The sequence below is a fragment of the Atractosteus spatula genome, chromosome 18 (assembly GCF_055471065.1).
Source record: "Atractosteus spatula isolate fAtrSpa1 chromosome 18, fAtrSpa1.hap1, whole genome shotgun sequence".
Lineage (NCBI taxonomy): Eukaryota > Metazoa > Chordata > Actinopteri > Semionotiformes > Lepisosteidae > Atractosteus > Atractosteus spatula.
In genome coordinates this window covers 2906877-2975351 of record NC_142723.1, presented here as the reverse complement: position 1 = coordinate 2975351, position 68475 = coordinate 2906877, and the positions used below count along the sequence as shown (strand labels likewise).

Genomic DNA, 68475 nt, shown 5'->3' with positions numbered 1-68475 from the left:
ATAGATAGAGCAAAGTATTCTGAGCACCCATGGCTTAATTCTTTAGACTGAACGGAATCAGAGTCTGTCTATCCCTAGTAACTGCAGTAAAACCTCACCTTAAATCCCAACATCAAATCTATAAACTTAAAGTCCTTGTTATTAAATCTTATGGCTCAGAGGTGCATTTCGGATTAAGGCAAAGTCTGAATTTTGATGTCAACACGCTAATGTCACATTCTATTACAGATGGCATTGATTTCCATGTATTAAGCGCACATAGCAAGTGAGATCTCATTAAATGAGGCAGCGAAGCCATTTCTAGGGTATCAGATAGAGAAAATCAGACTTTCAAGGCAGGTCAGTTTACGTCTCACAGGGATGAGTCACAAGTGCTTTATGAGTAAAACAGATCTTAAAAAGAGCAGTATCTAAAAAGTTAAAACACCTCAATCGTAGTCATTCTGTTTATTGATCTATATACTGTAGCTCATCGTATTTTTTCAAGAAACTAGTTTTTCTTTCAGTGGTTAAATTTAATTCCAAGCGGAGTTACGGACTGGAATTCAAACAATACTTTTACCTTGCTGTCTTTTTCTTGCTGTCTTTTGTTCTTCTCGTTATTTACATAGGCTTTATTCAACTGCTGTTTATTTTAAAAAGCATGAAGAAGAAAAATATGTATTTTTAATCTAAGGAGTTCCACAAAATACTGAAGTGTAGGTGATCTGTCCTCTTACTTCCTAAATGAAGAGATGTACTGTAAGTAACACACCATGCATGGTATTTCGTCTTAAAGGTCACAAAATGTAATCTACAGGAAGGTCTCTACGAATATGGATGTATGAAAAGTTAAAATTTAAACCAGCCATGGGCAGCATCTGGACAGAGAGGCGTTGATGTTCCGGCAGGGATCAGTGGGATGACATACAGTGGGTGTTTAAACACTGCACTGTGGCTCTTAGTCCAGAGGACTGAAAGTTTTATAAGTAATTTTTAATAAGTAACCGATTAAGACCTATAAAGAAGGCAGCAGGATAAACTACTGTGCTTTATATGAATTACCTGTTCACCTGAATTCCTGACCTTCCTGCTTCCCTGACCTCTGACCTTCTCCAGCAAATGTTTGGAAACCCAGGAATGCTTGATTCTGCTGTCTGCTTGGGTTTCTCCTACTTTGTTCCTTCTTAATTTGTACCACAAAGGTGAATTTAACCCTCTAACCCCGTCTCCTGCACCAGCTCCACAGGAAGTGGCCACAGGCGTGAGGCGTCACTGAGAGGAAGTGTAGTCTTAACGGAGATGATGTCCCGCAGGCCCTGCATCTCCATTACATTCCTAGTAAATTTATTTTGGGATGATAATGTGTCATGGCATTCGCAGACATTTCCTAGGGAAAATCACACGCGTTTTAATCGGTGGAAGAAGGGCTTGTGCAAGATGGTTTGGGATTCGGGGACCTGCGATGTGCACATCGGCGTACTTTCCAGAGACCAGAGCCTCACGTCCCCTGTTCTAGAATCACTGATTCACACTCCTTCCCGGCAGCTTTCACTGGATTGCACACTCGAACAGCATCCTACAGGAAAGGTACATTGAAGCCACAGTCTTCCACTCCAGCAACAGCAACAGTGAATTGTTAATCTCCGCCATGACCTTATTCCCTTCCAATGAACCTGCACTTTATGAGAGAGTAAACTGCACTGCAAGCTCCTGCCTGATGACTTGGGATGTTTTCAAAGCCCAGGTTGCAATAGTGAGTCACTTCTGTGACCTGTCCATGGGAGCCAGCGATGGAATGTCACATACGTTATTGACAGCTTCAGTAAAGTTAAAAGTTAAAAATGTTTCTGTTCTAAAATCCAGCAGTAAATACCTCATTTCATCTACTCTAATTGTATGCAATATCAGTTTGAGGTGATCAGAACGTTCATTATAAACTAATTCCTGCACTGTTACTTTAGATTCTATGAACTTAGGTTCTATCTGTGTTGTTTTCCTTTGGAAAATTATTTTAAGCCTGTTTTTGAGGAAATAATTTAACACAGTATTTCCCACAATTCAGCTTACAGAAACCAGAGAAAGACAGAATTGGTCCTCTTTGGCTTCCCGCTGAGAAGGCACTGTAGATTTATATACACGTGTCTATTAAGAGCAGGGCTTGCAGTCCAGGATGAAACATGCCCTTTTGGTGAAGCTGATTAATCCATGACCAAGCAGGTGAAGAGCTACCAATTACACTGAGTACATAAACTCCCCAAATGCCTTTCGTACATGTTCAGGCTTCTCACATGTGCCACCGAAAATTTGCCTCCAGTGTAATGGGGTTTATCTGTGGGGTTATCGTCACTCTTTGTAAATGGCCGTAGGATCAACGAAAGCACGTTCCTCACTCAGTAATCTCTGGCCAGCATCTGAAGCAGGCATTAATGTTCTTAAGGATTTATGGGAGAGCAATTCAAATGGATTAAGCCTCCATACAAGAATCCTGCAAGGAAGGTGTTATCCATCGTACTGTAGCACAGGTTCCAATTTACTGTGATTCGATCTATCCCATGAAAGTCAAAAACTTATACACTCTCCAGAAATCAATACTGGCCACAAGGCCTCCCAGCTGTGCCTGTTTTCTGTCCTTAGAGATGCTGTTAGCTTTATAAATTGCATGTCTTTGTACAATAAAGCACAGGGTCTACTAAACAAGGACCTTTACAAACAGCTCTACAGCAACATGTTCGGTTATAAATAAGAGAATCTGCCTAGGGGGTTCAAAGATTAGATGCAAGAGTAGACCGTCTTCACAGGTTTTCTGTTGCCTCTATTTTCAAAAGTATCTGCCGACTGATTGAAAGTGTTTGTTTCTAATTTACTGACTTTTTTAAAGCAAAAATTGGGGAAGCACTTAGTAATGACAGGTGAAACAAATTAGAACTTTATACCAAATACCTTCACCATTTAACTTCCAACACAGAATATAGGGTCTTCTTCCCAGCAAGAGGATAAGAAGCTCGTACAGTATGTGATGATTTCTGATTCCTGAAAAAGGAAGCGTGGTGTGGGTTTATAAATTACTAATGCATCCCGAGCAGATGATGAAAAACATGCTCATGTTGTGCAATGCTCGCCACAGATTTTTGAAATCCTTGTTGTATTCTCATTTTTGTCCCTTTATTATTCTAAAGTAGGGCAAGATTCTCACTCTGTATCATTACTGACTTCAGGGTTTGTTTGTTCGTTTTGGTTGCTTGAAGCGTTGAGTGTCTCTGTCGCTCAATACTGGAACAGAGAATCGTTCCACAAAGGAAGGACCGTCCCCAGGGACTAAGTGAGAGCAGAGCTGGCAGCTCAGTTCTCTGCAGGTCTGCTGGCCTGCTGTTGAGAATTAGACTGATAGACAGACTCTCCTGCCCCATCCCACCCCCTCAGCTGTGGAGGCGCTGAACTTTTTTAGCTCCTGGAAAGTTATCTGTTGGTTTCCTAGAACTTTTCCAAACTCATTTCCACATGCTGTCGTTGTACGATCATCAATACAGGGACTGGCCTCCTCAGAAAACCTTCGAAAACAGAGGTTCATAGCTGGTCATGGGATTGCAATGCCTGTTATTAACCAGCTGAATGAAGTGCAAACGTTTCTAGAATTAAAACTACCTGTTGTCGATATAATTATGCACATGACATATAGATTAAAAAATTACTGAAGATTATTACAGAAGACAAGTGCATGTACAAAATACATGATGTACACCAGGACCACAGAATTATTAAAAACCAGCAAGCAACTGTGTTAAACAGGAAAATAAATTTAACTCGAATACTAGCAGCAGAATGTTACTGTAGTATCAGAGTAGGGATGGCCAAGCCTGGTCCTGGAGAACCACAGTCCATATTCTTCTTTATAGGTTACCTTATATTATCAGTTTGTAATAACTTGGAGCACATATAGATGGTGATCAATTTAATCAGTTCATTAGTTCAGTAATCCCTGAACCAGTAAAGTTATGTAACTTTCCTGATCAAGTAATCAAAACAAAATTATTCCAAGAGTTAAGAAATGGATGATTTACCAGTGACCGACAGCACCCGTTGGGTTGTGGCTCACCAGCACCGCTGATTTGCAGAAAAATACAGATCCAGTGTGGTGAGGCAAGGTGAAGTGTTGCAACATGACTCAGGTAGGAGAAACCCAAAATGAAAAAAAAAACGTTTTGCATCACTGTTGGTGCTATGGAAATAGGAGTCATTGGGAGAAATCATGTTGCTGTTTTTGAAAGCCGTAGACTGCAGAATATCCCCAGTGGGAATCAAGTAATCAGGTGCAAAGCCGGACCATATAGAGTACATGCTGTGAAATCATCACATGTAGATTGGAAAGGCAACTATGAAATAAGAAATGATAAATATACCTTTCCCTGGCCACAAATGAACTAATGCGAAATGGGCCCTTACAGAAACGAACCACGTGCACAGCAGCCAGGACAGTGCCATTTACAGGAGTAGTGTTCTGCTCTCTGGCCCAAGCTCCTCAGGATGGGCTGAGAGACCCCTTTTCCACCAGGTGCTGTGACGCAGAGACATGGGAGAAGTTATGAGGTTTCTAGCAGCCGGAGGGTTTGTGGCAGAATGGAACCCCCCAAACATTCCGTCCTGCCTCTGTTCGCTGAAATCTAACACCACCTCCACACACACTTCCCTGGGTCCTCCGCCTGGGCCTTGTGACTTTTTCCCCCTTGTTCTTCGTGTTCCACCTTGAGCTCTCAAATGATTTAATTCAATTAGCAAACTTGTTAATTACGCCTCTTTCCCACAGGCTTCAACTTGGAAACAGTGGGAGACGTTTATAAAAATAATAAGAAAGCTGAGAAATGCCACGTCTTGGCACTTAAAAAACAATATCACAAGGTTGGTAATGAGCAAGCCGTTAGAGAGCAATCAAGGGTTCGTTCAAGTCATTGAAAGTTTCTCTGGAATGTGAAGCAGAAGACTCTGGATAGGATAAGGAATGAGAAACCCTTGAGCAGATGGGTCAGCAGAGAAAACCAAATGGATGCAGGAAAAATGTCACCACAACTCTGCTTCACCCCCACCTGGCCAACATATATGACTCACACTGTGGCCGAAAGTGAATTTTCCTGTATTTTTACCAAGGCTCTTACAAAAATAAGAATGAAAGTGTAATGGCAATGTTCCTTTCTGTGCACAATGGCATTGACATTGGCTTGACAATAGCGCACAGTATGTAATTAAACACAGGATAGATGTGAGAAGGATCATTAATGAAATAATTTACACTAGTGGCTGATCAAAGTGGGAATCTTTGAGAGTCCCACAGAGCACTCACATTAAACAGATAAAAGCATTGTATATCAGCAGCGACCAGGGGATTAACAACCATTTCATATCTATTAACAACCCAGCGGTAGTTTTATAATGTGGGTATTTCAAAGCTTCTGTTGTTTGTTAGGTTTTGGGGAGTTTTTCTGGGATTTCAATTGCTGTTACATTCAATGGACCTTACAGCAAGCCTTTAAAAATATCTGACCATGGACTGGCAACCTCGAATGATACAAAAAGGCCCGTTGCCTTTGGAGGTGCTTTGAGATACCCATTAAAAGTTCCTATTCGGTGTCTGTGAATCAATTTGTCTGAGGTATTTAAAAGCCCTCCAAATCAGCTCGCGTCTAGCAGAGCCAGAAATGGTAATTAGGTACAAGTAAACTCCAGCATCGATCTGGGACCTGGCATAGGTTGGCAGTAATGGAGAGTACAATGCCAAGCTATTCCAGCATTGTGCTGCTATCCAGAAAAGCAATTGCCAGCAGCCATGTCACCCTTCGACTCACAACTGGCAACCCAATGAAACTAAGCTGGAGTGAGTAGCTGGATGGGAGACCTGGGAAAATGAATGTTGCTGCTAGAAGAAGTGTTAGTGGCGCCAGTAATGCAACCTGTGTGGGTCCTAATGCCCCAGTATAGTGACGGGGAAACTGTACTGTGAAAAGACATAAAATCGAGGTCCTCATTCTCCATGGTCATTAAAAATCCCACATAAATCCAGGGCGTTTGTCAAAAAGAAAAAGAGAGTTATCCCAATGTCCTGGCCAAATTTCCCCCTGGCCTTTACCCATCATGGGCTCCTAATAATCCCCATCTATGGACTGGCTTCATCACTTATAGCTAGTGTGTAGGGAGTGTACTGGCACACTCTGGCTGCTATCGCATCATCCAGGGGGGGCTGCACACTGGTGGTGGTGCAGGAGAGTTCCCATTGCCAAAGGCACACAACTCCAGTTCTAGGTATTGTAGCTCTCTTTAAAGCTCCAACACATGAAGGTTAGGCGCTCAGACACTAGATTAGACAATTAGAGACTAGTCTAATTAATCTTTTAAGTGGATCAATTAGGTGTCTAAGAGTGTGGGAGGAATGAAAGCCTGCAGACACACCAGCCCTCCATGACTGAAGCTAGGCACCCCTGTCCAAGCCCTCAGTCATTCCATCTTCCATAGTATACTCTGCCCTGCTGTTCTCTTGCTCCGTGATTTTTCCATACTGTGGCCAACAAGCTTTCTCTTCGGTCAGAGATCCGCCTGTACCCAGAGCAACGGTACATCCTAGCAGAGACAAAGAGACGTACTGTAAGAACACAGGGATGGTCGAGAACAGAGGGGACACCATTCGAAATGTGGGTTCAGTCAGTTGCTCTTCACTTCAGGATGTCACCCAGCTCTTCACTGAAGACCTCTCGGGAGACAGCTCCAGGGTTAACAAGCCAAGGCACCAACAGGAATTCATTTGCCGAATGTGAGTTTATTGGCTGTCACCTTCCACGCACATCCAGTACGAAGAAGAATATAACATCTTGCCCTTGTACAGGCTATATTCCTGTCGCATTTCTAAGACGATTAAAAGGAATCTAATTCTTCTCTCATATCTGAGACATTTACAGTTAGGCTTCATTTCTTTCATGTGAGGTTGAAAGGTTTTCTATTTACGCTAGACCGAATAATTTAATTTCTTGAAGGCATTTTTATGGTATCCTAGCGATTGTAAAGATTAATCTGAAGCCGAGTGAATTCCTCTGAATCTAGGCTGATGTATGTTACTTGCTCAATAACAAAAAACCGCCTCATTAAAGAAGACGTTCCCTAACACGGAAAGGGCACGATTAATAAAACTTTAGAAATGATCGCTGTCTCTCCTTTCTAAAAAGGCCGGTAACACGAGAGCTTGTTGTCTTGTTTTAGGCTAGAACTCAGGATTTCTCACCTGTAGTTTGAATCCCAACATTGATTATTTCCAGGAATTATAAAGTCAACACATTATACAACCATGTAGTGAATCTAGATTATATTAATGTGAAATCTAATATTACTGCTTTCTATCATTATTAAAGAAGCAGAAACTGCTAACTTATCAATGGCAAGAATATCTTTGTCTGCATGTTTAACTAAAATATGCACCCAAGCTTTGAAATTCACGTCAGAAGTCAGACGTTAGAAGATATGCACTACATATCATGTTTGTCCTTATTTCTTCTTATATCCTACATGTATATGATGTGAATCTATGAAGAATTTTGAGTTTACAGTTACTTGAAGGAATGAAATTCAATTCCATCTGACCTTAACATTACTGTGAAGTATTACACAGATTTTGCTTTGCAATAACAGGATAAATGTTGAGTTTTACCATAATGAAAAACTGCTCTATTTGCCATGAATTGCTCTGTTTGCTTCATTTGCATTGTTTTCTAAACAAATTTGGAGATTTAGCATCATGATGTGGGATTCATTGTGCGGCAATATGTTTTTGAAAACACCTGATTTACTGTATGTTACTTGATAGTAGGTCATTACTGGATAGTAGGTAGTAATCCTTCAATTGCAAAAAAAAATAATAGGGTCTTATGGGTTTACAGCCCTCATTGGGATTATTAACAATGCCATCTCAAGGATGCAAATGATGGGTTTCGTGGTATCACAGACACTGGGGGCAACAGTTAACTCCTAAAGCATGCTAGGTAGAAATAACTTCAATTTAGATTATTACTGTGAACTGTGCGGGGGAATGTACATCAGACACTTAAAAACTGCACTTCCAGGAGTCTTGGAAATCTCAAGGCAACGCTGACACGAGTTTCAGTCAGAGGGATTAAGCATTCAGACTCGGCCACTGCGCCTAGCTCACCATCCAGTCTGGGAAATCTGGCTTCTTGACAAAAAAATAAAGAAGTTTCTGAAATCCATGTTGATGTATTACATTCTTGCATAAATATGTGTAACACTAGGCGATGTTTCACAGTGAGAAAATAGGCCTATTTGTGGATTTTCATTTTGTTAGCATATAAATGAATGTACTTTATCCTTAAAAATGGACAGAGCACACTACGGACATATAAAACTGTGGAAACCAAAACGGAACTAATAAAAATGGTCTGTCTTGAGGTTTGATGGTGGACTCTTCATGTTTAATAAAGCAATCCTGCAGCAACTGTTGTAAGAATGGGAACCAATTTATGAGCCTTCATCCCTCAGCCTCCAGCCTGCGGAGGGAAGACGTCAGCTCCGTGTTTTAACGACACAGAAGAAATAGGGGAGCTGCCGAAGCATTGACATAAAATCTGTTTGCCTATAAAAATGCCTCACTCCACTTGAACAAAGCAGTTTTTTTGCTTGGTGATCTACTGTCCTTGTTCTCCAAGCTCACCTTGGCCTAGGATGTTTATTTGTTTATTTAGATGTTGGACGTTAAGAAATAAGGCTTTTGGTCCATAAAACTGATCTTGCTTGGCTGTGTTTAAACCTGCCCTGTTTAATAAAAAGACACATGTGCACCTCTAAAGAAGCAGTGAGCTCCAAAGGAGCAGGTAAAGGTTTATTCCATGGTGAAAGGATAAGAAAAGTGACACATTTCAGGCTCCACAGCACATCTTTTCCTTTCAGCATGGAATAAACCTGTACCTGTTCCTTTGCAGCCTACGCATGCTGACGCTGTTCTCTGCTCAAACTTACTCAGTGGGCTGGTTAGCTTTTGCTCCTGACCAAAATTTGCTCCTCGTCTCGTGAAAGTCAAATTGAATGTGCAAATCAAGGGGTTAGTTGAAAAAAATCAGGAAACCTACCTATATTATACATGGAGGGAGAAAAAATTTGGACTGGAGGACAGAAGATTTTAAATCTGACTTTTAAATCCTAACAGGAAGCAGCTAATGGCATCTGCAGTATGCAATATTCCTTATTAACTTTATTAGTGTGTACAATTTGGGTTTGCACCTCTGCCTCACAGCTCCAGAAACCTGAGTTTAATTCTGACCTTGTGCATTAGTCAGTGGAGTGTACAATTTCTCCCCTTGTTCATGTGGGTTTGCTTCAGGTAATCCTGATTCTTCTCAGCTACCAAAGACATGCAGGGCAGGTCTGATTGTCCCTCCTGGGGTTCAGTCTCCTGGTTACCATTCGAGAGGGAGATGGGCTCACCTCCGTGCTACTCTGCCCTGTTAGGAGTGTCAGATTAAGAAGAAGGGGAGCATAGTACAGTGAATCTCACTGAAATCAGGAGAGCACAAAGCAGTACGGTACTTAGAGATGCCAAACAGAGAAACAAAGGGAAGAGTGTGAAGGCGATTTGGCCAAATTAAAAGGCAAAATTGCTGTGCAGGTTTTCATAGAAAAATAAGCCATTTAAGAAGTGCACCATGGCGATGCAAAACCTGCAGACTAGCAGGCTCTGGAACAGTGTCGTGATGGCTACAACATATAACATCGTTTTCCAAATGCATCCCTCTCAATCTGATGCACCCTGACTCTCATCCTCTCTTCTTTTTATAAGGCTCTTTTATTAATTAACCAAAGTGAGTGTACTCTGTCCTGGCTGTTACAAATTCCTGTACTGGCTTGGACTGGAATCCCCCTGAGTAGTGCTGGGCAGGCTCTGATCAATGTGGAATTAATGTGCACAGCACCTCTCCTCGACTCCACCAGCTAATCACATTCTGTAGCTCAGGCTCAGCCATTCAGCAAACGCTGATTTTAATTGAAAAACATCCAAGCCTTGCAAAATGATTAACTTATGATCATTAACTCACTGATCCATGAATTATTCAGTCCTAAATGGCATATCAGGGCGGTGCTGCCATTTCTGAGCTACTTAATCAAGTAGTGGTTGATGCATGTTTCTTTATTGTTTTTGAAGGGGAACTTCTGAAGTTTTGAGAGAATAAATTCTACAAAGAAATCTTGAGGAAATCATTTTTATAGCCGTTCTTGGTGTTGTTTGATTATTCCTGTGTTTGTTCTTTCGTAAATCACAATCCTTTCCTGGTACTAATCCCCCAAGCAGATAATGTATGTGGTTCCAATGTCAGGGGATCAATCTCTTTCTGCCCTTGTTGGAGCTCTGATACTGTGAACTCTGTTTCCCTCTGCTGTTAGAAGCTGGAACTGCAGCTGGGGATGACAGGATCAAGGATTTTACGTGTTGCCTGCTTACATTCAGCCAAGCACAGTGAGCTAAGACACAGTGAAAGGAAAATAAGGTGTAAAGCACAGTGAAATAATTGTAAAAGAATGGTAAAGCATAGACATGCATAAAAAAAAAATAATCTACACTCTGTAGATTTGTGCTTCCCTGCTTGAAATGTTCAGTTGCCCAGAGGAAAACTAAGAAAATGCCATGCAGATATACTGTAGTAAACTTTTTATAATGTTACCCATAACAAGAGTTACACTCTGGATTTGAAAGCTGTGATAATGAGCACATTCTAATGGCACATTTTAAAGGACAGTGGGCAGACAGGAGAGCTGGAAAGACGTGACTTGAATTAGGCTTTGGGTTACATTTATCATTATAGCCTCTATCAGTTTATTGTAATCTATAGCAACTGTGAGTTTCAGTAGTCATGCTTTCTGAGACAAACATGCTTAGGTGCAAACTCAGAGCAAAAAGCATTCAAAAAAAGAAAGTGTACAATGTGCAGTTTGTTTGTTTCACATACAGTACCAGTAAGTGGTAAAATCCCAATATAAAATAGGAATAAAAACTTCAGAACATCCCAACTATAACATCCAGATTTATGCCTCCTGCAGCCCAGTATTTAAAAACAGCTGTTCTTTGGGCAGTTCCAAGAAGTGGGTCGGCACCCCCTGTTAAAATGCAGCACTCTGCTCTGCTGAACTCAGTGAGCTCTTGTGCAGGGATAATTATCTGCTTCTGGCTCAGCAGGATCCTACCAAGTTAACTCCGAAGAGTTGAAGCAGACGTGAGTGGGGTGAGGATGGGAGAAGGGAGATCTCTGAGCCTTGACATGAGGGATTTCAGACAGCACAGAGGACACGGTCTCGGCGCTCGGCGAGGTGGCACTTTCAAAATGCTACCTCGATGAATAAAATAAGAGTTGTTTTTCTAATGTTTCCATTCTAAAATCTGGGCAACTGCTTTTTTTTTGTTGTGGTTTTTGTTCAGACTATTTTTTTTCGATTATTTCCGATTATTTTAATCGATTATTTCGATTATAACAGCATTTGGTTCTTTGATAACTCGTCGGTTCTTGTTTATCATCATCTTCTAAGATCTGGATGAATAAGAACCAAAGAATGATCTTGCAAAATAATAATTAAAATTAGTTTGCATCATGCTAACTGACAAGAAACAAAAATAGAGACTTAGAACAATTCAGTTGCACTCTGAAACTCCAGACGCACTTCACAGACCTCATAATGGTGATGATGAATTCTTTTATTTGCTTTAGGTGGTATCGTGACATGGAGTTTATTCACGGTACACATTGCCTTGACAGAAGTGTTCAACGGCCGATCTTGGTGTTAATTAATGTATCTCTGCACCTTTAAATAAATCATGTTTATGAAGACTTGGCCACTTTGATCACCGTAATAATGAGATTTTTTAGCAAATTACCCCCGTCACTGAAAAAAACAAATACCTTGGAGAACGTACCTGTCATCACGAGATGCTGAAAGCCTGTGAAAAAGAGGCGCGCTTGGCAGGCAGGAAGCTAGGAGCCGTGTGTCAATGTGTCATCCCTCTTCCAGAATTATTCATGGGACTGAGCAACATCACAGCAATAACATGTCAGATTTAACTGCAATCAAGTCACTTCACATTCCTTCTGCCCCTCTTCCTAAGAAGTGGGAAATATGCGCGTTCTTATTGTGCCATTAAGCATTTAGGACAGGAGGCGAAATGCTCACAGAAATATATTTTTTGCTTTTTTAAAAAAAACACACACTTGTTAGGGACTTCACAACTTTCACAACAGGCAGAGTTTGGAAAGTCCTAGCCTAGACTCTGAAGGCCAACACACACCAAAGCATACAAAGACTTATTCTGTGCATTATCACCATCATTAATAACTATCTGCCTCAAAAGCCTTTGTTTTACCATATTATCAGGTGTGACACATGAATTATTCTGTGTGGCAGAAACAAGCAGGTTCAAGGGCCTAAGAGAGGCTGAGAAAGTAATCACAGTCTGGGTGAGATACGATTCAGACAAAAAATGCATAATTAGAAATACATGGCAAACGTTTCATTTAATGTGGGTATGATCTGTGTGACCTCATCCCTGTGACACATTCCAATCTGAGTTTTTGTTTAAATAAATCCTTTTTTTAAAATCAAGCACATGAACATTTCTTAGTCACCTGATTATTTATTTGATACATTGTACATGATCATTTCAGCTAAAACATTGTTATATGTACCAAGTAAAGAAGCTACCCAGACACAGAACAAGGTATTCAATTGTAATAACTGGGCAGCCAGCACAGCCTCAAGAGACACGTTGACTCCTGCCCACAAACCTCTCTTTTAATTAATGTTTCCCATTTGAAATTTGTTCAAATGCTTTGTAAAACCGCCCGCAGAGACAAAATTCAAACTCACTTTCAAAATACAGATAAGGTCATTGGTTTGTATTTAACCTGGTAGTTGCCTCATATTTTTTGGACAAATGAACAACATAGTCCTAGAACCCCCGGAACAGCCTTTGCAGGTGCCTGCTGGGACTGGCCTTGCTGTAGCCTCCACAATCACATCAGGTTAGTATAAGGGAACTACAAGTAGCAGAAACTCAATACCATGTGCACTGTGGTGACCATGCATCTGAATTTTAAAGTACCATACCCCAGAAATTTACTCTGATAACAAATGATTGGACAGTCGTCTCAGACTGGGTTTTCTTTTTAATCCATTTGTTCATAGGGTTGACTTCTGCCAAGTGATACATAAACAGTATGCAAAAGCTCATAGAACCATAAACGGTATGCAAAAGCTGTACTAATCAACGGCCTGAGCATTTATTGGAAGGTCAGAAGGGTTGAGCCAAGTGCCTTAATCAGGCGTGATGCCAGCTTGGGATCTTCAGGCACTTGGCACCCTCTTCTTGGGGCTGATCTTCCTCTTCACTGGTCCCGCAGGCTGCTGAGCTGCGCTGGCCTGCTGCCCAGACTTCACCTCATCAATAAATGTCTCAATGGCCACAAACTTCTCGCTCAGATCCCCCAGGCGCTCCTTCAGGGCGTTGAACTCCTTGAAGAGGTCGTCCAGCGCCTCGGACAGGGGCTGAATCCTGGAGAAGGGCAGAGGGAGAGTGAGCCTGCGGCGGGGGTAGCCTGGATTGGCAGCAGGCGGGACAGTGGAGGGGAGCGGGGGGGGGGCAGGGAACGGCGAGAACAAGCATGGGATTCAGCATGGTTTCGTATCAGTCAGACCCAGCTGTTTAGATGCCTTGGTCTCTGTGAATCCAGATTGGGGCGGAGCGGTGGCTCTGTGGCTAAGGATTTGCACCTGTGGCTGGAAAGCTGCTGGTTCAAATCCCAAGGCCAGCAGAGGAATCCTACTCCGTTGGGTCCCTGAGCAAGGCCCTTAACCCCAGCTGCTCCAGGGGCACCGTATAAATGGCTGACCCTGCGCTCTGACCCCAGGCTTCTCTCCCTGTCTGTGTGTCTCATGGAGAGCAAGCTGGGGTTTGCAAAAAGATGAATTCCTAATGCAAGAAATTGTATATGGCCAATAAAGTGATCTTATCTCTCTCTTATCTCTTATATACTGCATTGCTTTCTTCCTGAAGACACCCAGCTAATAATTGAGGTTACAGTTCCAGGGTAGGGCAAGGGTCCTCCAGGTGGCCTCAGGCATTCACCACTAAGATGCCTTATCGACTCTATGTCATCCCAGCAACCCTTCGCCAAGCAGGCACTGTCTGAGTCTGCCCTGGGCGCTGTGGTCTCCAGCCCACTGCTGTGTACCCTTCGCATCCCATAGTTCTCTGATCGTACTGTTACAGTGTGAAAGCACCAGTTCGACCCAGCCTTCTCAGCTGTTCCACACAAAAAAACAAATCTGCTCGAAAACTCTTTATTGCACTCAAAACATTAAGTTCATGGTGAATTAACGGGGTGGTGTAAGGACAGGAGCAAATCTCGCTTCCAATCTATAAAAGTAAAGGAAATTTCCCTGTGCTCTAACTGGAAACCATTATGGGTTTTTTGTTTACATTGCATAATGAAAAGTTCTATTTTGAGCTACAGATTGCAGTTTGGAAAATCATAGCTCCAAGTGTCTTTAATAGGACGGTTAACCAAGCAAAATGACAACTGTCTATTGTCCTGTAACTTAATTAGCCCACTGAGGAATTGGAACAGATACAGTCAGTAGGCATTGCCACAAGAAGAAATGGACACTGTAATGAACAACACAAATTACTGACGTGACCTTCTTCATGTAAAATGCCGCAAGATAAAATTCATTAAACCTTTTCTTCGTCAAAAAGACACTCCCTGTGGTCAGCTTATATTCTGGAAATGAAACGTAAATACATCAAACCCATGATCAACATCGGTTTTAGCGTTGCTGCAGAGTGTAATTAAATGATGAGGACGCAGACCAGAACAAAAAAATTTTGGCACCGGGAGTTCTAAGATGTTTGATCGCATGCTTTTGAGAAGTGCTTCTCAGTATCTGAACATTTTTCTGAAGTCAAACACTGTAAGAGATGCAAACCTCATTTGCCATCTTGTGGGCTGATTACTGTATTCAATTACTGCTTACAGCATAAAGTCTGATAAATGAGGCAGCGTTTCACATCAGCCGTTTCAGTGATGCATGATGTACCAGGAGCACAGAATTCATAAGCATCTCTTTTTCTTTTTACTGATGTTCCCTGAATGTAGTGTTGCCCAGAGACTGCTTCTCCTGCATTGACTGCTCCACTCAGAATTACCACTGGCAGTTACGTATCTGTAACAGGCCTGGAGCCCAGTTCTGATCAGTTGTTATGGGTGGATGCAAACTTTGACAACAGCCTGCAGTGCACTGACTGCAATGTGGCTTGGAAGGCGCAAATGGGCAACACTTTGTGTTCACCTGCAGAATGAGGTTAATATTACTGTGAGTCTTCCCAAGTCATCAGCGTCCCCTAGAGCGATCTAGGATAATCCAGTAGGGAGGAGTACAGTGGGTTTGTGCCTGGAAAGCTCTGGGATAACTGGTTCTACCTGGCATAGTCGGGCAGGACGGACTGGTGGTCATTCTTCAGGAGAGTCCTCATCTGGGTCAGGATGTCAAACCTCCAGTTGTCCAGGACTTCGGTCAGGTTGGCAACCCCCCGCATGCTGACCTTATCGGCTGACAGCAAAGGTCATCACAAAAATCATTTCGTTACAAACCTCCTTCTTGCATTTTCAGATTTGCAGTTTCACATGCTCTCTTTCGCTGAAGCTCTACCTCTAAAAGCTCTGCTGCAGCTCGACTGCTCAAACTCTTGCACTTTTGCAAAATACGTAATCTGATTCTATATGATTCTATGTTCACAACACATGAAAGAGGATAATTAAATATAATGACAGACCACCTCATTATAGTTTTCTCTATCTCATACCCGTCCAAGGCTTCATGACACAAAAGCAATGTAGCTTTGACACCCGAGAGAGCAAGAAATTACTGTTAACCTTAAATTACATTTTCTTTCCACTTTCACGTAAGTATATGCTGTGCCTCAAGTTCTGCTTTTGATCTTCTCTGAGATGACAAGAAAGTAAATAACACAGCTTACTTACTTACACCCAGAAGCACCTTTTATATAGACAATGATGTTGTTTAACTTGCAAGTACTGTTTCTATACCACTTTAAATCCTTCCCTCAGTTTTCATTAAAGCCCAGACTCTTACAAAAAGATGGATCATATTTTGCTGTAAAAATTATGATTGCACAGAAAGCCCAAGTGAAACACCAGGCCCCAGAGGCAATCCTGGACTGGAACACTTGGAGAAAGCTCAACAGCTGAAATGTTTTCCTTCTTCTTTCCTCGTTCCTTTGCATTCAGTGCTGTTGCACCTCCCTGCTCGAACATGATCCATCAACATTCTGTTCTTATTATAAGAGGAATTGGCTTCTATGCAAGTCTAGACAGCACTGTTTTCTTACTCCACAAAAACATCAAACCACTGGAAATGTGATAGCAAATGGTCATTTCAGCTCCTGTTCGTAATATTTACCAAGATAAGGTGCTATCCAGATGCAAGAAGATTGAACTAATTTTGACCACCGTAGAATAGAATGGAAACAGTATGTTCAACAGGAAGGAGCTCACCTCCATCCCGGTAGTTCCACTCTCCAGCTGGGCGTTTCTTTTGACTCAACACCACCACTGCCAGCCCCAGCAGCAGACACAGCCTGAGACACATCCTGGGTGCACCAACTCAGTGACACAGCCTGAGGAGGAAGACAGCAAGACAGATCAGGGAGGGGTCCCGGGCTGGGATTCAAAACACAACAGCGTCCTGCACTGCAGGCACCAGCTCTGAGGAGGTCAGGGGTCATCAGCAGGTCTATACCATGTACAGCACAGCAGGTGTCACCTGTAACCTCCTCCTGGTTTCCTTAGAAGCTGTGGAATTACTGTACTTGCAGAAGCCAGCGGCACTCTTACTGAAACCTGCCCAGGACACTTCAGGTTCAACAGACACAAGTGACACTGACTCTTACATCATTTTTCAATTACCAGTGTTCTCCTGTGCAAACAATTTGCTATCTTTTATTCAGTGGCTGGTGCTGATCCCCCCCAATATGGCAAAGATGTGTATGGTATGTTAAAGCAGATGTTAGATATTCAGTTCACCTCCTGAAGATGAAAGAGCATTTAAGCCAAGCTTTTTGGATTGTGCTGTTCCTACTTTTTTTATGGAATTCATCAAGTCTGTCAGGTCGCCCCCCATCCTTGTGAAGAGTTAATCGTTCATCGACTCATTGTGAGCACCACACCCACGCTGGGAGAACTGTAGGGGCTCAAATGGAAAAACTGCTCTTGAGAAAAAGGGGAAAGACCGAGAGTGATATTTCATCTGTAATTGGAAATGCATACAAAACATATGTAGAAGAGATTTAACTGGGTGTGTTTACAAGCATCTGTATTTCTTAAGCACACAGGAAAAATGAAACGTATTCATTAATCTAATTGCATCATTTGCATGTCTTTCTGATGCTCAGATTATTTTGCTGTTTGCATGGTATAAACACACAGCAGGCGGAGGAGATCTGTAATGAAAACAGTTGGGTTTTCTGACATGTGACATCGTGTGGTCATTGACTTCACACAGTAAAAATCAACATTAAATACGGAACTTCGGAGTCCCGAGCCCTGGAAAAAACAATGCACCTCACTAATCAACAATAACTCTGAGTGTGTCTGTAACTCTGCAGAATACTGTCTCTTCTCCTAAGGGGTTTACATTATAAGTACATTTTAGGATTTCATTTTTTAAAACACAGTATTTTACCCCAGGCAAAACTTTTGCTGCATTTCTGTTTCTAAATAAGGCCAATTAAAAAATGTTAACATGAAGAAATATCCATAAATACTCAATTTACACCATTAATGTAGCCATATAAAGTTATTGCTGTAGTTGAAGAGTTACAAAAACTTGACAAAAGCAAAAATGCCTTTCAGCATTCTGCTGACACTGTGTAAACAACTGCAGAACCAGTGGTTCTATTCAGGAGTCTGGTGCCTAAAACCTGAAACATTTAGCATGAGAAGGAGGCGATGAAATCCCAATCACTTACCTGGGTTTTGACTGGAGAGGATTCTGGCTGCACTTCTACAGCACTTCAAAACTGCACTGCTAGGCTGTGCTGCTCCTCACCGTTCCCTGATGAGAGGGACAGACCCACACATGTTTCAGCACAGCCCGCTCCGACACACCCACCTCCACACACACTCGCTGATGCACTCACGCACATATCGTTCTTGCTAGGGCAAGGCAGGGTGCTTGAATTGCAGGAACATTTCATCCCCCCAGGTATGGTGTTTTCCTGAAGGCCTGCGCAATGTCTGCGTGATTTTAAGTTTATTTCAACTGTGAAGAAGCTCAACAATAGAAGCTCTTCCGGCAGGTTTCTCCATATTTTGAGTTGTGCTTTCTGACCAATACAACTTATTCATCTTAACCACATTGATACCTGCCAATTTACATGGGTTTCCTCTGGGGGGCGCCATGGCAAGCCAGACACCCTGGTGAAAAGTAGTGGAAGGTAATGGTGCAAGACAATGATTTTGAATGGCATCTTCCTCTGTTCTGCAATTCGAGGCCTTGCACAAAATGCACTTTGACAAGTGTGTCCTCTTTCACCCCATCTCTGGATTCCTACTCCATCTGACATGGAAATGACAAAGACATGGTGCAGATGTACTGCAGTGGCTGTCACGTATTACAGGCTACATGCCTGGCTGTTTATTTGACTTCTGAAGCTTTCTAACACCACTAACATCATGAAAGTCCTGAAGAAACAATATCCTGAGAAGCATGGTCTTCCTGCTGCCACAAGGTCTTCCTCATGTGCTCGGTGATGTGATAGGTCCAGATGGGTCTGATATGAATTGTTTCTTCCATTTGCTTTCACAGTTTAGACACTGAGAAATCCTTTCACTAGTCATCTCTGGTGATGCAGGTAGCTTAGAGGCCACAGCAAGGAAGAGCACGGGCACACAGAAACAGCAGAGAACTGCTCAACTCATAAAGGATGGAAAAAAATAGTGAAAAAGAGCAAAGGTCAAAATGGAGGAAGTATTCCTGGAGCTAATGGAAACTCTGAGCAGAGGCACTAGGAGCCTGTGGTGACATGGTCTAGTGCCAAATCACATTTTTGTTGTGCATGAAACTTCAACCGTATAAAAAAGAATGGCTCCAGCCGAACCCTTATAAGTTTCCCAAAACTGCTTTATTGGTTGGTTAATTAAGCTGTACTTCTAAAGAAAACTGTCTGGTCCCCTGTTGGGACTTTTACTGAAAAAAACTGTGAACATTTGGCCAGAACTCTTTCTGACTGGAACAAAGTGAAGCTCACCCACCTGAGTCCTACATGTGTTTGCTGTCCTCAGCCTTCATTAAGGCTGCTGATTGGAAATATCAGAACGAAGAGCATGTGCTGTTCCCAAGAACTGGGATCGCACTCAGACGTTATTAGGCCTTTCAGTTCTTCTTTAAGTGTCATTTGTTTTCTTTACACCATTCTTCTCATTTGCATTTCTGAGGAGCCAGAAATCTGTTGTTTGGAAAAAAACTGTGCTCTCTGTTGCAAAGCAAAGGAGCAGAGGCACAGTTATGTACACATTTATCTCCTAAGGTAGAGGACATTCTCACCTGTGAAAGACTCCACAGTGTTCAAACCGCGTAATAAAATCATCATATTTGATTTTTTTATATCTGCTTCACTTAATGAATTGCCTGCCAAACATTTGTGTTTGAACCAGCGTGTCCTGAACTAGATTAAACTCTCGGAGGTGGTGTGATTTTCATACACTTCGCATGTCCAAACGTCTCCCTTTAAAACTACGCCTGCATTCAGTTCAGGGACTTTGCCCTAGAAAAGACACCCAGATCTAAGCGTTCAAAGCCACCCTGGGCTAACTGGAATGTCAAAACCTTTAAAGTTTTCGCATTTGAAATTCAAACAGCTTCTCTCCTTGCTCACCACCTTCTGTGTTTTTAATATATAACAAATGCAAACAAGAGAGTTGTATCCTTCAGTTTGCTGTTGAGTTTTCCTCTTGTGCAGGATATTGTTTCCAGTGATGATACAGAAAGAGGGCTGCTCCCGGGTGCCACGTCGACAGAGCTCTTAATAGCAGACACATGTGTCCCGTGAACATTATCCAACTTTGTACGCAGCTGCTGTTCTCCGGCCAAGTTTTTCTTCTGACTCCCATCTTCCTGTAAATACTGCTGTGCAATTTAAAGATATCTTTTTCTCTACTGATACAGGCTTGTGTTTCAGAAGGTACAGTCCACACTGTGTGCTGTGCTTTTAAAGGGGGAAAACACAGATGTGTGCTCAGAAATTCACCGTTCAAGGCCGGCCAGTATCTTAAAAGAAATGTCAGTTGTTTCTCAGCTTCCAAGTCATTTCTTAAAGGAGTTAATTGAAATCCTGAGGAATACTCATGAGATTTCCTGAATGGGATTTCTGTAGGTTCTATTTAGTAAGGAGAAAATCTAAAAGAAGACAGATTTGTCCTTTCCTTTGACTTGCTGAATGCTCCTGTTGCACTAAATGAAGGGCTGTTCTGGAGAAGATATGACATGACATTCATGAACATTTCCACCCAAAGATTTTAATGAAACACTGGACAGCAGAGCAGCACTGACCATGGGTCGTAGCCCAGTTTGTCTGTCAGAACTTTGTAAAAAAAAAAACTCTAATCAACTCCAGTGTTTATCACTGGATCAACACCATGCTCCACATACTTCAGAAAAGTGTTCAGTCCATGACAAGAACATCAGCCTGCTTCACGAATCGCATGAGCAAATACTCCAAAAACAAGTTTTAACTGGTAGACACGCTATGATATGGCCAAGTATACAAAATAAAAGGATTGCCAGAAGTCAAATGAATGTTAGTATATCCTTCAGAATTAACTCTTTGTGTGTAAGGCTCAGTGAGTTTTCCAAACAAAATTGCTCTTTTTTTTACAAGCTTTTTGAGTAGTTATCACTGAACGTGTCTGAAAGTTCGAATAAGACATGTCTGTTTAATTCACAGACTTTCTTATAGATTATCCAGAAAGGCAGACTGCCGTTGCCGATAACCATCAGTTCTAAGCATGTTTGAACATTTTATTCAGTATAGCATAAAGTGATATTACTTGGTTAGCAAATTAAAGAGAAACCAATAGTCTACAAACTCTGTCTCAGCTGGTCTCAGAATCAGTGTGCCTTTCAATTGTAATGCTCATATTTCAGCTCAACATTATTAATCATTTCACCTATAATTCTATGGGTTCTCAAGCAGACTCTCTCAATACCATAAAACAACACATAAGAATGTCCTTAAACTTTCCAGTTAGCAGTGTGGACAGCAGCCTAAAAGATTTCTCAGATCCAATGCCTTGTCTCATAACAATGAGGCTAGAGAAACAGCTGCAGGGTACCATTTTTTGTCAGAGAACCAACTACTGTAAGAACAGATCAAAACTGCAAGTTTCTAAGTTTCTCAACAGCTGTGATTGACATTTGATCTAATATGAATAAGTGAATCATTTAAGATCTATACTAATGTTGCTTTACACATGATTTCATGTAGTTCATGTTTTCAGTGCAAAATGGACAGGAGGGGTATACCAGCACATTCATTAGAAAATCGGGTTATTAATACATATCAAAGATTTTGGACTTTATCATCACAAGCTAGATATAGCAGGAATATTACAACAGGAAAAGTACAACGAAATCATTAGCACAAGACTACTAAGAAAACGCCATGGTAAAATATCTTAATATACTGCATATGTAATAATGAGCTATGTTTTGTGTGATAGTAGTAGTACAGGACTTTTTCAAAAGGGATTTATTGCAAACGCATATCACTGCTTTTCAACATGTGACAAAGATAAATATTTTTAAATTTTACTTATTTTTCCACTTAATATGATATAGTATGCCTCCGAACAAACTAAATAAATCTGTTCCTCAATGTATAGCGGTTTAGTATTAAGTTAAACCGCACCAATATGGCTTCTCCGTCCTACTCAGCAGATTGGTTGAATTATTAACTTCCTTTTCCGGTTCGGTTGCCAGGAAACGTCCAGCAAGCGGTGTCTTGCTGCAAAAAACATATACAAACGGTCTGAGAAAGAAATGTGGTTTTAGGAAAGGATGAATGATTAAAAACGGCAGTTCCTAATCACGTTTTTTTTTAAATAAAAAACGAATAACTCGAGGTACGTTTTCTGAGCTCGTGCTAAAGGAAATATGACACTGACTCCGATTAAGGATGGCGAATATACAGCCACAATCTACAAAATGGTAAGTTTCTAAAAAGCACCAATTAACTCCAGAAACGAAATCGCACAGTGCAATATCCAATTATCCTTTGTGTAAATAATACTTCTGCTTCTATTTTTGCTCAAATGGCTACCAGGTGCAAGGACGCATTTTATTTTACGATCATGACCACTGATGATACAGTGTATGATTTTAATAGTAATATGGTGAATGACAAGACTGAGAAAGATAAATATGTAGCTCTAAGAGACTGTCATTCGTGTTTGTGGTTTCTGAAACTGGGGCTAGTTTGGATTTTTTTTCCCTTTACCTCCACTGATCGTGTAAACGAAGTATTGTTGTTTTCACAGATCAGAGATGGGAGATACGGAGAAGCTATCCACATCCTAAGTAATGAACTGCAGAAACAGCTTAAAGTAAGATTTAATATAACGTATACTTTTATCCTTGTCTTAGTTCCCTTTTATTTCAGTCCTTCCGTATTCCTTCACAGACAATGATGCAGAAAGAAAACGTTTTTGATGAAAAAAATGCCTTTTTTTTTCAAATTTGGAAGTCCCATTACAGCGCATTACTTAAGATTTAAGAACCCTAATGAATCCTTTAAGAATTTAATTCCCTGAAAAATAAGTCCAGCAAAGATCTGCACTGTTCGAGGGAATTAGCAAAATATTGTAGCTTTCCCAGACGCCATACAGTATACTTTTCTGTGAAGAAATGAAGGTGGATTGTTGTCGAATGAAATTAACTTATTTACTATATGGATCATTCTGTGTAATCCTCTTAAAACTCCTGTAGTTACAATTAAAACCTCTTCTATGGAGAGAAATTGGTCTGTAAACTACATGACCTCAGTGAAGCTAAACCCCTATCAATATGTGATTGCATGGTATCTGACTTCATTTTTGTTGGACAGTATATTTACTTCGTCCTTCCCACACACAGCAGTGCAGTTCAAAATTAAAGCACTTTGTTAAAATTAGTATCATGGTCATGTTGGCATCTACAACGGTTTCCACTTGAATTGTGTGCAAGACTCTGAAAGGCAAGAAAGCAGAGTCACTGGTATCTTAAAAATATTGTTGTAGATCATGATACAATTGCAGGTTTTGTGAGTGATGATTTATTTCTGGATCTCTAGTTCGTCTTTTGTGTCCTGTTTATTCTGAAGTGTTGGTTTCTTGTAAATATCCAGTTTGGGCAGCTCGTGTGATGTTTCCTCTGTTGTTACATTGCTGAGAAAATTATAGGGTAAAACTGCAGTGATTTTTCTTTCTTCTGGTCAAATCTTTTTTTTTTTTGGACATGAAATCTGTATTTTTTTAAAAACAAGGAAGGCATATAAAGCTCTTTCGTTTAGAAGTAAACCTTAAAGAGCTCTCTTTGGAAAACCGCAGCATGCTGGTTCCTGCTTAGGACTGTCAGACACAGACGTTGTTGCTTCATCACCTCCAAGCTTATTCACCTGGGTCAAAGGTAAAAGGTCCTGCAGCTTGAAGAACTCCCTTTTCCATTTTAGTCAGAAATTTTATTTGAAAAAACAAGAAGAACCTCATTATGGGGATTTCAACAATTTTAAAAAACACATTGAACACGTTTGTTCTTTAAGTTTACAAATTTCTTGCAGATATATATGTTGCAATATATATAAAATAACTTTAACTAATTTCTACTGACAAATAGTATCGTAGTGTAATTATAAATCTTTGAAATACTGTTACCCATTTATTTAAGATATAATTTCAAATTTCATATGGATCCAGATATCCATTTCATATCGTTTTTGTCATCAATAATTTGCACCCTCACATGAACCCTCCTAAAGCATGGAAGTCCCTGGTCTTGAAAAATAACATAGTTAACTTTGTGGAAACTGGTTTTCAAAAGCAGTCAGAAATCCACAGGAGTATTGGTTGGAATAGTTGAAGGAGTAGTTTGAACTTCTGAAGTGTCAGCCTCAGAAAATGACCTCTTTTATTAAACATTTAGTGGCTTTTCCAAGTATCACAAACATATCTGTTGATTCTCTCGAGTGCCATGACTTAAGATCGATCACTGGGTACTGTGCAATGTGTTTTATATTCCAACATAATTCCAACTTTTTTCCTTGTTTTCTTGGCTCACCAAAACCGCTCTTCTGCACCAGTAGATTGGCTTTTAAACTTGTTGTTATTTTGGATTTGGCCTGCCATATTTCCTAATGTCTGCTTACCAAGTATTTTCAGTCTAACCACGTAGGTTAGGTCTGGAGCCAGTCAGCCATTATTTCTAAAGTTGGATGTACTTATTTGGTAGACATTTAGGCCTTATCTTTAGTGTCTGTGGCACAGTATTTTTCCTAGGTTAACTTGGATTGAGTTATTTCAAGAATATAAGATCTAAAATGATAGCAGATTGGAAGAGCTGTCTTTCTCTAAGATTGACATCTCAATGGATAGGGCCTTAGCTTCTCAAACATAAGCCTGTCCTTGCATTTATAGTGGATTATCTCAGCAAGCTGTTAAGAAAATTGTCACAGGGAGCTCCTTTATTTTAGTGTTGTAAACCACTCGATAACAGTAGCTGTATTATTTACTCCTTTCTCTCCCTATCTCCCTCTCTTTCTCTCACCAGTCCAGAGCAGCCCTGTCTCTCTTGGGCTATTGCTACTATCGTATTCAAGACTTCACCAATGCCGCCGAATGTTATGAGCAACTGACCCAGCTCCACCCTGAAGTGGAGGAATACAAACTGTACTACGCCCAGTCCCTCTACAAGGCCTGTGCCTTCCCAGAGGCCATGAAAGCTACATTCCTGCTGGACAGCCCAGGGAATCAGATTAAGGTAAAGAGATACCAGTGGGAGACAGAGATACCATACTAATATTGTTAATTATCTCAAAACAAGGAGCGACTATTCATATTTACCTCTTTTCTAAAAATCTGGTTAAGTGGTCCAGGTCATGTAGTGAATCATTCTAGCTTGATCTTGTCAGATCTCAGAAGTTAGGGAGGGCTGGACCTAGTCAGAAAGGGGGTTTTTCTTCAGTGAAATTCTGATTTTGCTGTAAGTGGTGTTGCTGGACCAATGTATAGCACCCATTCCTTTGAACCAGAGTTTCTCATCCAAGTGCACCAGTAAGATGACCAGCAACCTGCACTGTATGAAGTGTGATCCTTCAGATGGGAGCATTAACTGAGACCCTGACTACTCAACCATTTATGTTTCCATGACACTATTTGCACGAGTATGGATGTTAAACCAGTTGTGGCCTTTCTAAAGTTCACCGATTGAATTGGTGAAGCAATTTTAAAACTGTGGGACTGCTGGCACAGAATGGCTGTTTATTAAGTCATCCCCTCCTCTATTTGATGCACAGAAGCATCCTTTCAGATTAAAAACACTGGTTTCTGGTTTTCCAACAGATGCTAAAGCTGCAAGCTGCTATCAAATATGGAGAAGAAGACTTATCTGGTGCAAAGGTAAACTAATTAAAGAGAAGAAGACATCTGCAAATTTGATGGATCAGGTTACCAAATTTACTGTCGGACTCTGGCAGACATTACAAACCTTTCATCTTTGGACCACTGTTTCCCAAACCTGATTCAGGTTCTTACCCTAACCCCAGTGTCCGCAGGTTTTCAATCCAGTTGAGCTTTCTTAATTAAGCTTATTCATTATTCATTATTTTCAGATGTTGAAATGGAAATAATATACCTAAAGGAGATTATTTCTGAAACTATGATCTCAGTGCAGAAATACTGTAGGTCAAAAGAACAGGAAGTTTCTTCAGTTAGGGGTTCAATAGGATTAATTAATTAAGGCCTCAGTTGGATTTGTGTTCATCAGATGGACTAGGATTGTGAAACTCTGGTCTAGACATACTGTAAATCAGTAACGGACTAAAGTTCCATTTATATTTATGGTACTTCTTTGTGTATTCTGTTTTCCTACAATTAAAACAGGTGTAGATGTTTTGTATAAAGCCATATGATCTGTTTTTGACTAAGGACTGGCATGCTTGGCCTTTTGCTGTTTGGCTGAAATAAATAATCTCCTCATCTCTCAGAGCCTGGTGGAGCAGCTGCCTTCCAGCGACCCAGACTATGAAGTCAATCTTGGTTGTTTACTCTATAAGGAAGGGGAGTATGACCAAGCCTCCAAAAAGTTCATAAACGCAATGCAGGTGATCGGTTATCAACCAGGTGATCCATGATCATTTTCTACTTTCAACAGAACTTTTCTTGTCAACAATTTTCAGCACCTAAAATATGATCTTTCTGCTCTAAATATAGCACTAAAGAGTTATTATGCAAGTGCAGCTAAGATAAAAGCAAAACTTCCCAAGTGGTTATTGCAATGAAAACTATAAAATATAAGTATGTCATCTGAAAGTTACTGTTGATCTTGCAAAATGCAGGGTAATTATTCTGCTTTTTGGGGTTTGGCTGCAGAGTGCAAACCTCATGACCTTCAGCAATGTGGTCTGTGATGTAATCCTAAAGTACTGACTTAGATTTTAAGATATTATTGACATGGCCACTGCCTTAATCCTACTTCTTCTATTCCTTTTTATTCATCAGATCTATCGTACAACATAGCACTTTGTTACTACAGTATGAAGCAGTACGCCCCGGCGTTGAAATACATTGCAGACATTATAGAGCGTGGCATCAGGGAGCACCCAGGTAAGTGACATACCGTTGTGATTCTAGGTGACTTTAATTGGAACATGCTTTCACTTTAGTGCCTTACAGTCAAAAATGTATGATTGGTTTATTTTTTGTGGGGGGCTGTGGTACCCTATTAATAATCGCAGTGTCCTTCATTAGCTGTGAAGTGAGAAAAGAACAGCCCCATAGCATGGCAGCCCCAAACTACAGTAAATACACATGTCCAACTACGGTTTTGTTTTCACTTTTGAACATAATGACTTAGCGCGGCAATATACTGAGGAAACACAACAGGTTGTATGCATGGTAATGCATCTGAAGTTTAAAAATGTATATTTGAAGCAATCAGTCAGAAAGTCAGAATGCAAATGCAGGTCCATGTCATATGCAGAACCATGTGGAGTTCTCCGAGTGATGTGTTTTGCTTTCCTATTGTTGGATCAGGGTACATTAAGTGCTGTGCAGGAGATTGTTTTTTTTTTATTAAAAATATTTACAGCGTCATTATTTTTAGTTTCGAATTACGAGCAATATGAATTAAGATAGATACAACTTGCCACTGATTAAATCGTTGAAATTACCATTGCAGCATTGTTTTTAATTTGATCAGTCCTGAATGTGAATAATAATGATTACAGAATCAGTGGGCCTTAGCAGACATGTTAGGCAAGACCAATCAGTCTAAAATCTAGCAGTTAACACTGAAACGCCCCAATCAGCACTGTAATACATTCCAGACAAAGCCATGCCTTTATTAGGATTAATCAATTCAGGCAGCAATGATTTTAGGAATCAACATAAATGTGGCATGCTGTGTCACTGAGTGAGTGATTCAGGTAAAAATAAGTCTTTTATTTTTTTCACTACACCTATCATCTCAAGACAAAATCAGTTGAAAAAGTTGCAACCTATAAAACAGTTCCTTTTATAAACCCCTATACCTGAAAGCTGTTATCACACTGCGATGGATAATGCAGGTTTTTATTTTAAAAAAAACTTTTTTTTCCCCCCACCCTCCCTGAAAAGTAAGTGTTGCTTATGTTATGGTCTTTCGGTGCTTTCAGAGCTTAGCGTTGGCATGACAACGGAAGGTATCGACGTGAGAAGTGTGGGCAATACACTCGTGCTGCATGAAACGGCGCTCATCGAGGTGTTCAATCTGAAGGCAGCCATTGAATACCAGCTGAAAAACTGTACGTACATCAGACAGCTCACAGAGTACATGCAGAAGCACGGCAGCTGAAAGTCCCCTTCCCTTTAAAAAATACCTTCTACTTGTGGCTATGTCTTATGTAGGTTATAACTAATAGAGTCTTCTGTGCCCTGTCTACTCTCTTATTAATGAGGCGATTTAGTGCGCATGCAACTGTTAGAGCCACTCAGGTGCATCACAGTCAGTCCTGAATGACCAATTAATCAAAATGATGCCAAAAACATTTAATCAATATCTAAAAGCCCAAACTTTATTACTGTAAAAACATACGTGCATAAATAACAATGTTTTTTTTTTTGATGCTCTGTATATTTGAATTAAAGCCTCAATGTTTGTGCTTGTCCTGCTTCTGCCATGTTCTGAACTTGTCTTTGTACTCGTAAGTTCGCAGTACTTGTGTCAGTGTTTCTTCCTCTCCACAGTCGCCACACTTCCTCTGCTTTCCAAATGCATTAACTGCTGTCACAGTGCGCTGATTCTGAAAACCCTCTTGATCCATCACTGTCACACCACACATCTTATCTAAAGTTTTCTGCCTGTGCTCTGTTATAGTTATTTTAATTCATATTGTGACTTGTTGATAACATCTGTGAACTAAGTCAATTTATCATCTTTGCTGTCCAAGCGCCCATGTATATCCTGTGATTAGACCTTTATTTTTTTAAATATTTATTTTCCAAATGAACAGCTTAATCTCTTGTAAAATATAAAACAAGTAAAGCAAAACCATAAACTCAAGGAGCTGTCAAAAGCAGGTAGCTTCAACTTTAATTAAAGTTTCCCAGTGTAGTCTTTTTTTTCTTCTGCAGATTTCCACAGGGAGGGAAAAGAAATTGAAAATTCTCTGTATTCTTCAGATCACTCGTCTCAGCTTCAGAAAACTAGATGACCTAAGATAGATAAGAGCCTTGGAGACATGCTTTAAAATTCAGAAAAGCAGCTATTGTCCCATTGATTCAAACATTTTGTTCATTTTCCTTCATGCAAGGCACACCATGAGCCAAACTTAAATTAATGGCATTCACTGCAGATATTAATCCAATCTGAAATATGTATGACGTTAATTTTTCTTACTCATCTTTATCATTCATAAATCCTCATTAAATATAATAATACCAAGGGTCGGATTGATAAAAGGCCTACTGAATGCATTATCCTTGTTTGCCTGTGCATGCCACTGTTTCTTCTTTTATTTAATGGGACAGAAACGTTAAAGCTGTACTCTAAATTCTACCACTAATGAAAGAAATTCTTATTGGTGTCTACTGATATTCTTAATAAGCAGTTTTGCAAGCTGACTTACAACAACAGGAGCAAAACATACCAAGGACATTGTAATGCGACGGTCAATATATTAATTATTTATTCTTTCGCACTAACTCAGAAAATAAAGCATGGATTAATTTGTTTGAGATCACAGACTCGCACTGTATTTTAACACCTTTTTCAAATTTGCAATTGCTTCAGATGATGCTGCCCAGGAGGCCCTGACTGACATGCCCCCACGATCGGAGGAGGTAGGCAGACGAGTTGTGCACCCATCTCTCTGCTAAATAACGTTGCGACCATTTGTAGAAATTGAAATATCTTGTCCAAGTTTGGATTTAAAATCCACATAGTCTTATATTGTTTAACAGAAGATTCTTTTCCCTACAGGAAAATTATATTTGATCAACATTGTATGCAAGTGCAGGCGGGAATTTTATCAACAGAATTGTATTCATGCCATTTAGTAATTTTCCACTCTCACCTGGTTGATTTTAGTTGATATAAAAGAAGTTAAAATAGAGAAAAGAAACAGCTGATGAAGCACTTTTATGTTTTTCCACTGGCACCTCTCCCAATTATTTTTTTGTTGTATAACCTGAATCAGCACAGTCATGCTCATCACTGCTTTTTGTTTAGACACTCGGCTGCATTCAGTTCTCAACCTTAATAGTATAGCTGTGGGTTTACTCCAACAATTCAGGTCATTCTAGTCATCTTTACCCTGAGCATGAAAAAAATAACACTTAAAAAGCTTTTCTTTATAGTGACATTACTCCAGACTAGCATCTTCTTGTTTAATGAGTTTTGAGTTTTTTAAAACACTCATTTGCTCCTTGGGGTTATCTCATTCTTTGTAGCTAAGTATTCTTTGTTGTTTCCTTGTCAGATTGTGAATGTCTTTTAGCCTTTTGACACATTTGGAGATTGTAAAAATCCCATCAACAAAGTTTTTAATAATGAGCCTCTTATTTCCACCATTGAATTTGGCTCATGTGTATTCAGAAAGGCAGATCAAACCTGCTGTTAAGATGAGGAGTGATACAGGGATGTAGGAACATGTCTAAATGTAATCAACTGACTTCCTAAAAGATACATTACTCCTCACCAGACTGTTCACTGTTATAAAACATGTTTCATTTAACTTCTTATCTTGCAGGGAAGGCTTTTATGAGCTCTGATTAAAAATACAGTTAGGAAGAACTGTGACAGATTAAAAAACCTCACATTAGCAGCAGCAAAAAAATGAGCAGTCTGCTTTCAAAAGGGCATTCCAGGTTAATTTCCAAACCTGCCTTCAGAAAATTTGTTTTTACAGTTATCCTGACCTTTTAGGTCACATCTGTAAAAGTCATAAAAATACAGAATAATGGCTGTTGCTGCTTTCAAATGAATGCGAGTAAGATTAATAGGTTAATATTGAGAATGAATCTGATTTCGAGGTTCAGAGAAGAGCCATACCATGAAGTTTTCTTCCTAGGATGCTAGAATCGTTTTGGCTGCCATTGTAATGGCATGTTTGCATTCTGGTGAAAAGTGGAGAAGAGATGTTGTAATTCTGTTTTTATTAAAATGTCATCACTTGCATACGAATGTTTATAAAGATAAGGAGTTCACTTCACCCATCTAGCCCATTTGGTAGTAGCTAATTGAACGGAGCATTTCATGAGTCATTTTTTAAAAGAAGTCATGATATCAGCTTTAACAAGATGCCCTGGTACTGTAGGCCCATTTTCCCACAACCCTTGCATAAAAAAGTGCCTCTTGCTCTGAATTTTAAATGCACTTTCACATAGTTTCCACACATGTCCTCAGCTTCGTGTTTCACTGCTGGCTTTTTGAAGAATTTTGAATACTTGAATCAGAGCCCTCATAGTTTTCTCTGTTCAGGACTAAAAAAGTTAAGTTCTTTAAGCTTGTCAGAGTAGGACTTTCCTTTGAGCCTGGACTGATTCCAAAGATGCAGTATGTTTTTTTGTAACTTGGTGACCGAATTGTACAAAGTAATATAAATGAGAACTTATTGGTGATTTGTACAATTTACAATTTGATCTATATTGTATGAAATAAATTAATTGCTTTTAACTATGCATCCTAGCATTTTATTTGCTTTCTTTAGGGCTTGCCCACATTTTTTTACAATATTTAAATTAAGCTGAAGGGAATAGAGTGAGAGGATGATAGAAATAAATTACAACAGCAAATTTAAAAAATCATAACTCTTCTATAAGAGAGTGGTTTTCATCTGTATTGAGCTTTTAGAATTACATAAGACTACACCCACGTTCTTCTGTTGTCTGTAAAGTTAACTCTTGTGCTGAAAAGCAATAAATTTATTTTTGTAACTCATGAGCATGAGCAAATGCAAATAAATACCTCTAAGGATGACTATTTGTTTTTAGTAAACACTCCTATACTTTAAATCACAACAGCTATAAAGCAAGTTCATCTCATTACATGGGAATGATTGAATTACTGTTATGTGATTACCTCTGCAGGGTACATAGTTGTCTTCTGAATAGGTTGTATTTATCTTGACATTTGTTGCAAAATAGTTTCAAGTGCCCATTTCACTCCATCCCATGTTGCAGGTTATGTCATTCATTTGAAGGTAGAACACTATAAGAAAAGATCTGTTCATGTGCTGCCATTCATTTGTCTTAAAATAAATTGCCTTTTGTTCCCTAGCTACTCCAGATCCTGTTTCTCCCATTCAGACGTTTGCAGATATATTGGTCCTAGTTTATCAGAAATCACAGATTTTAAATACTGCAGCTTGTGCATTAAGTTAACTGCTGCCTCCTGGTGGCCGATTATTGAATTCACTAGAAATGGAAACAAAATTGGGACCTTAAGTAAAAAGTTTTCTGAATTGTGTGATTGTGCAGTTTACTGTGTAAATTGTGTGATTTACAGTACATGATGTTACAAACTAATTAGAAACAATTGTTAGAAACAATTACTAATCCTAAAAACTGTTAACAGTAATAGGAAGGAGTGTTAATCATGGAAATTATGTTTAATTTCGTATTTGACAAGCTGATCCGTTACTGACTCCAGCTCCCACTGTTATGTTGGTCTTGATGTACAAGTACATCCTTGTATTCTGTGTATATTGTGCAGGTTTTTTGCTGTTTCAGTGTCCCTTCATACTTTCTTGGGGGGGGTGGGACTCTGCAGTACAAGTGTCTTTAATTCTAACACTCAAAATCTTCAATCAATATGTTGAAGGAGCTTGACCCGGTGACTCTTCATAATCAAGCTCTTATGAACATGGACTCCAGGCCCACGGAGGGCTTCGAGAAGCTGGCGTTCCTCCTCCAGCAGAACCCCTTCCCCCCAGTGACATTTGGAAACCTCCTACTTCTCTACTGCAAATACGAAGTGAGTTGGCCTAGACCTGTCCCTGTGTCCAAGCCATCAGCAGCACTCAAGCGCAGGCTACCGTGGTGGTCCCGATTAACGATCATGAGCGAGTTTCCCAGAAGGGGAAAAATGTAACACGGGGATTTCATTATCCAGGCTGCTCTATTACAGTGAACTCTGGCCATGAGCTATGACTGATGCCCCATGTGGCAATGAAAGAACATTCAGTCTCCCCTGTTTAGATTTGAACCCAAGATTCAAGAGCTGTGAGTCAACAGCTGGCCCATAGCTCAGTCATAGTGTAAATGTGATTTTTTATTTAAAGAAATTCATATTTTGCTTTGATACTTTTTTAGTATTTTGACCTGGCTGCAGACGTTCTAGCTGAAAATGCTCATTTGACGTACAAGTTTCTCACTCCGGTAAGATGCTTTTCCTTCATTATTTCGGCATTACAGGTGTTGTTTAGCCTTTTCTTCTTTTTTTTCTAAAGACGGTAAAAGTAGAGATTTTTGTATTGTAAGTTGGTTTTGGTAGCATGGCTGAAACGGCAAGATTCCACAGCCGAAACGTTGTTTCTTTTCTTCTCTTTTCAGCATGGAACAAACCTTTACTTGTGTTCATGTTCTAATTTAACCTAGCAGCCAAATGTAAATGTGTTGTCTATCTAATGGGGATTTAAAATCTGAGAAAACAAAATCTTAGCAGATGCTTCATTTTCTTCTTAACATCTGCATTATTTAAATCTGTAAATGCCTATAAACATTATATGTTTATTTTGTCGTTAGATGTTTGTTTGTTTTTTAGGGATTAGCATGCTTAAAAGTCTCTGATTGCTAGTCTATAGCAGCAGTAGTGCACTCTCACTCCAGAGAACTCATGATGCTTACAGGCATATTTTTCTAGAACGAATTAATCATTACATGACTGCAGAAGCTAAAGTACTTCTAAATAAAAAAATGCTAAAATAGGAGTTTAAAATGAACAATGTCTTGGCATCTCTGTCTATTTTTGTGGCAACACCTCAAGTGTTATCTGATCAGACAGATCGTATCTATAAGCTGTTCATAATTACCTGCTCCAATGGTAGCTTTTTATGTGGCGAGAATCAGAATTAATGCCCAGTAAAACAGTAGTTCTTTTTTTTACTTCCTTTTTTCTGTCCCAAACTTCTGTAGCGCCATCAATATGGATCATTCGTCTGTTGCTGCACCACAGTAGCAGAATAAATAATATACCTTCAGGCTTTCAGGCTGTAATGTACTTTGTTCGTTCGTAATAGGCTTTCTATAAAGCAGGCGACTGCTGTAATGGAAATCAATACAAATCTGTGAAAAACAAAAGCCAATTCTGGACAGGTTTAGTCGGGTTCTAAAAAAATATATGAGATGTATAACCTGAAATATATATAATGCTATTTAGAAGATATATAGTGTGTTCATGGTATTCAAATATATTTTTTGATTAAGCATAATACTTTCCTGCCCTGAACCTTGAAGTGTGTTTTGAAGTTCCTTCCATAAAAATAGCTCATTTATAATAAGGAGAATAAAGCTATTTTTGAAAACTTATATATACATTTGAAGCTACGTTAAATATTGCCGTTCATTGCAGGAAAATGTGAGAGCTACAGAAGGAGAGGTATGCACTATTTAAAACATCATCTTTGTTGCATAAGGCATTTCTGTATAGAAGCTGCACATTATTATTAGTGAAGAAGCCCTTCAGAAGGGAGAAGTAGCTTTTAGTGCCCACTCCTAATGGAAGATAAGCGAGGACTCATATGGTAAGAGCTTTTTACTCTTCTCCCCTTACTGCATTGTGCAGTTAAGAGGTAATAGAAACGACAGATGCCTCTCACCCATACGGAGACAATTACTTAGTACAAAATGATAACTATTTCAAAATTACTCATTTGTAAATGAGTACATTTGAAATACTTTTTTGATTTAACCCCAAAAGAAACCAAGAAAACTTACATTTTGTTTATTTTGTTGCAGTATCTCTATGAGTTTCTAGATGCCATGATAACATGTCAGACTGCGCCAGAGGAGGTGAGACTTCTTATTTTTCCTCTAATGTTATTTGTTATTTGCTTCTTTTTCCCCTGAATATTTAGATTAGCCTACAATCTTAGACCCTCTGTACTTCATTTTAACACTCAGCTACAATGTACTTTTATGCGGAATCTTTTAAAAAATTGCAGTCTTTTCAATTTTCTTTTTCTTTTTATTTATTTTTAATCTTGTTATTGTCATGTTTCCTTTTCATTTAATCTTCCACATCACCTTGAAGGCATGAAATGTTGTTTTATAAATAAAATTGATTTGACAGTAGTGTAGGTGTTACTTTCACTATTTGTTTGATAATGTAATAATGTATTCAAACTTAAAGACACAACCCTGTCAAATACACTGCAGTTCACCACAGTGCATACAAGTTTTCAAAACTTTGCTCCTTCTGTCGATATTCAAGGCTTTTCGAAAGTTTGATGAAGTTGCAGGGAAGCTAACAGAGCAGCTACGCAAACTGACCAAGCAGGTAAAATCTTTCTTCTCCTACTGCAGTTTTTGCCATACATTGTAACAGACTAATCACTAAACCTGTATCCACAAGGCTTACATTACAGACTCCTTGACAAGTTCCCTGTCCACTGACTTTATAAACTGAATGAAAGCTGTGACTCTTCCCTTAATAAAAGCCAGCTCTCTTTGTTACAGAGTAGAGCTTCAAGCCTTTTCTTTATGAGTGCTTATTTCTGAGATGCAACATCTCAGCACAGTCGTTGTTTTCTCAACTGTATCTTGATTTCTCATAAGGAAAAAATGAAGTGTTAACAACGACCTGTAGCTTATATACTTTATATTCAAAAGGACCTTGTTTTTAACTTTTTAGTTGAGTTCATTCCGAATAGCTATTTATTTTGTGACACCTATAGCGGGAATGTTTTATTCCCTGAAGCTTTTGATGTAGACTGCCAGTGATTTTACTAGTTCCTGGTCATACTTTGTTGTTTTACACCCTAAAGATGTTTGACCCACCTACTACCTGTGATGACTGATCCCAGTACCTGGAAGCTTCATTTGGAAGATGCAGGAAGCATACATCAAGGGATATGTTTGGAGTTTGTGCTGGCAGTGTGTCCTTAACAGATTGCCTGTTTTGTACTTTTGTTAAGGTGCAAGAAGCAAGACATAGCCGTGAAGATGAGGCCGTGAAAAAGGCTGTCAGTGAATACGATGAGGCTCTTGAGAGGTGAGCAACATGTCCTGCTGGTATTATACTCCATCTGAATGGGCCATTTAATGCCTGTGAAAGAGGCATTATCAGTCCATACTGCAATGAATGGGATGAGCTGCAAAGCTGGTAAGGTTCCAGTTTTTTGAGTGACTTACTGTAAGTTCCATTATTCACTCATTTACAGATCTCTGTGTTTGTGTGACATAGGTACATTCCGGTGCTGATGGCCCAGGCCAAAATTTACTGGAACCTGGAGAACTATCACATGGTGGAAAAGATCTTCCGCAAATCCGTGGAGTTCTGCAATGAACACGATGTGTGGAAACTGAATGTGGCTCATGTCCTCTTCATGCAGGAGAGCAAGTACAAGGAGGCAATTGGGTTTTATGAGCCGATTGTTAAAAAGCACTATGACAACGTAAGTGTACTGATTCTGCAGGAGCGCTGTATAAACTAACAGTCGAGGCCCTTCCATAGCAGGCGTTATGATGATCTAAAAACACTTGTTTTTAAAGAATGGTGCATGTTTTCATCATAATTTGATATTCAGTGTCTGGTTGAACATCACGGATTTGTATTTACTGTATAAAAAGTAAATATTATAGCAAAAACACTCTATTCTGGAAATTTCCCTTATTCTCACTCCAGCTCTTCTGTCAGCAGAAGAGCTAGTCTCTGTGTTGCGCGTTATTAAAAATGTCTTACTTGGTGAATATATGTAACGGAACAATCACGGTGAGATGGTAGACTCCTTTAGTAAATTTTAGCAATAATATTGTGCATCCTACCAGTGTTTAAGAAAAAAATTCTCAGAATATCATTATCATTGAGAGAATAGAATACTTCCATGTCAAGATCACCAATAGCCTTTGTTCAGTATTCATCTTGTGGCGTGGCTCTTGCCTTGTAGCATTTTCCTGTGAGTCATTATAAAATATTAGTTGTCTGCTGTATTACAAACTCTCTGCTCACCTGTACCTTTGGATGCTACTAAATTAGATCTCTGCTCCACCAGTCAGCTCCTAACCTTTTTAGTCCAGAGAACCCTGGTTCAAAGTCTCTTCTGCTCTTCTGTTTGCTTCAGCTGGAGCAGTGTAACATTCAAGAATGTCCTTGCAAGAGAAAAACTTCGGTAAAATGCACTGGTGAAGTGAGGTGTTTGATTTGCGTCGGTCTGCGTATTTCAACATGACTTGCGTGTGATCTCCATGCATGGACACTGAACATTGTCTTGTGGTTGTGTGATTTTTCATACAGTCAGCATATTCTAACAAACTAAGCATTCTTTTCTTGTGATTATTATTTTTACTGTCAACCATTTGTATTGTTAGTTAAGGTTTTTTTTTTCTCTGTAGATCCTCAATGTAAGTGCTATCGTCCTAGCCAATCTCTGCGTGTCCTACATCATGACCAGCCAGAATGAGGAGGTACGGTCTTGTACTGTGATGTTTTTTAATTATTTAAAACATTGTAAGCATTGTACTGGAGGTGTACTGAAAAACTTACTTTTCTTCAATTCCTCCCACTAGAACTGCAATGCTATTTTTATATTTCGGAATTAGAAAGAATCAGCATTGATAAGTGCATTTCAAACCACAGTGAAAGTAAAATGTACACAGTAACGCGTAACCCTCAAATCTACATTAAAAATCATCTTTATAATTCTGATGTTTTAGTCACTTCTAAGGTTATTAATTGATAAAACTTTAAATCTGAAACAATAGGTTGGTGATTGATTTGATGTCTAGTCAAATTTAGTCTTTAATGCTTAAACTACATTTATAGTCTATTGAAGTGCAGCATCTGATATAAAAAGATATCAAATCTGTGAGTACAGTAAAAGGAACATGAAATAAAAAGGTGAAAGGAAAGAGCTAATTAGGTAGCTAGTGTGGCTGATGTAGCCACTACAATAGGGTGAATATGTTCTTCTTATGATCTGACACAATCACTTTTTTCAAAGGCTGAGGAGCTCATGAGAAAGATTGAGAAAGAAGAAGAGCAGGTATCCTACGACGATCCAGAGAAGAAAATCTATCATCTGTGCATTGTTAACCTTGTGATAGGGTGAGCTTTGCTTTCCGTGTGGGTATTCTGTTCTCTTTTAAAACTGACTTAAGAAGCAATTATTTACAGGATTTGCTGCTAAAATTAAACATGTAGGTTTTATGGGGTGTATACTGTATATCTGAGCTTTTACAGAAGCGATAGGTGTTAGAGTTTGGTCTTTAGTTGAGATTTCCATTACTAAGTGTTGCATAAATATCATTCCATTATTTGAATTTCTGCTCCCGCAGAACCCTGTACTGTGCCAAAGGTAATTACGATTTTGGTATTTCTCGTGTGATCAAGAGCTTAGAGCCCTACAACAAAAAGGTAAGAAATTCTGACAGCCTTGGCCTGTGTTGTTGAAATATGTTTTTTTGCTGTTCCAAGAAATTCTCTAGATTGAGACAGTCACTATGCAATGTGTGTAAAACTGCAGATGTACAAAGTGCCCCAGATTAATTTCCAAATGCTTTCAGATGATGAAGGATCATTGAAAAGACTTGTTTCTGGCCCTGGTATAATGAGAAATTACATTGTTAAATAGAAATTATCATTGCCTTTATCTTCCAGGCAATGGTCCAGTCTTACGTACCATCTTTTTAGTTCATCCTCTTACGTGACATGTACTGTATGAAAAAAATACTTAGCGCTCATATCAAGTGTAATATAATATATATAATTCATCATCATCTGAAAGTTCTTTGTAATACTCAGTCATACCTCATAGGATACCTCAGTTTATTCTATCTGGCTTGACTGTTTTTGTCACAAAATGCTGCCTTTCCTTTTGCAACAATTGATTGAGTCAACAAATCAGTTAAATGTAACAAAACAATGCGATTCCCATTGACATGTGTGTCCAATGCAGAAGCACTGATGGCCGAGGAGTGGAAGGATGATTTTGGGAACAGTGATAATCTGTCTCATCTTATCTCATGTCACTTTCTTCATAGTGAAGAGCCATTGAACTTACCCTGACCCCCTCAGATCACAGAATAACCCAGAATCTAACTCTGAATGTTATGGGTTTTTCTAGAGATGTTATTTTCACATTTAAGCTACAAGAAGGGCATGAATGTGAAATATAATCATATAATTAATGATTGTAAATGATTATGTTTGGAAATTAATTACAACTTGGTTATTTAAAGGCTATGTGTGGTTTTCATGGATCTTAACTGCCAATCAATAGCCACTTGCTTTATTTTTTTGCAGCCTCTTAGTTATAGTTCCTGTTTTGCATATAACTAGCAAAATCATTTGCACAATAACCGGTATATTCAGGTTTCCCAGTGGGATATTTGCAGCTCCAACCAGGTGGAAAGTCGTTTTTGCCCACTGTCAATTAAAAAGCGGTTTGTTTTTGTTTTCTGCTTTCTCCTCCCTCTGAGAATATCAGTGAGCTATGGGAGAACATGAGTGTTAAGCATTTTAAGCAATGAGCAAAGGATCCCAGATGGAAGGAAAGAATATTAATTATGAAGCTTTTTATATTGATATTAAAACTGTATAATCTGCGTCGAAAAGCAGTAGTATCAAATGTGTTTTTTGTCATAAATTCATATTAGGAACAAATGGTTTTACAAAATCGTTTCTCTTGTTTCCCTGGATACCATATTGATTGGAATAGTATATCAGCCTGTAGCTTATTAAGAATGTCTTTTCACCTGCAGCTTGGGACAGACACATGGTACTATGCTAAGAGGTGCTTCCTCTCCCTCTTAGAAAACATGTCAAAGCACATGATCATGCTAAGAGATAGTGTCATACAAGAATGCATCCAGTTTCTGGAGCACTGTGAGGGTAAGTGGTCCATCAAGATGATGGGGTTCCCATTTTCAAATAAAGATCTTTTGGCTTTCTGATTATAAAAGGAAATTGGATGTTAATTGGATTCTTAAAATAAAGTGGTACAGTGCAATTGATTTGATCTGGCTCATTAACACGGATAAAATGGTTTCTTTTGCTTTGTTAATTAGCAAAGCTTAAATGCAAAACAACTTAATTTCATGTTTCATTACAATGTTGGGTATTTTTTTCATATGCGCTTATGGTGAATTTTAACTCCAGACACGTGTGTTTTTTAATGACTTCAGAAGCTGAATTTCCTTTGTTGTTTTAAAATCTGTCCAGTACTTTTGATGTTAAATGTGGCAACTAGAAATACTGAAGATATTTAACATTAAACGTTTCTGGAAATGATTATGGTATTGCTGTTTAAGTTTGCACTTACCAGTGAATAATTTCTTGCTGTAGTTAATGTTCTGTCTCTTCATTTGTTCCAGGAACGTTAACATTATATGCATTGCTAAATTGCTTTGTTGAATTTTAATGTAGCTTGACTGTTGCACTATAAATGTCTTGGTCATACTAATATGATTGCACTGTTGTGCACAGCTCTATTTGTAGTACAGCTGCTGATTGCTAATTAGCTTGCAGACCTATTGCTCACAGAGGGAGTAATTATTTTTTTTCCCTTTTTCAGTTTATGGGAAGAATGTACCAGCCCTCATTGAGCAACCTCTGGAGGAGGACCGAATGCACATTGGAAAGAATACAGTCACATACGAGGCTCGCTTGCTGAAAGCACTGATCTATGAAATTATTGGGTGGAACCAGTAGGGTAATCAATACTTTATCTTCTTTTACATATATCCCTATAAAATACACAGTGGATAATTGAAAGGGTCTCCTAAAAAGGAGAACGGGCACAACAGATTATGTACTGTATAGAAGTATATATCAGTGGTAATAAGTTGCATTTCCCTGTTTGGCATATAGCATATTCAGCTCCTGGAAAATGAGAGATATTTGCACTTTTCTATAATTCACTTTTTTTTTTGTCAAGACAAGCTAAAAACAAACACTGACTCGAACTTTTAACTTTAACATTTTACAGTTGCCAGTGTGCTTTTAGTCTCCTGTAATCATACATCATTTAAAGTGGTACAGAGTGTACAGAGAAACCCATAGAGTAAAAGCAACACTGTTAAATGTGTTTTTATATTTTGCTACGAGTGAACACACTACATTGTTTCTTTGTAAAAAACTGTTTTAGTCTCACTAAGTTTTCAGTGTGTGTACAAATTGCCATGGGTGTCTCACTGGACTGTAATGTTTATTTTTATAGTAATAAAAGAGGACTGGATATCCAACAGCTGTACAGGTTTATTTGCATTAATATCAGGGGATGAAATCAGCAGCTGTTTTTTCACATTTCTTCAGACATTAAGAGCACAAATACTCAACTTTTTCGCACAGCCAAGAATGTTGAAAATGACGTTACTATTGATTTGTACTGAGAACAAATCATGATGTTACATTTCTGCTGTTTTCTAAGCATTTTTACTGCAGGAAATGCTTAAAAAACATCTGCATTGAACATAGTATGCTAATACCTCTGGTACAAGTGTTGCATACAAGTAGGAAAGTGGACTGCATTTTTTTTTTGAATGCGTGACCTAGGTGTTATTTATTTTATAACTATTCAAGATCCTCATTACTAATGATCCCAAGTGTCTAAAAACAAAACAACATTGATCTAAAACATTCAGAGAAGCGGGTGACGACTCCTGTGTCAAGAAAAACATTGAAGATGGGCGACGTGGAAGACTACGTCAGCGGCCTCTTTGTGATGTCCTGCTCTGTTAGGTAGTAGTTCAGATACCCGCCCAGTGTGCTCACTGCAACTCCCGTCATGTGGCTTGAACACCCATCTGTGAAAACACGCACCGTTGATGTGAGCTTGCAGTACAGGCTCTAGTGTGGAGTAGTGGTCAGGGCTCTGCACTTGTAAATAGGAGGTGGTGGGTTTAGACACAGGTGGGCATTGCAGCTATACCTTGAGCCCTAAGGCAGAGGCTGCCAGTCCTAGGGGATTTTATTTTACATGTGGAATGCTATAGTTAAAGGGCAAACCTCTTCATAATTTTTAATAGTTGAAAACGGTTCACATAAAGTCTATTTTGAAGTCAATTAAGGGATCCGTTGTGTAACAGAGAGCTTGATTGGAACAAAAACAAAGGATTGGGAGCCCACGCTCTAAGGTGCTTCACACAGTCTGCTTCAGGAACATGCAGAGGGGTATAAATGGGTACATATGCAAGTCACTTTAGATAAGATTAATACCAACCTAATTATTATTAATTACACTAGTACTGATTAACTAATCAGATCAGTTCTCTGTACCTTTCAGAGTTTTTTCTCTCCTCTTCACCCGTTTGCGAAGCTGCAGTGTTTCCAGCAGGTTTCTTTCCTGCTCGCGTGAGCTGCCCCACTCTATGCCGCCACAAAAAGATGGTTGAAAATTTTGGATGAAATAGTTCTTCCTTGTGAACATCACGGGTCATCCAAATCTACCATTGCCATTTTAACAAATTTAAACATTTACCAGAGAGAAACCGTTACTCATGGTGCATAGCTGATCATTACAGAAGTGTGCAACTTACCATCTTTCCCAAAACAGCCTTCTTCTGGGTCTTGCCAGAACAAAATGTGCTGCAACCAGCTAGATTTGTAGAAATCTGAGAAGCCTGCCAGGCCACACAGCATTACTACAAAGCAAGGGGCAAATCGATAGATATTAGATTCTCACTACATTAAAACTTGCCGAGATCTGTATAACGATTTGATATCTATCTCATGACACAAAAGGTGAGCTGCAATTTATTATCCATGAGCAACAACCTTTGCATTGCATCCACAACAACGTAATTAGTAAGTAGAAAGTACTGTTACTTACACATAATCTAAAACCAGATTACTAGATACTCACTGTTCTCAATAAAAATATCTCGCGTCTGGCTTGGATAACCGTCCTTTTCAAATTCCACATTGCTCTTCATCATGTTAGAGCAGAAGATTTTTTCATAGTCACGAATGGTCAGGTTGGCACGAGCCTGTCTGTGCTCCCCTTGCAGGATGTTAGAGCACCCTTGCTGTAAGCCCAAGACAAATCACAAACAAGATCCCTGAAACCAGCAAAAAAACTGCTTTTTGCTTTCTAAAGCTGTTTTATTTTATTTTTCCTTGCACAGAAAAAAGAGGCTATTTCAATTTCAGAGGCTACACTCAATTCATTCCTACATCCCATACAATGGCCCTAGACCTCTGCCGTGTGGTTTAATATCTCTGTGCTCCTACCATTCTCCCCATCATGAAGTACAGCAGCTGGTGAGACAGGGAGTAACGAGGACACCCGAATCTCGTCATGGTCTCCCTGCAGGACTTTGTCACTATGCAAGGTGTTCCGTTGTCTTTCCTTTAAAAAGAGAACAATAAAAAATTGCCCAGCTTTCTACTGGAAACTCTTCAGCACCATAGCGTCATTCAGGAAATCCGCTTTATGCGAGAAGAGCCTTGTTATGTTTGTTGTTGTGGGATCTTTCTTTGCATGTTCTGTAAGTTTAGGAACATGCAGGGACTGGAGTTATCATTCAGTCATTGTCATAATAGTTTAGTTGGAAAATACTGATTTCTCTTCCGATTCAGTCGAACCAGTAGGGAGCTCTCACCATGTTGTCTTTGCGGCCATAAAACCCCACTATAGTGATGGGGGCACTACTGTAAAAAAGGCTCCATCCTTCAGAGGAGACCTAAAACTGAGGTCCTAACATTCCCTGGTCATGGAAAGTCCCAGGGCATTTCTCGAAAAGAGTAGGGGTGTTACTCCAGTGTCCTGGCCACATTTCCCTCTGGCCTTTACTAATCATGGCCTCCTAATAATCCCCATCTCTAAGCTGGCTTCATCACTCTGTTACCCTCCCCAGTAATAGCTGGTGTGTGGGGAATGTACTGGCGCACTATGGCTGCTGTCGCATCATCCTGCTGGGGCTGCACACTGGTGGTGGAGGAGGGTCCCCGTTACCTGTAAAGCTCTTTGAGTGGAGTGTCCAGAAACAGCGCTACGTAAGTGTAAGGAATTAATACTACTACTACTATCATCATTCAACTTGCCAATTCTTTTACAATATCTATTGCAAAGCCTGGAACCCTGGATGAACCAGTAAGATTATTAGATGGAAGGTTCCTCTAAACCCACATTTTGATAGCAGTCGGCATTTTGAGACATTAAATGAGTAAAACGACTGCTGCAGACTTGTGCCACTGACCCTTACAATACCTGCTTTGAAAATTCACCAGTGTAAATCTCCAGAGTGTTTTTTTTTCCATCTGTTTCCCCATGCTGTGATTATGATTATACCTCTGTGTTTAGGTCCTACAGTACTTTTCTGTGCTATGGTGTCCCACATTTGTACCGCGTTTGCTCATGCACGTCTTTGCTCTACCAGGAATTCACTGAGCCCCACTACCCTTCGATCTGACCAGGGCTGTCCAGTGTCCTCTTGCAGCCGAAACAGGACAGGCCCCTGGCCGCAGCCGGGCACAGATATCTGGGCTCCATACCAGGTGCCTAGGAGAAGGGTCATGCACTTATCACTGAGCTGCTCATCGTAGCACTCCATGTCTCGGAGCGTGGCGTAGGCCAGGGCGGGGTCCGAGGTGTTCCACACATCGGGCACCGTCCAGAAGCGGGTTTCCAGTATAGGCTCAAACTCTGGGGGGGAGAAGGGTCCAGCAGAATTTTTAATTTTGCAAAGCAGTCAGAAGTGCATTTTAAGAGGAATTAAATATTGGTTTGGCTTTTGTAATTCAAAGATCAGAAACGCTTTTAGACTCTCTACCCTTCTCAGTCCTGCAGCCCTCGGTCAAGCAATGCTTCTAGCTCAGGAAATTATTATTTTGCAGTGTCGCTGTTACTAATGAGCCACGTAAACCCCATGGGAAATCAGAGTTTGGGTGCCAGCATGGGTTTACCCTTTTAACGTCACCTGCAGCCCTGTTCCAAGAAAGGGTGCTGCACTGGAAATGACAAATAGGGCAGATTGATTCTTCCCACAGCATGCGTCAATGAGAAGAGGACACAAAGTGTGAAAGCACTGGAGCATGCTTTACCTCTGTAGTACTTCGGATCGCTGTGCTGGAGCACAGTGACTGCCTGGGTGATGATGTCATTCAACCTTCTAGCCAGACTCTGAGCCCTGGAGATGTGAGCTGAGCTTCCTGGGTCTGTGTCCTGCCATCTCTTGAGGGCCTCTGCCAGCTCCACTGTGCACAGAGAGTGGCAGGACAACCAGTTATGTCTCATTCTAATAATTAAATCATGGGGACGAATATTAATTACAGACTTCCAGTTCTAAGCTGAGCATAGAAAGGCACGGTCAGAAGGCATGCGCTGACCGGCAAGAAGTGTTTATATTGTCCGCGCATGCTGGCGACCTCCTCATCTGTTGAAAGGTCGTTTTGTTTATTTGCCAAATGCAAAACAGACTTTTCTTACGTCGACTTTGCATAAGTCGAGGTCCAGCATGAGCAAGGGAAAGTTTCCAGCGTCGCTGATTTTTACACCTCTCCTAAACAAGCTGTCAAATTGTTGAATGGCATTAAATTTTGTCCTAGAGAGCAAATCAGTTAGTTGTCTCTTTCCCCCCGCGGAATGAAACGTCATGCTCATTTCTGTGTATTCACTTCTGTGATCCTGCAGATAAATGTCATACGTGACAAAAAAAAAGACAGAAAACTCTAAGAGACGGTTTTTTTTGTCTTCTGCAGATACGCTCTTTTTTCCCAGGCCAGGGAACATCCTGAGATGTGCTCTCTCCAGCTTTCGGTGGGCGCCTGCAGAGCAAATCCCCTCCTTCCACGGTTTTAGCGGCGTTGGTTTACAGACTAATTTGTTTGATTTCATTTGTTCCGATTGTCTCAGATCAGCGTCTACGATTTTCTCATGGTTTATTGTATTCTATGCGACAAATGAAATCCATTTAATTCCATTCTATAGACATTTTCGGAGTAAAAAAACCCAGTTTGCATTTCCCACGTCACGAAGCGACGTCTTCCCTTCCCTAGTTCATCTCACTAAACCAACAAATAAGTGTATCTCCTCAAAATATAACGACATAAAACATTTTAACACACTAATGATTCTGAGCTGTATACTATATCACATCCTGGACGGTAATTGATTTTAATTAGCGTCATGACAGCCACTGTTCATTATGAGCAAATTTTCTACTTACGATGTGTGACATCAGATGATGGACAGTTGAGATTGTTTACTAGGTTACCTTTTTAATTATCGCTTTATTAAATGTTATTCAATCGGGTGTAAAAGACGACCAATGGGTTATTTTGTCTTGTACGTGGGTAGTTTTATATATATATACACAACTTGCACGTAGAAATATTTCGAAGCAGACTCTTCTAAGGAAATGTATAAAATATCACAGGTATGTACAGCAATAATAAGAAACACATCGTTTGCCATGACAGGCGATATCTTTGTGACACTTCACAAATTGGGTTATTGTTGTATTGTAAACCCTGGGAAGACCCCTAGACCAGCAAAATGAAGAAGACGATACTGACTTTGAATTATCGCAGAGTGAAACTTAAGGTTCCGTAAGGATTGGCATTAAATCCAAATTTTAAGAATCGGAACTTACCGCTGAGGATTCGATATCCCACAACCCCGTCCAAGTTGATGTCTCTGAACTCGTTTTCAAAGAAACCAGCCGCCCTGTCCAGGCTGCTGAGGACATCAGAGATCACGTCCTGCTCTGTGGCAGGAACAGTAGCCGACAGAACCGCCGCAAGTGAAAGCAGGTGAGAGCGCTTCATGCTAAACTGTGTGGATGATGGGTGTATATTAATCACAACGGAGCGCGGCAGCGGCGACCGCAAAAGAAATGTGCATCTCTACACATCTGTGACACATCCGAGCTACAGTACTCTCCCCTCGCGTTTAATAGGAGCTGCGGCTCTAATTGGGAGTTCATCCTGAGATCAATAACGGAACGGGCTGGAGTCGCACAGGTTTTGTCACGTGTCTCCGCCGAGATCGGTGTGCGGGGAGGAGGTCTGCACCGCCTGTTGTAAGCGCTCAGCTGTAATTCAGCCGTCTGCCAATAGTCCCGGTCATCACAGGCAGTGAATACAGATGCTGGAGTACTTTGTATGCGACAAGCCTGTGCTAGTTCTCTGTTGAACAGCAAAACTGCACGCCATCAAGGAGACAGAAGAAAGCAAGTAGGAAATGGGTTTATTTTCGTCGTTGTGTTGTTTGACCGAGGCTCCCGGAGTTACAGAATGCATGGTTTCCCCATTAAACGGAGTGCGCCTCTGTCGATCATGCTACCAGCAGGTTCCACCCCGACATTGTGCCCTCTGGCTGTGAAAATTGCTCACTACACTCAGACGTGCGTCTGACTTTCTGACTGACTGCTGTTGACGTTGATGATGTTTCCGTCCGCTGTTGTGTTGCAACCTGTCGCCACAGAGATTATGATATAAACAAGCCCCCAGCTCAGCTTTATTTTGAAATGCATTTATTTTAAAATCCTGCGCGGTATTTTAAATTAGATTACCATGTGTTATAACAGTTGTTGTTGTTGTTGTTGTTTTATGAACGTATTGGGATGGGAGAAGAATCGAAGTGACTAAAAGCATAGCCTGCAAAATGAATTCATTTAGTTACTAGCCGAATTGGATTGCTAATCGTATGTAAAACATTCCTATGCAATTTAGCTTCGTTTATCACTTCACGTTCCTGGTTCATCTGCATGTTTGTGTTTATTTAATGGATTTTCGGTGTGGAATTCTTCATTATTTTTTTTCTCTGATCTCCAGTCTTTTTTTAATGCATAAACAATAACAAAAATGACAATACAAGCAAGAGGACATATAATCTCCAGTCTTTTCATCGCGAAATACTGGCGCACTGTCTCTTTAAATTCCACTTCCTTCGTCGCCACGTCATACTGACCCAGGAACACGATCATGGCCGGCGCTGGGTCTTCAGTGGCTTGTGTCCTGGTGCTGTTGGTGGCTGTGGGCTTTGCCTCCGGTTACTGCGTGACCCGGCTCGGTTCGTCTTGGGCGGTTCTCCCCGTTATTGTAGTGGGGTGCGTCTTACTGATTGCACGGAGGTCTCGGGCTGGCAGGGCGCGCACCAACCGCAGCGTCTGCGTGCTGGTGTTGGGGGACCTCGGTCGGAGCCCCCGCATGCAATACCACTGCATCTCCCTCAGCAAGCACGGATACCGCGTCTCCTTCGTTGGTTACCTTGGTAAATGTTTCCGATGCAGAGGATGAGCTCTTGTTTTCGAGGAAAGGCGCAATAGTGTGGTTTGGAAGACAGAGACGAGCGGACTCGGGCACGGTTGGGGGGGGTGAATTACGGGTGTGATTACTTTCTCACTCGCGGACCAGTATCTTGGAGTGGGGTTACCACTCAATGCACAAGTTACAATTGGGTTGCGAGCGACCTTTTATGTACGATTACAGGCAGCCCTGTCATGGGCTCGGTAGAAAACGTCGCTGCCAAAACATCGGAATCATCTTTTGCAGACCTGCATTTCGTTCGTGGTTTAAGCACAAACCTCACCTGGTTTCCCAGTAATGCGGCGTTCAGCAGCTACACAAGCCAGGCCAGAGTGAGTTATAAGTATCACAGACATCCTTCAGTTTTCCGCTAGCCTAGGTGTGAGCAGTCCTGGTCGTGGGGGGGCCGGTGTGCCTGCAGAGTTGCATTCAAACTCGGCTCTTACCTGAAATTTAATTCAGGAGGAGCATAACTACTGATTTTATTTATTATGTACTGTTATGCGTGTTCATTTGATTTTGGAAGCTGTGATTCTTCTACTTCTAGGTACCAAACCGCACTCGGATGTTCTTGCTAGTGAGAAAATAAAGATCGTCCCGATTTCGGATCTGAAAGGGCTGACAGGTAATGTGGGATTGGACCCATCAGTGCAGTGGCTAAGCACACAGAAACAAATTCATACAAATATGTTTCCCCTTCAAATCAAGCCAAGAGGGTCTGCAGACTGTGAGCCTGTCCCGCAATAATGTTTATGTCTTGTATGATGTATGCACTTGTCCCTTGATGTTTGTACTGTAAATGTCTGTAGGTGTTCTGTTGATTATATACTCTTTGGCAACACTGCAATTCATAGGTCATGCCAATAACATTTGCTGAAGTGAAATGAATATTACATCTCAGTTCTGCCTTTATCCATCAGAAAGAGTCACTGTATTGCAGGCATGCTACTTGGGTATTAACTGCATCAATGTGATTCTCCAGCATTTAGTGTGTGTGTTTTGTCAGCCATATGCCTCTTCAGCTCTGCCCTCTCTCTGCGCTTGCAGTTGGTCCCAGGGTTCTCCAGTATGTGACGAAGGTTGTTCTGCAGTCACTGCAGCTGCTATGTGTTCTGTTGAAGATCGACACCCCTGCCCACGTTCTGCTGCAAGTAAGGGCTTTTAGCTGTTCAAGCAAAACGGGTTGTTTTTTTGTGATGCAGAAATGCGAAGCACCAGCTGTGGTCTAAAATTCCCCTTTGATGCAGTGAGATCTGGGTGGGGTACTTCTCAGTGTTCATGTCTGTCGCCCTGCCTGCCTGCCTGGCTCAGAAGCTACCAGTTCCGTGTTGCATGTGATCCCTGGAGCAAGGCATCCCTGTTTCTCTCCACTCTTGCAGAATCCACCAGGCTTGCCCAGTATAGCTGTCACCTGGCTCCTGTGTACAGTCTGGGGAAGCAGCTTCATCATTGACTGGCACAACTATGGATACACCATTATGGCTCTCGCCCACGGAGAGAAGCATCCCATCGTCCAGATTGCCAAGTGGTCAGTAAAGTCCGGCGCCCACTGGGACAGGCAGAACGAATTGCACGGTTCGGAGCCGAACCTTGAAAAGTAAAGGCCAGGTAAATTCCAGCGCCTCTAACGTTCTCACTTCTCTTAGGTACGAAAGGTGTTTCGGAAGATGTTCGGATTACAACCTCTGTGTCACCAACGCCATGAAGGAGGACCTGCACAGAAACTGGAACATAAAGTAAGGGACCCACTGACAATGACCAAGGCAATATTACTCTGATGCTCAGCTGTTGTCTTGCAGTACAATAAAAGCAGCAGTAACAGCAGTCCACACAAAGGTGTGGACACTGCAAGGGTACTTTCATAACACTGGTGTTCTTTTTTTTTTTTTGTCTCTGTAAGGGCAACAACACTTTATGACAAACCACCCTTGATATTTAAAGAGGCATCTTTAGAGTCAAAGCACAGCTTGTTTCTGAAAATGGCAGAAGATTTTCCCCCATTTAAACCCAGGTGAGTCGGAGTTTTATATCACATATTTTTACCTGGGGAGAATGGGTGACATCCTATACACTAACAAATGTTTGCCTTTATAGCATTTCGGGTATTTGGAGGGAGGCTTCTTGTTGGAAGTTGTAATGCGCTCTAGTGAAACTTGAGGGGTCTCACAACGGAGCGAGGGGAGGGCAGCGTTGAGATGTAGAAGTTTTTCTTCCACCCACTCGATTTGGCAGAGCCGTACGGACAGGATGCAGTCAAACCGCTGAGCTAGATCTAGGTGGCAATGGAAGACGTGCTCCAAGTGCAGTGACAGGTGCTGCATTGAATTTGAACGTTGTAAGTTCTAGTCCAATGCAGTACTGATTTTCATTTGTCATCCACGTAGTATTCTGAATTCTGAAGCTCTGTCCTCTGAGCTAGCCCAGTGCTATTCTGACTGGTGACCTGGCTGTCCGTGTTGTGGGTGGCTGGGCTCGGTTCCGAAGGACGCTGGTCTAACCGCTGTATGGGTGCCGTAGGGCCCAGCGCGAAGGTGACGGGGTGGACCGGACGGCCTTCACAGAGCTCGACCCCGTGACCGGGACCGTGACGTATGCTGTGGGACGTCCTGCCCTCCTGCTGAGCAGCACCAGCTGGACAGGTCAGGCTCTCATTCACTGTCCACAGTCTCTCGGACCCAAGAAGACCCCCCTCTTTTGTAACTCTTTTTTTGTAGAGTAATGAGTTTTGACCCAGAACGATACTTAACGGATATGAGGACAGAAAAGAGATACGCTGGCCTGGTCAGTATGAGGCCTTGAATCAGAATGAACAAGGCAAACTCCAGCCCACTGTTCTCTGCAGCTTCGCTCTGTTCTTATAAAAGTCAGTAATGGTTTCAGCCAGAAGACCAGCTGGGTCTGAATAATGCTTCCTGATTAGGTGTCTCCTGACTGGGCCCACACGCCATGTACTGTATAGTGAAAGTCCATATAGTGAGCACAGCAGCCCTTTGCACTGAGTGCACATGTGTCTTTACTGCTGGGATCTCATCATAAAAAAACATTTTCTTTTCTGTTTTTATAACCATGGCTTCTCTCACCATTCCTCTTGTTTCCGTTGTCAGAGGATGAAGATTTCTCTGTGCTGCTGAAGGCCCTTGAAGGTACAGAACTCCGACTCGAAGCCGGTTGTAACACAGATTCTGTGAAAATGTCCACTCATTGCTGCTTCCAGTTGATTCAAATCTGCAACGTACCTGGAATTGAACCATTTTTGTGAGGACGTCTGTAGAGTTAAAACATGTGTTATAGGTTTTAAGAACAACAGTTGGAAGTAAACAGTGGGTCAGGCTGGTAGGAAACAAAACTTAGAAAATAAACAAAAATAAAGAGGACTTTTGAGATTCCCCAGGTGGTATTAACCTGACACGAAATGAAGTGATCCCTGTTCTACAGCCTAATATTTTCTCTATTTTTTTTAACAGAATATGAGGGTTTTATTAAGGATGGAGCTACACTACCCTCCCTAGTCTGTGTCATCACAGGTATGCTTTCAGGTGCAGAGACTCCTTAACAAAGAGATTACAACCATTCACTTCACCAACCCCTTTGCTATAAAACAAATGCATAAACAAGATCATGCAGAGCTTTAAAAAATTGCACACAGCATTGAATTTCCTTTCTTCCTGATTGTATATTTAGGCAAGGGTCCTCAGAAACAGTACTACAAAAACTTGATTGAGGGAATGCATTTCAAGCACGTGCAGATCTGCACCCCATGGTTGGAAGCAGAGGACTACCCAGTCTTGCTTGGTAAGTGCTTCAGAAACTCTGTGGAATTCCAGACACGTTCGCTGCTGGGTCTGTACAGACTTGACCAGAGTAAGACGCCGCCGTGCAGCTTGGTAGTGAAAACCACAAACCACAGCAGCCAACTAATAGACTAGCTCACTACGATCCTTCAGCCTTTACAGAGATCAGTTACACCACCATCTAGCTGAACATTTGCACGCACGGTTTTTGGTGCCAATCCGAAGAGGAATTGTCCCGTTTTCTGTCTGTTTAGCATGGCCCTGTCAAACTGATGTAATCCTCGTGTGCGCGTCACAGCTCTGCTCGGGCCCCGAACAGAAGGGGGGGGGGGGGTTCACTCTCTGAGCTCTCGTTGGCAGGGTCAGCGGACTTGGGCGTCTGCCTGCACAAGTCGTCCAGCGGCCTCGACCTCCCGATGAAGGTGGTGGACATGTTTGGCTGCTGCCTCCCCGTCTGTGCCATACGCTTCCAATGGTGAGCCCAGAGCTTACAGAGAGCACATCTCCTGGCTTGACCCTGCAGAGGCAAGAGGCACTTTAATATAGGCACTGAGAGGCATTAAAGACACTGCAAATGAGTACTGGAGTCAATAGTGTTGCATTTTTAATGCTTCACAGTGTGTAAGTCGATGAGGTTATTTTAAAAAAGAATATAAGCAAATAAAAGTTGTATCCATCTGGATTGTAATCTGTTCTGCACTAGAGGCTGTGATCCAGGCTTTTTTATCAGCACAGCTGGGACCTGCGCCCCGGGTGTTACACAGTGAGAAGTGAAACAGGTTTTCAAATGTCAAGACTCCAGTCCGATTGCAGACATCAGCAGAAAAAGGCCTTTCAGCCCTTAGTGCTGATTGCTGGGATTATCCTGACCCAGGGCGCTCTACTGCCCTCTGTAGACAGAAATCTCACTGCTCTCTTTCTCCCCCACAGTCTGCATGAGCTGGTGAAGCAGGGGGAGAACGGGCTGATATTTCAGGACTCGCAGGAGCTGGCTGAGCAGCTGAAGGTACTGGAAGTGGGGGTGGTTATCGGGGGGCCTTGTGTTTGATGCAGTGAGAAGGAAAGCACAGTCTCAGCCTTCATACGTGGTGTTACTGTCCCTTTGCAGGCAGGTAAAGGACATAGCTCACTGCACAATACAGTTAACACAACACGAGCCCATTACTTGGGTACCATTTGCAAGTACGAGACATGCAAGATGAGAAAGAAAATATATAATGGAAAATAGTCATTTGTCCAAATTAAGCAGGTTAATTTGATCACTTAGTTCTATTGCATTTAAGTCTGGCTGGTCTAAATCGAGGTCAAACGCGCTCTGCAAGGGGTGGTTATGACTGTGATTATACTGGCCTTCCGCACTGTTTGTTTGACATAGATGCCTGACAGCTGTAGCTGTTGCGCACCAATAATTTTGCTGGCTGCCTCCACAATCCCGCTGTTTCTATTGCATGAGATGCATCAGCATCTGGCTAGCTGTGGAGTTCTGAGTTTTACTCTTTTGTGCACTTTCAAGGAGGCAGGGAGCGGAGCGCCCACTGCTCAGCCAGCTCAGCCCCCTCCTGAAGACGGGTAGCACTCCATCCACTGCAGCCACCACTTTCATTATGGTCTTTCCCTGCACAGGGTATCGCAGCTCTAGCTGAGGGACAGGGATTGTGCAGATGGGAACTTTCAGGAACTGGAAAGTTCCTTGGGGGAAAAGCTTTATGCCTTGTGTTCCACGTGTATTAGATCATATCGGTGAAACAGATTGGAAATCTGTCCGGTTGAATCCAGGAGTCCCAGGCTGTTAGGTTATGGAGAGCTTACGACACGTTGGATGTCTGTATGTACTGCCATGTCCTCGCTCATTTCTCTTCTGCCCTTCTCTGTTCAGACGCTGCTGGCAGACTTCCCCGGTGCCCGGGGAATGCTGGGTACCTTCAGGAGGACCCTGAGGGATTGTGGCCTGCAGCGCTGGGATGAGAGCTGGGAGCAGACTGTCCTCCCTCTCCTCTCCGGAGACGTCCAGTGAAAACCCCACCTGGCACAGGTGGCCAGCGTCGCAAGAGCAGCTGCTGGACTGACCGGGCACGTCTGCCCCGCCTACGCTCTAGAGGACCCTGCTGTGTAACAGCCTGCGGCAGATTCTCAGCACTTACACTAGAAACAGCTGGACGACACTCTGGGATCAGTACCTAAACCTGGCCATCGCCAGTGTGGTTTTGTTTCAGAGGGCTTCCGACGCGGCTTGGTTACTGCCTTGAGGAAGAGGGCAGCAAGACACACACATCCCCTCGCAGCAAGGCCTGAAGTGCACGGCGCAGTGTGGTTCTGGGTCTGACCCGGTACCACACTCGCCCGGGTCCGAACTTCAGCGGGGACAAAGCGCGGCGGGAGTGGCTCGGGGAGCGACCAGCTTCGTTTTATTACGAGGGCGAATTCGCTTCACTTTCTCAGGTGCCCTTGGATTTTGTCTGCCAGCGTGGTGCTCATTCACAGTGAATTAGATTTCCTAGCAATAGGAGTCTTCAACTCAAACCCAGACCTAAAGGACTGTAAACCTGTTCAGAAAAAACCCCATCTATGTACAAAAAAAGAACGGTTTACTTTTTTTAATAAAGCACTTTATTTCATAAATGGAGTTGTACAATTTCGATGGTAGATTTTCTGTCGTAGGGGAAGACCTGTGCTGTAGGACCAGGAATTGATCGATGTCTGATTCCAGCTTTATCTGCAGACAAAAAATAAAAGATCGTCCAGCCGTTCGATTTTAATAACTTCATAGTCCAGTCGGGGGCTGCAGTGAGCACGAGGCAGGATCACACACAGGGGAACAATTTAGAGACCCCTGTCCTGGGGGGCACATGAGTCTTACCAAGCTCGCTCTTGAAGAGGCGGTACGTCTCGGGGTTTCGGATGGTGGAGGCTATGTAGACATCAGGGCTGCTGCTCTGCACAGGAAGCTTTAAAAGCTTGAGAAGCAGCCTCACTAGCGCACAGATGATACCGGGATCGTACACCACATCTGTGTCGAACAAAAAGACAGGACCAGAAGGGCCTTTTTAGAACAAAACTCTAGCCAGGGGTTAATCCAGCTCTAAGTGTGTAATATTTTAAAATATTATTACACATGCGGTGGTAGTGTGGCTAAGGATCTGCGCCTGTGGCTGGAAGGTTGCTGTTCGTATCCCGTGGTCGGCAGAGGAATCCTACTCTGTTGGGCCCCTGAGCAAGGCCCTTAAACCCAGCTGCTCCAGGGGCGCTGTACAATGGCTGACCCTGCATTCTGACCCCAAGCTTCTCTCTCGGTGTGCCTCATGGAGAGCAAGCTGGGGTATGTGAAAAGACAAATTCCCAATACAAGAAATTGTATATGGCCAATAAAGTGATCTTATTAGAAGCTTATGGGTTTGGACTGTGATCTCTGGGCTAGCAGAGTTTGAATCTTGGTTGTAGTGATTATGTAGTTCTGAAGACGCATTTCCAAGTCCTTTTAAGATGCGCCTCTCTGCAAAAGAAAACGAGTGTTTCCTGGCTTTCCATAGAAGAGAACAAGGAAACCGGCACAAGGAAAGGAACTCCTTTCGGGAGGCAGCCGGGGCCACAGCACCTGACGCGATGACCGTGTCGGCCTGAAAGTCCCCCAGCTGCTCCGGGGCTGCGGTGTCCCAGTCCAGCTCCGCCACGGAGACGGCCGTGCTGCCCGGCCCGGGGGTGGGGGTGCCCTGGGGGGCCAGCCCGTTCAGCGCCACGTTGCCCTGCAGCCGCTGCAGCACGCTGGGGTGGCCGTCGCTGAACGTGTACCTGCGGGGGCGGCAGGACTTGCACACGACCATCCCGGTCAGGCCCACGCCGCTGCCCAGCTCCAGCACCGCCCTGCGGGGAGAAAAGGGGGACGTTCCGACACCCCCACGAAGACAGGCTGCGCCCCCCCAAGCTCTAGTGAGTTCGTGGAGGGCGGGTTTTAAGACGCGCAGAGCGGTCCCCACCTGCCGCGGAAGACCTCGGGGTGCTCCATGGCCCACTCGGCGAGGTGCAGCGCCGCCTGCCAGGTGACCAGGCCCGTGGTGCCGTCCGAGACGAGCGCCGTGCTCTCCGACAGGCTGACCGTGTCCCCTGAGGGCTGGACACCCCACACAACGCGTCACTCGGGCGGTACAGCGCCAGGACGCAACCGGGAGAGAGAGTGAGGGCGGAAACGAGGGGCTCTCCTACCAGAAAGTAGCTCTTGTGGCAGACCTGGTCTTCCCCCGCTCCCACGACCTCCGCGAAGGCGTCGTACAGCTCGTCCAGGGGCTCGGGCTCCGCCGCCGCCGCGGCTTCGTGCTGTCCGGGATACAGAGTTTAGAGAGCGGGGTGAGGAGGAGACTCGCCGGCCGCCCTAGACTTCACGTCGCGCAGTTTGGACGACATTGCTTTTTGGACGACATTGCTGTCCCGTGCAAAGGTGTGAATCGGCTGAAGTTTAAATTACCTTTTTAATTAATTCGGAGAGGAAAAGCCTTCTGTATTTAACGGACGGGGGGTTCTTTAGACAAAGTGGATGGTGGACTGTCTGCAAGAAGCACAGGAGAGGGATGTAATCGATCATTAATTTATTTGTTTTAGAAATATTCAATGCGTCATCCAGGCTGTTGGTGTATTTGCACTCGAGCCGGCCAGCCGGCCGGTGACAGTCGGTGCGAGACGCAGCTGTACCCTCTCCAGGATGCGGAGCACGATGCCAGGAGAGTCCGGACACTGCAGCTCCTTCTCAAGCGCCTGGAAGAGAACACGTTGGGGGGTCTTTAGTGGCACAGCTACCATGTCTGACACCCCTGTAACACTAGAGCGCTATTCCTTTAACAATGACCGCATCTCTCCCGGCGCTCGGAGTTTCTCGACCTGCTTCTTCGAGCTGCAGCGCTTTGCCAGGCTACAAAACACAGCGGTTCAGTAAGTATAACTCGAGAGCCCAAAGACGAATTTTACTTACTCTCCAGGGAAACGACCCCAGTCTGCACATGGCAAAAAAAGACACCGTGAAATCCTGGAGTACATCGCGTTGGTCTGCTGAAGACGAGTCCGTCTTCATATCCGTCTTCCTCGAAACGTCTTCGAGACTCATGGTTCCAGCAACGAAACGACTTTATAAAACCTTCTTCATTTATTCAGATGCACATGCATACTATACAAATGTGCAATGACAACCACATCTCGAGGAAGAAAAACAGACCATGTCCACGGCAAGTTTTTTCCACCCATAACCCACTGCGGTTTTGTAGTCCTTTTCCCAGGAGAGTCTGGTAAATGTAGTTTTTATTTAGGTAGCGCAACTTTTATAAAAACACAATCATTGCCCTTTTTTATTAACGTTTCCTTTTTTAAAGGAAAGTAAAAAAATCACATGATCACCATTTTTGCATTGATTTGAACTTTTTTTTTCTTTTTAATATACCTGATAGGTCAGTAAGGGGAACCGAACCTTGCAAGAATGCAAGAGAAATTTCATTATAAATGTCTTTAACGTAGAACTGGGCTAAGACCGTATACTGCAAATCAGTTCTGTTAAATTGTACTCTATCATGAACTGGCTTTAATCAAAATAAAGCGAAACCAATTGAAAACAAGCAATGAACAATATTAATGAGGCTTAATAGACAGAGGTTTGAGGAAATTAATAGCTTTATCTGTGATTTACTGATGTTACAGAAGCTGTGCATGCGGACTTCTATTTTAATGTTTTTACAAAGTCTGCTGCTTTTAATTTTACAAAATATCCTATTTTACTTTTAGTTAACTTATTACGTTTTCCTTTTGTAGGGACAGAACACATTTTTCTCTTCGTCTCTTACTTCTAGATAGATAGATAAGACTTTATTGACTTTATTGATCTACTCCGTGAGAGTACAGCAACTGCGGCGCCCTGGTGCCGTTTATAACTAGCATTAAGTACCACTTTGCAAAACCCCCATCTCACTGTAATTCGTACTGGCGTCAGACCGCGTTTAAAACAACCGTGCAGTGAGACCTCACGGTCCCGGAGATATCAGGGCTCTGTCTGGCGCTGTGTTTGATGGCTGATAAGGCCGGCAGACCGCGGTATCACACCCGCACATTGTCACTGAACTGTGACCAAACGCCTGCTGGCAGATAGTTCAATAAGCGTTTGGTGTTATCATCACTACGATCAATATTAAAATTTAAAACACTTCACAAAATGAAACATGAAAGAAGCACAAGACCTTATGCTGGGTATAACCGCACGGGGGGGGGACGGGTCATTTTCTGGGGCTTAAATTATTTTGGTGTTTAACGCGGGCAATAAACGCAGCGATCAAGTCTTTTTCCATCACGTGTATCGGGCTTGTCGTGTGTTATCGACTCCTGTAGCCTGTAGCGCTCAACCAGCCCGCTCTTTCTCTTGGGGAGTCAGCGAGCTACCCGCACCCCGGCCCTGCGACAGCCGCAGACAGCAGCCAGACAGCAAGGCGGTGAGTACCCGGGCGTCTCTCCTCTGCCAACGGCCCTGACCCCTGCCTCTCTGGCCCGGGAGGCTTTGAAAACCAGGGCGAGCGAGCTAGTCTGGTGCCCTGCTCCTTTAGGAAGCGTGCTGCAGTAACCTTGGAGGCGAGACAGGGTTGGCGTGGGTGACTGCGTTTGTAGCCAGAAAAATGCAGAACTGAGGACAGCGCGCAGCTGAAAGGGCTCTCCGGCTCTCCGGCTCTCCTCCAGGCGCCGGAGCGTGCTCTGGTGCAGCCCTGGAGTATTTAAGAGCATTTAATTCACCCGACCAGCGCCAGCTTCGAAGGTCTGTCGTCAGTTTACAAAAAAAAATAATGCTATTTGTATAGATTAAATATATACCGATCACGGACTTAAAAAATAACTTAAATATTAAAACCAGATACTTAAAGTTTGTCATCTTAAAATGAAGTGTAAAAGCCGGGGGTCAGCCGGCTGCTTTTACATCTTTAAACATGATCTTATTCCTTACAACCATAATACACGGATTTCTATCCTTATTAATTACCATCATTTTAATTCTCGTCATTATGGTTTTAAATGACATGGTCTTACAGTACTACTGTACTTCATGGCGGCACAAAAGAACGAACTGGAACCTGTCTGCTTTCTCTACAATAGATTCTGCCGGATCTATTGTAGCTGTATGTCGTATTCGCCGGGGGACGAATAAGAGTGCTGCACACCGGGGGAAGTGGTAAGAGCCGCGTCGCGTCCGTTTATTACTACCCGAAATGGTGAAGCGACAAGGCCTGTGGGCGGGGTTTAAAGTGTGTTCCTCCCATGGCCGATAGTGATTGGTCACAGGGCAGGAGAGGCGGAAGCAAGAAACGACTCTGGTGGGCATCGGAGGATAGCAGAAAGACATAATTTCTCATTTTATTCAAAATGGTACACTCATCCTAGGACACACTAGGCTGTCCTGCCTCTTTCCAATCCTAATACCCCACTACAGAAAGCCGCATCACAGACATGGGCGTTTCTTATCACTGAGACCACACCCATCCCCGCCCCCCAAGCCGATATTGTGGCGTGTTGCTTCACGAATTCGGGTGGGAAATAGGAGTCAAACGGGACTTGTAACAGCGACGGACAGCTATCGTACTTAAGAGTGAATGTGGCACTCTGCAACAAACTGAAGCACTGTATTAAGTGGGTTCGACATAATTTATTATTCCATTTAAATTATTCCATGCACTTACAAGATACAGACACTCCTATCTCACCATCATGAAACCAATTTGGAAACAGCGGTCGTGCCCAGCAAAGTCCTCAGACTAAGATATTCGGAAGGTCAAAAGCACACAGTAAGTCTGTCCTGTGCCTGCTAATTATCTTCCCCATTTGTTGTGTTCATGTAAAAAGCACTATTTTTTTCAGTTAGATAGGTTTAAGATGAAAAAGTGTGAAGTTGTGGTACACAAAGTATAAGTAACGATTAAAATTTAGACTTCGCGTTTAGCTACTGTTTAGTTGAACAGCTAAGCATTTTCTATTTTCTTTTTATCTTCTTCGACCTTCGTGCTTGGCTGTATGTACTTCTGAGCAAATCTGTGAGCTAATTGAAGGCAGAATTATGGTCTTCAAAGAGCATGCCGTGAAAGCAGGTTTCTAAGGAATTGCGGGTCGAGGTCGGCTTCCCAAGGACAAATGGGACGGACAGTCCTGTGAACCTGTTCGTCAGATCCGGAAGGGCTGCTTTGATCTCTGGTTAACTTTCATGAGCAAAAAGGGCTTATAGTGCGCTAATGCGTATGGATTTTAGCAATAGACACAGTGAGAGTGTAGTAGTATTGGAACAAGTAATAGGTTTATTCTAGGCTGAAAAGAGAAGAGAGAAAACACCACGTTTCGGCCGTGGAGCCTTCTTCAGGTGTGAAACAGCCGAAACGTTGTGTTTTCTTTCTTCTCTTTTTTCAGCAGGAATAAACCTATCACTTGTTCCTTTGCAGCCTACGCATGCTGACGCAGCTCCCCACCTGAACTACTTGAAGTAGTATTTCTACCTTAGTGACTAAGTATGTTTTTCTCGAATGTCGAATAAACGAGTTCTTGTGAAGAATGCGTGAGTACATTAACTGACACAGGGTGCTCTATCCAACACCAAGCAGAGGAAAAACAGCCCAGTCCTGTAAGCCCAGAGCCGATGTCACGCTCATTGCGGTCCACCACAGAAACCACAGTTGAGGGCGATGTAGGTTTTGTTGGCGCCATCTCAGATCATTACTAAAGAAATGGCTAAAACTAATAGCTGTTTGCATTTACTTTTATAAAATACTCCAGGGCTCTTCTAAGGACTTTATAGATGTTTAAATAGATGGATATTAGCAACCATAAGACCAGGACCGTGGGTTTATTAATGAAGTTTAATGGCTTTTCCATGAGGTTTGTATGAACAGCAGTGATAGTCCGTATGGCCGGTTGCTAAGCTCTTGATGACCATTGTTGAGGTGAGCTTTCCTGCGTTTCTTTCGGATAACCCCGGCCGTATCCGTTTCTCCCCAGAAGAGGCTCGTCGCTAACGCTCGTCCCGTCGTCCGGAGAGCTCCGGCCGCCATGGTGCTGAAGGTGTTCTTCCCGCGGTGCTGCAACACGGGCGACAGCGGGCTTCTCGTTGGGCGCTGGCTGCCGGAGCACGACTCTGCGGTGGTGCTGGCGCTGATCCACTACCCCTTCATCCCGGGCCAGGTGAAGAAGTACCTGAGCCAGCTGCAGAGCGAGACCCGGGTGGAGCTGACCGTGCTGGGGTCCTGGAGCCAGCCCCAGGAGGGCCGGGAGGGGCTGGACAGCTTCCTGCAGGACCTCCGCACCATCTTCCCCCAGGGCCGCTGGCTGCAGCTGAGCCGCGAGAGGGGCGGGAGGGGGTTCAGCTGGCAGCTCGGCCCGGGAGGCGGCGGGTCCGGGCGGGAGGCGGCGGACGGCGGCGGGGTCACCTTCATCCACTACGACCAGCGCAAGGTCATGCTGTCCCAGCTCCACCCGGCCCAGGGCCCCGAGCTGGACCCCCAGGCCGAGGTGTCTGAGCTGCGGCAGGTCTTCCAGACCGTGGCGCGGAGCCAGGCCCTCTTCCGCGCGGACAGGTATGACAGCGGCCCCCTGAGGCTGACGCACTGGCAGTCCGAGGGCAGGGAGGCCAGCATCATCGTGGAGCTCTGCAAGCAAGCCTCCGTCCCGCTGTGCCTGCTGCTGAGCTGGCTCCTGTCTCTGTGGACCAGGGGGTGCCGTTGCAGGTGAGGATCTCCCAGCAGAAGAGAGCAGACAGCTGGAGCACGTTCTCCACTGTACCCTCTTCCCTGGTCCGCTGGCTCTTGCACGGCATCTGGCCAAGTAAGAGGATGTTTAGAAAAACAGCAAAGACCTTAGGTCCCTTTCTTGGGGCATCTGTGTGCCAGCAGCTCATCCCATAGGTGGAAATCTGAAGAAATACATATATATATACAAATGTAGAGCACACCAAAAGTGTTCCATGCTTCTTCTCTCACACAGGCTGCTGAACTTGTGGCCGGTGCACTTTGTGTCCAGTAAGCTGTCCACCTGTATCCAGGTTGGCCACCGGACAGAGCACCTACAGACTGTCAGCTCTCCCAGGAAGGCTGTGGACCACATGGCGTTCATGAGGTAACTCCTGTGTCCTCTCCCTCTGGGCCACTGGTTATCGTGCGTCTTCCTCCAAGCCAGGAGTCTCACGCTCAGGTCCTGAGTACTTCTAACTAGTCTCGGATGGTTCGGTCGCTGCCTAAAGGTTGTGCTCTTCTCCTTTAGAAAGGCCAACATCTTTGTGTCCTTCCTGGTGGACGTGGTGCTGGGGCTGCTGCTCGTCTCCTGGCTGTACAGAGAGAACCGAATCGGTCGCCTCGCCAACGCGCTCGTTCCCGCGGCCGATGTAAGCTCAAAGCACGCAACAGAATAACACTGTGTGACAAGGCCCTGAATCAGGCATTGTTTCAGCCGTATCAGTATGGCATACAGAGTCTTTTCTCATTTTTATTTCCCTGGAAGCACCTCTAACTCAGTGATTGAAATAGTTCCCATAGAATCCAGTTGACGCCGATGGATCTGTAGGTGTTCACACTTGTCCTAACTGTCATTATTTGTAATTGGACTTGATAGTCCTGCCTGGAACTTTTAGGCACTTCATGGTCTAGTCTAGTTATTCTGGCTGTCAGCGGACTGCGGATTAGTGTGGAATTAGAGATGTTCTCTCCCGCACTGGGCCTGTTCTCACCGCCTGGTGTCGGTTGTGTTGCAGCACGTGGCCAAGGAGCTGCAGGAGCTGCTGCAGTGGCTGATGGGAGCCCCGGCGGGGCTGAAGATGAACCGCGCCCTGGACCAGGTGCTGGGCCGGTTCTTCCTGTACCACATCCACCTGTGGATCAGTGAGTGCCAGAGCTGGGCTGGTGTGCCGGGCCCAGTTAAGTATTTGGGCATCTGTGCTGTGCAGCCACTGGATTTTAGTCCAGCAGACATCTTTCCCAAACTTATCGTATAAATGGGATCACTATCATTAAAACATTTGCTTCAATTAGTAGTGTTGTTGTATTATGATAGCACAGTGGTCTGTAATGAAGTTGAGTGGCTGTGCAATTTTTTAATGAAGAGAAACAGACAGCAAAAGAGTTTTTGCATAGTTTCTGTGTAGATGCAATGTCTGTATTGTTATAATTGTCCTTAACTTTTTACAGCTCTTTAAGTGATTGATTGTTCCGCTGATCAGATTAATTACCGTGCAGGCTATATCCACCTGATGTCCCCGTTCATTGAGATGATCCTGTGGTACGTGGGCCTGTCTGCTTGCCTGGGGCTGACCTTTGCCCTGTCAGTCTTCTCCGACATTGTGGCCCTGCTCACCTTCCACATCTACTGTTTCTATGTCTATGGAGCCAGGTAGGTCACCACCACCTGTCCAGGCAGGTCCATCAGAAGAGCTTCCACTGCACTTCTTACAACCCCCTTGACGAGGGTCCATTTGCTTCAAGATGAAACCTTTTCAGATATAAACTTGCACTGGTCTTGTCTTTGTCTTTCATCTTTATTGGTTCTTAACCTAAAACATATAGAAAGCATTGGCTTGTGAACTCCTACTTCTGGTGTTTTTTCTTTGACAGTAAGTATCTCCCCTGTAGAGGGCAGTGTACAGTATCCAATAAGCACTTGCTCTTTTCTCAGATTTGCTTTTAAGACAGGACTAGTAGATGCACATACTGTATGCACTATCAGAGAGGTCCTGGCTGTAGACATATAGGCTGTGCACCTTGAACCCTGACGTCTGTATCTTGTTGGTCCATCTGTCCTTTCACTTTGGAGGTGACTGCTGTGTTGCTGTGGTTTGAAACACCTGACCTTTTGCTCTGAACTGGAGAGGGCAGATCTCTATTACACCCCGTCTCGTATGTGCGGGGCATGCCAGATGAGGTCTTCACCGCCCTGCCCCTCCCTCTTTATAGGGCACATTACACCGGAAAGGAAGCGAGACCTGTTTTTGAAATGTGACCATTTGCTAAAGGGAACATTTTATTCATTCATCTCATGCAGTACTGGGAATGTTGGAGAACAATGAGCACGTTTTGTTAAGGGAGTTTACCCTGGAGCTGCAGACACTTTGAATTCCAGAACACACCTTCAGACGGTGTACACTGCGTGACGCACAAGATTTTAAGAGATTAAGATCACTTTATTGGCCATATACAATCTCTTGTATTAGGAATTTGTCTTTTCGCATACCCCAGCTTGCTCTCCATGAGACACACAGACAGGGAGAGAAGCTGGGGGTCAGAGCGCAGGGTCAGCCATTTATACAGCACTCCTGGAGCAGCTGGCGTTAAGGGTCTTGCTCAGGGGCCCAACAGAGTAGGATTCCTCTGCCGGCCGCGGGATACGAACCGGCAACCCTCCGGCCACAGGCGCAGATCCTTAACCACAGAGCCACCACTCCACCCATTTCAGCAGCGAGGTCTGGTTCTTCTCTTTCTCTGGTTAACAAACCCTCAGACAACACCACCCACATGAGACTACAGAATGAGGACTTGCCAATGATCATTATTTTCTGAACCATTTTTAGAGCCTTTTTTCACATGTTTTTGTATTTGTCTAGTGCAGGCCCTCATACAGCCATTAGTACCTGGTGTGGAGGAAGTGTGTGGAGCTTCATGGTGGATGCCCTGCAATCAGTGTGCTCCCAACATTTAAAATACCAAACCCCAGCTCCAAGAAAAGCGCTTGATGTCCTGTTAGTAGATTATCGATGCTTTTTCCTGTGAATTGCCTGTGTGGTTTGCTGAACCTGCTGTCTCCTGGCCCCAGGCTGTACTGCCTGAAGATCTATGGTCTGTCCTCCCTGTGGCGGCTGTTCCGGGGGAAGAAGTGGAACGTGCTGAGACAGCGGGTGGACTCCTGCTCCTACGACCTGGACCAGGTGAGCTGCGGACATCCCTCCCCTGGGCGGCCTTGAACTCCTCCGCGTTGTCAAAGCAGAATCCACTGCTAGCTGGCAGCGTAAAACTCCGTGCTTTCTGGCCCTGCAGAGGGAGCTGGAACCCCAAGACAAATAGTCAGCGTCAGACCTGGCCAGCATCTTTCCTCCCCTCAGCGCACAGACCTCCATGAAAAATTGGTTCTCAATTCAAATTAGTTGATTCTTTGTTAATGTTTAAGGCGCTAGCTGTCCGTCTTGTTTTACTAAAAAAGAAAAACCCATCTGAAACCAAAATATTCTATGATTCTCACACATTACATCAAAATGAGGTTGTTGTTTCTGCCTCTCCAAAAAGACGCTGTCTTGCTTTTCTGCAGCTGTTCATCGGGACTCTGCTGTTCACCATCCTGCTGTTCCTGCTGCCCACCACTGCGCTATATTACCTGGTGTTCACTCTGGTGAGTGGCTCCGAGCTGCGCTGTGCCCTGCGTCTACCCTCTGCACCAGAGGGGAAGGGAAGAGTTCTGCAAGGGGGGCAGAGAAAGCCGGCTGTAGAGCTTGGTTTAGAAATGGGGTGTATTTGCTCTTTGTGGACCAGAGTGCTGCGTGCGTGGATAGCGCCTGTGCTGTTTCCTCTGCGAGCAGCAGCAATCCGAAGCACATACTGACCCCCGCCGTTACTGGCCCACTCGTGCCTTCAGAGGCACTCCACTCTGACTTTATTACATTATTTATTACAGAGAATAATATATTTATTCTCTTCCTGTACTTCAAATTCATCTAGCAACGGAAATAAAACATGTGTAGTGATGTAGTTCGATACGTATATGTAGTTAAAAGGAGCACTGTTGTCAGTGTTTATTTTAAACATGCGTGCATTAATCTACCAGAGAGTACACGACTCGCTCAGCTGCTGTGTTGTCCTCCTCTCTGTTCCTGTAGCTCCGGCTGCTGGTTGTGCTGTTCCAGGGCCTGATTCACCTCAGTGTCGACTTCATCAATTCCTTCCCTCTGTTTGCCATGGGGCTCCGGCTTTGCAGACCGTATAGATTAGCAGGTAATGAGCACCAGAGGTAAACGTACTGGCCGCCATACTTACAAAGTAGGCATTACAGCGCTTAGAACATTTAGCAGAAACTCAGTTATGAGCAAGTGTTTACTAACAAAATATATTTTAATATAATAATATGATCTTTTGTGTTCATCTAGGGAGAACCCTAGCTTGGTTTGTTAATTTATCTTGAAACATGTTTGATTCATGAATCCATCAGTTAGCACTGGAGAAGCAGAGCTCAGGTGGTGTTCCTCCAGGACCAGGGCTGGGAAGCACTGTTGTAGATCAGGACACCATCATCAATGTGTTAGGAATCTGTGGCTGACGAGGGTCCTGGGTAGCATCTGGGCTGGGAGCAGTGCAAGTGAAGAAGAAGATATAGCTTCTACCATGGCAGCTGGTACCCGACTGGAAATGAACCAAACCGTGTCCTTCTGTGTGCTGCAGCTGGCGTGAAGTTCAGGGTGCTGCAGAAGGAGCCGGGCAGACCGCTACATCTTCTGATGGAGGTACAGTCTGCGCTCGCGGCTGCGTGCTGTGGTGCGTTTCTTCAAGCGCACCAGATGCAGAGTTCACAGCGCGTGTCCCCGCTCTCTGTGTGCGTTCACAGATCAATCCTCTGAAGTACAGTGCAGTGCTGCAGTGGTACAGGACGCCCACGTATAGCTGCTACCCCAAGGACTCCTGGGGCGCGCTGTGCAAGAAGCTGTTCATTGGAGAGCTCATCTACCCTTGGAGGCACAAGAGCACTAAGGCAGACTGATCCCCTGGGGGAAGGGATGGCGATCACTCTGGGCCTGCAGTGATGTCTCCAGTCCCTGTCCCCACAAGCAACGCAGATCTTTTGCTTGGAACCCACCTCCCAAAGCAGCTCTCAAGTGAAAAGCTGCTTGATTAATGTAGGAGTTCACAGGATTCTCTTCCTCTCTGTAAGAAGGCACTGTAATGGTACTTTTCAAGGCAGCTTTAAGTTTAAAAAAACTGAGGACCATGCCAAATATTTGAGAGCTTCTGCATTGTCTTTCAAAAGTGAAGTTAGTGTCCGTTTCTTTCACGTAAGTATTTTGCAAACCCAGCATTACAACCTGTACAAGAAGCATTGCTGTAGAGTGTTTTATTTTCACAATTTCTTTTACAATATTGACCATCTTTTGTTTTAAATATTCTTAAACGGAATATTCTGCTAAACCAGTAACTTGCAATGCATTCCATATTTATTGAACCCACAGATAGAGTTTAGTATTTAGTATAGTAGCACAGTTTGTTTCTGTGGATCACGATGTGTCAAAACATCACAAGTTGCTCTAGATGTAGACTTTAAAGGGCCCAATGTGTTTAGCTTTGTTTCTGGTTGTATTCAGTCATTTGTTCAGAGTGGAGCTCCAGGAAGTTTCAAGTGTACCGTTGGGCACCTGATTGTGATTTTTCAAGGATGACCTCTAGAAACAGAAGCCTTGCAGCTGTAAAATGTCTTGATAAATTCAAACTGCATCTTATTTTGACAGAGTATTCAGATCAATTTTGATCAACCTTGTGTCTTTTAGCTGCTGTTTCGGTAGCACAACATGCTGAATTTTAATTGCTATAAATTGCTGCAAACATTATTTTTAATATTAGTGTTCATAGCGTAATTTATATTGTTGCATTTTTAACTTTATTCAGGTTTAAAATGCAAGTTACCTTACCTTTTTGTTCTGCTGTGTATGTCCTGCTGAGCTGTCCCAGATCACTTTCTGTTGTGTGTGTTTCTTTTATTGCCAAGACATCTATGTATAAAAAATATATATATATTCTGCTTTGTAGAAGAAAAATCCAATGTTTTGCCACTCTTAGGGACCGTGAAAGCGTACCACAAACAGATTTAAGATTTTATATACATTCCTAACAGGTTTTTGTATTTGTATTTTGTAAGGAAATGATTTTATGCTACATTTGCTTGTGTCGTTTTAGATTATGTGTGGTGTCTGTATGACTAATTGTCCTCTCTAAAGCTTTTAATAAAATTTGTTGTACTATTACAGAATGTTACTGCAGTTTTTTCTCTAACCAGTGCTGCAACTGTACCATTTTGGCTGTTTATTATTATTGGAGTGGTACTAGTTTGCAGTAATTTTTCCAATTTAGTTTTTAGACTTGTAGGTACTTTGCAGGGTGGTATCTACCATAAAACATAAATGTTAATGTGTCCTATGGAGTTTGCATACACACCCCAGTTCATTATAGCATATAGCCTGTGTCTTTCCAAAATGGGTGGGTGTCTGCACCTGCCAGTAACTGACCCTGCACAGCCTGTCACTGCATCTACAGGATGGCCTGCGCCTGTCTTCAGCAAGGAGCTCCGACCCGCGCCACAGAGACCGCTCTCGGCTCTCGGCAGGCACGTCCGGCCTGAGCTACACGTGTCCCCCAGTGTCCCAGAGGCAGCGCTGGGGCACAGGGAGTTTACACGCCGCCTTCTCGTTTTGATATTGACTGGTGTGGTGTTATTTTCTGAAGTGCTTTGTCTGTGGAGAGGG

The 68475-nt window shown here is 42.6% G+C and overlaps 6 protein-coding genes across 11 annotated transcripts; 3 read left to right on the top strand and 3 right to left on the bottom strand.

Annotated features, from left to right (window-relative positions):
- Positions 1-12620: 12620 nt before the first annotated feature.
- LOC148818399 (uncharacterized) lies at positions 12621-18129 on the bottom strand. Its single transcript, XM_088936755.1, has 4 exons — positions 18053-18129; positions 16581-16702; positions 15486-15615; positions 12621-13558 (listed from the first exon to the last, which is right to left on the bottom strand). The coding sequence occupies exons 2-4, from the start codon at positions 16672-16674 to the stop codon at positions 13351-13353; spliced, it is 432 nt and encodes a 143-aa protein (XP_088792881.1). The 5' UTR covers positions 16675-16702; positions 18053-18129; the 3' UTR covers positions 12621-13350.
- Positions 18130-22060: 3931 nt separating this feature from the next.
- ift70 (intraflagellar transport 70) lies at positions 22061-41203 on the top strand. 2 transcript variants are annotated; one of them, XM_088937053.1, is made up of 20 exons: positions 22061-22290; positions 22620-22685; positions 24883-25092; positions 25674-25730; positions 26318-26453; positions 26832-26936; positions 27986-28114; positions 29602-29651; positions 32632-32784; positions 33123-33188; positions 34767-34820; positions 35242-35307; positions 35945-36021; positions 36214-36424; positions 37091-37138; positions 37362-37433; positions 37970-38073; positions 38304-38382; positions 39729-39858; positions 40541-41203. In XM_088937053.1, exons 1-20 carry the CDS (start codon positions 22237-22239, stop codon positions 40675-40677), a joined length of 2004 nt encoding a protein of 667 aa, XP_088793179.1. In that variant the 5' UTR covers positions 22061-22236; the 3' UTR covers positions 40678-41203. The 2 variants fall into 2 exon arrangements, with proteins under 2 accessions (XP_088793179.1, XP_088793180.1); XM_088937054.1 differs by lacking the exon at positions 37091-37138.
- Positions 41204-41205: 2 nt separating this feature from the next.
- Positions 41206-47142, bottom strand: c18h16orf89 (chromosome 18 C16orf89 homolog). 2 transcript variants are annotated; one of them, XM_088937056.1, is made up of 8 exons: positions 46560-47142; positions 45010-45162; positions 44461-44611; positions 43198-43315; positions 42830-42992; positions 42504-42608; positions 42244-42333; positions 41206-41771 (listed from the first exon to the last, which is right to left on the bottom strand). In XM_088937056.1, exons 1-8 carry the CDS (start codon positions 46732-46734, stop codon positions 41668-41670), a joined length of 1059 nt encoding a protein of 352 aa, XP_088793182.1. In that variant the 5' UTR covers positions 46735-47142; the 3' UTR covers positions 41206-41667. The 2 variants fall into 2 exon arrangements, with proteins under 2 accessions (XP_088793182.1, XP_088793183.1); XM_088937057.1 differs by lacking the exon at positions 42244-42333.
- A 719-nt stretch (positions 47143-47861) lies between these two features.
- Positions 47862-54626, top strand: alg1 (ALG1 chitobiosyldiphosphodolichol beta-mannosyltransferase). Its single transcript, XM_088937055.1, has 13 exons — positions 47862-48181; positions 48764-48841; positions 49264-49367; positions 49596-49744; positions 49863-49952; positions 50117-50227; positions 50734-50855; positions 51321-51359; positions 51681-51740; positions 51898-52008; positions 52368-52482; positions 52938-53013; positions 53884-54626. The coding sequence occupies exons 1-13, from the start codon at positions 47893-47895 to the stop codon at positions 54019-54021; spliced, it is 1482 nt and encodes a 493-aa protein (XP_088793181.1). The 5' UTR covers positions 47862-47892; the 3' UTR covers positions 54022-54626.
- On the bottom strand, positions 54230-57586 carry eef2kmt (eukaryotic elongation factor 2 lysine methyltransferase). Its single transcript, XM_088937058.1, has 8 exons — positions 56965-57586; positions 56688-56750; positions 56464-56544; positions 56205-56315; positions 55979-56112; positions 55600-55865; positions 54865-55014; positions 54230-54720 (listed from the first exon to the last, which is right to left on the bottom strand). The coding sequence occupies exons 1-8, from the start codon at positions 57094-57096 to the stop codon at positions 54620-54622; spliced, it is 1038 nt and encodes a 345-aa protein (XP_088793184.1). The 5' UTR covers positions 57097-57586; the 3' UTR covers positions 54230-54619.
- Positions 57587-58401: 815 nt separating this feature from the next.
- Positions 58402-67979, top strand: pigq (phosphatidylinositol glycan anchor biosynthesis, class Q). Of its 4 annotated transcripts, none has more exons than XM_088937050.1 (12): positions 58402-58462; positions 59115-59190; positions 60999-61723; positions 61980-62111; positions 62256-62376; positions 62743-62869; positions 63224-63377; positions 64794-64905; positions 65283-65363; positions 65848-65962; positions 66407-66468; positions 66570-67979. In XM_088937050.1, exons 3-12 carry the CDS (start codon positions 61050-61052, stop codon positions 66720-66722), a joined length of 1731 nt encoding a protein of 576 aa, XP_088793176.1. In that variant the 5' UTR covers positions 58402-58462; positions 59115-59190; positions 60999-61049; the 3' UTR covers positions 66723-67979. The 4 variants fall into 4 exon arrangements, with proteins under 4 accessions (XP_088793176.1, XP_088793174.1, XP_088793177.1 ...); XM_088937048.1 differs by lacking the exon at positions 58402-58462 and adding an exon at positions 58673-58779; XM_088937051.1 differs by lacking the exons at positions 58402-58462; positions 59115-59190 and adding an exon at positions 59544-59800.
- Positions 67980-68475: the final 496 nt, after the last annotated feature.

Bases quoted from the DNA above. Each gene is read 5' to 3' on its own strand.
- LOC148818399 (XM_088936755.1), bottom strand. From the start codon at position 16,674: ATGTGTCTCAGGCTGTGTCTGCTGCTGGGGCTGGCAGTGGTGGTGTTG. The intron at 15,616-16,580 runs GTGAGCTCCTTC...CTTTGCTGTCAG, and splicing joins GTGGAACTACCGGGATGGAG to CCGATAAGGTCAGCATGCGG. The intron at 13,559-15,485 runs GTAGAACCAGTT...GCCCTTCTCCAG, and splicing joins GTCCTGCCCGACTATGCCAG to GATTCAGCCCCTGTCCGAGG.
- ift70 (XM_088937053.1), top strand. From the start codon at position 22,237: ATGACACTGACTCCGATTAAGGATGGCGAATATACAGCCACAATCTAC. The intron at 36,022-36,213 runs GTGAGCAACATG...TGTGTGACATAG, and splicing joins TACGATGAGGCTCTTGAGAG to GTACATTCCGGTGCTGATGG. The intron at 39,859-40,540 runs GTAAGTGGTCCA...TCCCTTTTTCAG, and splicing joins GTTTCTGGAGCACTGTGAGG to TTTATGGGAAGAATGTACCA.
- c18h16orf89 (XM_088937056.1), bottom strand. From the start codon at position 46,734: ATGAAGCGCTCTCACCTGCTTTCACTTGCGGCGGTTCTGTCGGCTACT. The intron at 42,993-43,197 runs GTAGGAGCACAG...TTGGGCTTACAG, and splicing joins ACTTCATGATGGGGAGAATG to CAAGGGTGCTCTAACATCCT. The intron at 42,334-42,503 runs GTAAGTTGCACA...GTGGCGGCATAG, and splicing joins AGGCTGTTTTGGGAAAGATG to AGTGGGGCAGCTCACGCGAG.
- alg1 (XM_088937055.1), top strand. From the start codon at position 47,893: ATGGCCGGCGCTGGGTCTTCAGTGGCTTGTGTCCTGGTGCTGTTGGTG. The intron at 50,228-50,733 runs GTGAGTCGGAGT...TGGGTGCCGTAG, and splicing joins TTTCCCCCATTTAAACCCAG to GGCCCAGCGCGAAGGTGACG. The intron at 52,009-52,367 runs GTAAGTGCTTCA...TCTCGTTGGCAG, and splicing joins GGACTACCCAGTCTTGCTTG to GGTCAGCGGACTTGGGCGTC.
- eef2kmt (XM_088937058.1), bottom strand. From the start codon at position 57,096: ATGAGTCTCGAAGACGTTTCGAGGAAGACGGATATGAAGACGGACTCG. The intron at 56,545-56,687 runs GTACAGCTGCGT...TGCTTCTTGCAG, and splicing joins TGCTCCGCATCCTGGAGAGG to ACAGTCCACCATCCACTTTG. The intron at 56,316-56,463 runs GTAATTTAAACT...TATCCCGGACAG, and splicing joins TCTCCGAATTAATTAAAAAG to CACGAAGCCGCGGCGGCGGC.
- pigq (XM_088937050.1), top strand. From the start codon at position 61,050: ATGGTGCTGAAGGTGTTCTTCCCGCGGTGCTGCAACACGGGCGACAGC. The intron at 65,364-65,847 runs GTGAGTGGCTCC...CTGTTCCTGTAG, and splicing joins ATTACCTGGTGTTCACTCTG to CTCCGGCTGCTGGTTGTGCT. The intron at 65,963-66,406 runs GTAATGAGCACC...TGTGTGCTGCAG, and splicing joins CAGACCGTATAGATTAGCAG to CTGGCGTGAAGTTCAGGGTG.